We start from the raw sequence: 70,094 nt of genomic DNA, 5'->3' as shown, positions 1-70,094 counted from the left end.
AAAGTTATTTTTGTTAAGGAGTTTACTTGTACTAACAACTATGATGAGTGTGTTACTTCTATAAATATGTTTTGAAATTTTATTGTTTCTATTTTGCCCCCTTTAAGTTTCAATATCACTTCGAAGCTCACTAAAAGGTTGTTAGAAACAACCTTGTTGAACCGGTCCTCCTTCTCCTCTAGTCTGCTGCAGACCAGTATTTCTCTTTGACCTCTGTTTGTTTAATAATCTTTTTTTTTTCATCCCCAGTTGGGATACTGCACTCTAATCCAACACCACAACTCTTCCCATGCTCACATTTTCAAGAAGTTGGCTGCTTAAAGCGAACATGTGCGAGGCCTCCTCTGGTAGCTCTTAGGTGCATCAAAAAGTTTTTGATGCATTGCTTTGAAAAAGAAAAAAGAAAAAAAGAATCCTTTCCCAATGGAATTAATGAGCAGTCGGTGCAAAATGATTTGGACACTTTGCAGAGCTGCCAGCTGGTGATCTGTAAAGTCTCTTCATCTGCTCTGCTCTCCATTAGTCTGTCAGTTCGAGTACTAGATTATTCAGGATGTCTTGACAACTACTGACTAGGTTACCATGGAATTTTCTGTGGATATTTAGCTTAAAAATAAGTGCTTTTAATGACCACTTCACCCAATGTCATCATGAACCTGCCATTCTCTTAATTTAAAGAGCTGGTTTCTTGTTGACCGCTTCAGAAATTGGAGGCTTTACATGAACATTACTATGGAAATTTAATTCAGTAAAATCATCCAGTTATTTGATATTTTTACCCCTTTTTTCTTTGTGCTGGTCATGTGTCATGATAGATGACTTAGGAACAATTTCTGTGTTAAACGTTTTGAATGGTTTTAAAATATTTTGAGGGACTAAGTAATATAAAAATTCAAGTAAAACTACCAGAGCTGGTGTGTAACATTAAGACACTCACCAGCCACTTTGTGTGAACAAGCCACTGAACTGGTGAACCTTATTTACACCTATTCAGTTGCTTGTTCACACAAAACAGGGAAACAGAAAATTCACATGCAGTTTGGAAAATCTTTGCCTGCTCAGATGAGTCTCAATTTTAGCTGTGCCATTCAGATGGTATAGCGCCACAAATCTAGAGTAAAGAAAGTGAAAACGTAGATCCATCAACAAGTCAGGTCATTGTGGTGTGAAGCCACATTTTGGGGCCCCTCAGTATTGTCTAAATGCCATAGCCTAGCTCAGTGTTCCTGGCCATGTCCATTTCTCTATAAGCACAGTGTGATCCCCTCCTGATGGCTACTTCTAACATAATAGTACCCCACAACAAAAAGCTGCACGACTTTTTTGAACATAAAAATTAATTTAAAATACTTCATCAGCTTCCCAGTTAAGAAATCTAAGTAAAATAAAAAAAAACATTTGCATACAAATCAGCATCAATTGTGTGATGCTACAGAGTTAATGTGGACCAAAATATCAGAGGACCCATTAGCTTCTAACACATCTTATAAAGGCAGTTCTTAAGGAACTTAATGGTCAAAGTCTGAACTTGCAAGATGTGCCTGACATTTTTTAAGTGTATTTTTCTTTTTTTCTTTCTAACCAAATAAATAAACAGGTAAATCTTTTTTTATCCTTAGTTTTCATACAGTAACAATTGTTTGAATGGTTTCCACACAACTGTACGCCTGTGTTTCCTATTTGGGGGACATGCTGACATTTTACCACCATACAGCGGCAGCAGCACTTCTTCCTGTCAGAGTCGTGGGAGTGGAAAAAGGCCGCTGTCAGTTATTGTTCTGTCGTGATTATGAATTATGGGAAATCCATTTTCACAGTTTGAAGAAACTCTAGCAGGCAGAGAAAAGAACCAAACTCGAATCTTATCTGCCCATTTATGGACAAAGAGCTTTGGACTGCAAATGGCCATATGGCCTCTTCACAGATGAGATGTCCATCTGCCCTTGGCCTACTGACCACCTCTCACTGAGGCTTCATTTTCTTTACAGTAGTTCTAAATTACATTGGCTCTTCCACGTTTGATCATCTGCCACATTAGTGTGAAACGACTATTACCATCCAATCTCAGTTATTAGGACACTTAAATCCTTTTGCTTTTTTTCTGTGGCCATTTTTAATTTCTACACTGTGGAATTAGTGTAGGTAGGAATTAGCTGAATATTATCGATATTCTGCTAATGTCGAAAAAACTAAATGGCGCAAATGCAGTCTTTTTATTAAATAATAAATGCAATTAAAATCACGTGAGCAACTTTGTTCACACAAAATCATCCTCCTACCAGTTTCTGCCATCTGATTTGCCTTTTCCGCCTGTAGTAAAATCATTACATTGTCGATCCCATGACTTGTGTAATGCGAAAAAAGTGTCTCCATTGCAGTTTTGTGAAAAACACAAATTTTGATACAGCTGAAAAACCATCAACATATTTTTTTTATCAAAAAAAATTTTTTTGTTTTTTCAAATTGGCATGCTTCCATTAATAAAATTTATTTTCGTAATTACAATTTGCACAATTATATGGTCAATGGGAACATAGCTTGTGATAGAATATGCCTTTATAAGTATTAACCAGAAGACATAAATATTGCCTCTTCAGTTCTGTGTTATTAAAAAAGAGTTCTCTCCAGAAATAACTAGAAATATGATCTCAAACCTAGGAAACAAATAATAATACATGTAAGGCAGTGCAGCACAACTGTGTGGGCTGTATATCCAGAACCCCCTTAAGAGTGCCCATGTTGACTCTTTTAGCTTCCTGCTATGGTCATGCAAATGTCAGAACAAGACCATTAGTGCTTCAGCTCGATGATTAATATTCCTTTTTTAATGTCACTCTTTGTTCGCCGAGTACCTGGAGAACTGATGACAGTAGGATGCACCAGTGGAAGAAAGGAACCCGTCACAGGATGTTGTTTTGACGCGCGCTACATTTACAGTTCCACCCCGGAGGTTATAATCTCTCTCTGATGGATAATGCACCTTGTCACACAATCTCAAACTATGTGTATAGGGTGGATCTGAGCGCTTTTGACTTGGTTGCTAAATACCTTCGACTTCAGCCTGATGGAGTGTGTGGAAAACAAGTCCAGTCCATGGAGATCCCACTTCGCACCTCTAGTACTTAAAGGAAGTGCTCGGAACATCACATTGCCCGACACCGTCTGAGGTCTTGGCGCAGTTCAAACCTTGACAGGTCTGTTATGTTTTGGCAGCGTGAGGGTGGTCCGCGCAGCATCTCCTATGTCCTCTAATGTTACTATTGACTGTTGGATTTAATATCATTAGCTGCCATTCATACAGTAACAAACATCAGTAATTTGATCATTGTTTTGTGTGTCTGCTGCATAAAAATGGAGCATAAGTAAGGGGAAGAATTATCCGTGATGACAATTGGGCTCGACCCGCGGGGATTTCACAAAGCTCCAGCCTGTATTTGACTTGGCAGCATGTTCTCGGCTTGTCAGACTCTGCAATGCCTTTGAAGAAACTTTCCCCCCACCCTTTTTGTAGCATGACACTCCATTCCACTCTGAGTCAGAACAAACATCCCTCAGCAGCTCAGCATCCTGACGTGGTTGGAAAAGCAAGCAGTCACAATTGGTTCAGATGGTCAGATTAGGAGTTCATAGACTTTAATTATCAGGCTGATGCTATGCTGCTGCAAATTACAAACTGGCTCAACAAGGAAGCAAAAATCAGAACAATGCCAGTGGAAACGAAGGGAAAAGTTCTTAAATTAAGTTGGTTCCAGTTTAATTATTATCTTCGATTATCCACCCAAACAACAGATAAAGTGGGGACCAGATGTCCGTAATGTCCTAAATCCTTGATCAACAGTCTTAGATGTTTCTGTGTGGTGACTCAGAATGACTGAAACACAGAAAGTCATATTTATTTGCATTCTCATTGCTGGAGTTGATGTTATTTTGGTGGAATAAACAAGAAGTTTGAAAGTTCTCAACATCAGTTAGGTTCATTTGATGCAGGAATTGTTCTCCCGGCATCTCAAATAGGGAAATAAATGGAATGAAGAAAATTCATCTAGTCACAGACTGTGAATTTAAAATATTTCATATTTTGCTTGAATGACTTTATTTCATTTGTTTATGTATTTGTTTTCATTTGTTTCCATTTTTGCATGTCAGATTCTTTTTTCTAAATATATTTCATACTTTTCACACTGAGAATGTTTTGACACTGAAGGTAAGAAGTTATTGGGAGTTTTTCGGCTTATTCTTCAAACTTGAAGCAACTCTCCATGTTCTATTCAAATTAATTGAGAGGGTACTTATGAAACAGCGTGCAGTCACAGATGTGTTATTCATGTTGCCCATATGGTGTAGAAGATTAGCGTAATATATTCGCCTTATTCCTGCATATTCAGATCATCCCTCCCAATCTTTGAAGGAAAACTGTAATGACGTTTTTACCCCTTTTAAGATGGAAAACTTGATGTAACAGAACGCTATTTTTGGGGGGGGGTTTTACATTATTTGGTCAGTGAAAGTTATCCAGAGGGTGAGCACTAGCAGAAAATACAGAGTTGGATCTATTAATTCCTGGTCAATTCTTGACCAAGCTTCACTTAAGGGACCGCTGCTCCCCTCCCCTAACCCCATGTCCTTACATCTCAAATTCGGAGTCCATTCTTTGCATTCTTACCCCTGATGCCCCCACAGCACTCAGCCAGGCAGCTCCTCCACCATTTGAAGTCATCCATTGTCTTCCAAAATCCATCACAGGTTATCAATTGAGATCAGAATAAAAACTCTTACATCGTAGTTACTGGACCTGAATATAAATGTACTTTTCCTGGAGCAACAGAGGCCACTGTGGATATCCGCTCAGCCATTCCTGAAAACTGAGCACTGCTTAACATGCTGTCAAAGGCATTTGTGTGTCGGCAAATGTAGTTGTCACAGTCATTACCCAAACTCCTAATACCTTAAGTAACATCAGTACACTCAGTATCAAATACTTAAAACTCGTTAACTGTGAAGTTATGACAACTTTTTAAGAAGTCCTGAAAATTTCGGACTGTGAGTCAATTTGTAACCTTCTTTTCCGGCCTCCCACACCTGGAACCAGGAGTGTATCTATATCAAACAAAAAAGACAAGACTGACAAAGCTAAAATAGAGAACATATCTCCTTGAAACCATTTGGAAGAAAATTGAACTCAAAGTCTATTTAAACTTCAGTGCTGCATACCATCCAAAGTTTTATTTTATTATTCTCCTGTGGGGTTGTGATACTCTGTCAGTCTGGAAGCATAAAGCTGAAAAATCAAGCAAAGGTGATGTGACACTGCTCATTACTCATTTACCAGCTGCCTCATGTAGCTGCTCCGACTCATCGGCATGGGCGAAGCAGCAGTCGGATAACGACTCGTGTCTGAACTTCAGCTGCTGCTTTCCTTTACTCCTCAGTGTTCTAGAGATATCCAGATGTCCATGTTTAACCAACGGGGCCTCAACGATGTACCTCCTTTTTATTTGATGAGCTCAGGAACAGATCCGACTGCACACACAGTCAGTACAACCTCACACAGCTGCTGCGTGTAGTCGTCGACACCCATTAAAAAACGAATGTCACAGCCAGAATCATAACAAGCCAAAGCTCTGTCGTTACTATGGCTGGGGTGACAGCTGTGTCACCCCCCCAAGCCTGCAGTCATGATCACAACTACAGCCTGTCCCAGCTGCGGTCAGGCATGGAGCTCCTCTTGTTTCCAATGACCTAAACTACAGACATCCTCCTGAGACTCTGACTGTAATAACCAGCAAGATTATATAAATACAAACAAACGCAGGTTCATCTTTAGGCCTAAATGAATAATTATGATTGGCGTGAACAGAAGGCATATGGCGACATTACAGAAACATACAGTAGATTGTCCATCTTGTTGACCTAACTCCAAACAACTTAAGTTTCAGTTTCAGACTTTCATTTTTCCTGCGTTTGTTTTGATGTTTATAAGTATCGACGTTTTGTGTAGCTTTGAGGGATCTTTTTGCTGCTGTATGTATTATCTGGTGCACTAAAGAAGAGGATCTATCATTTTCAGTGTTGCTGTTTCTGACATGTCACGTGCACTCAGATATCCGAAGGCACCAAGTGCCATTTGCTTGATAAATTCAGTACAACATTTTATTGCAGTGTTTTCAAGGTCAGTATTTTCATTCCTGAGCTTGTTTTGAATGTGATTCATGAGAGAAATAAGAAAAGAGAAGCATCTCGCCCTAGCTTTGTCAGCTCATCTTTGAAAACAAACTCCCACCCCCTTTCAAACTTTCTGAAAACTTCTTCCTGCCTTCGCCGAATATTCAAGATCAAACTTTAAACCTTCCAAGAAACGTAGCTGCTGGAAATGGCAATTTCTCGAATCTGTAGCAGCCCCGAGTCCAAACCCCAGAGTCGATTATTAGAGCTGACAGCATCAACTAGAACATAAAGGCCCATCCGTGCCTTCCATCACTCTGGCGGCAACGAAACATATTAATGTGATGTTTAAATGAGCGTCATGATGCTTTTTCTGCTACAGCTTGTGACAGCAGTCTTAATATGTCAGACAGAGCCTCAGTTTCACCGCAACACAAGTCGGCACTGAATCCTGTCACTTTAATGGATGGGCATACTCTGTGAGAGGGAGTTAAATTTTCAAGGACCAGCTGTTTGGAAGAATTGAACAGATATGAAGCAAATAACAGGTTAACTCAAAAGTTCTCATGGCTGTGTGTGGCTGTTGTGTATTTGCTTTAACATTTTGGTTTACCTGGACAGCACAAGCTTTTCTACTCATTTCTTTTTATAGTCCCACTGTAATTAACGTACCAACAACTCTATGTTATTAACAGTATATGCTCATATTTGTAACTTGCAGACAGCAAGTTTGTGTAAACTCTTAGCTTTTGACCCGCACACAAATTTTCTTGTACAATCCTCATTATTTAAGGTTTTTTCCACAATTTTCTATCTTATTCCCTTGAGCAAGTGTATAACAGCCTTAATTTTTCACTGTTTAAATACTGAAGGGTTGTGCCAAAAATGTATTGGACCAGTATTTCCTCTCATGTACTAAAGTTGAAGGTCAGCCAAGTTGCCGTGATTCAGAAAAGTTTGTTGTCAGAAGCTCTCTGAGTTTGAATCTATCTACATTTACATTGTTAGGGATGAGACTGTAATGGGATTCCTTAAAAGTGTTTTCTGGAGTTTATCAGTTTCAAACTGATCAAATATCACTGTTGACAAAATGCTTGCAAAAGTATAAACTTTTTCATGTATTGCCACATTACAACAGCAATCCTAAGTATATTTGATCAAGTTATTAGGTAAAAGACTAACACAAAGTAGAGCATAACAATGATACGATATGAGGCTGCGCTCAGCCTCCTTTGACATCATGAATACAGTATACTGTAGAAGAAACAGGTGCTGACAGAAGTCCCCTAATAAGTAATGATTTGCTTATTTACTAATTTGCGTTATGCAAATAAACTTCACTTGACTTAATTAGAAAACCACTTCTGTGTAAATTGTTGTTCTCTGAAGACTTTGGAGGTTTGTTAGACAACATTACTGAACAACCAGCATCAAGGGCAGAAAGAAAGCCATGTTGAAAGAAAGACATAAGTTCTTGTAATGTTGTTACCAGCCATGGAGGATACATCAAAGGTGTGAGAGAAACTGCTCTGACCAGATGACGGAAATGTAGCTTTTTGTCTTTATGCATGCAGAAACACAGTAGAAAATAACTAACACTGCAAATCACCCCAACTCAATTGTGAATTTTGGGCTATATGGGCCCAAAATTGAGGGAGGCCTCAAAAAGGAGTGTGGGAGAGCACTTAAGAACCAGTAAATAAATAGATCTTATCTGTTAGTTGTGCCCTGAACAATTTTGCTACTACTTGCATGCATGCACATTTCCCTTGCTTGCTGCTGAGTGCTGGGAGAATAGGTTGCCTGGTTTCTGTTGGGAGAAATGAAATAATTGCTTATCTTTTAGTTATTTTGGGGGTAGCAGAAAGACGGGCTTGAAACATTTTTTTTGAACAGGTTGGTTTATTGGGGTTGTTTGGGGTACTGTGTAAATTTGACTGTTTTGAATTTTATATCATGTTATGATGTTTTTCCCTTATCAACAAGAAAAAGAAAAAAACCCACAAAAAAACTGATATGTAGCTTTGATTTCTTCGTGCATGTTTGAAAAATCCTTGAATCTCCCTTGGCAACCATTCGGGGTGCCTGGCTAAACTTGGAAAAACAGCATTCAGCTTCTGTGCACAACGAATCTGGAACAAAAGTGCAGAAAATTGCAAAACATTAAAAAAATTATTTTAAATCAGGGCTCTTAAAACTCACATGGTTAGAGCTGCCTCTGATTAGTAGTAATATTTGATGATTTTTACAATGGCATTTGACAAAAGCTATTGAGCTAATAATACCTCTCGTAACACATGAGGTGTTACGAGTTCAACACCTTATGTTGAACTGTAAGGTTGAACTGTATCCTTCCTACCCCACATTGAACATAAAATGTAGAACATCCCCATGAGATGGAGATGTTCTTCATCTTATAAAGATGCTCTTATGTTGAGCATCTTCTTATGTTGAACATCTTCAACATAAGACGAAGATCATCCTATGCTTCACTCCCCATGTTGAACATAGGATGAAGAAAATCCCACGTTGAACACAAAATGGTCAACACAAGATGTTCAAGAAAATCTTGAACATCTTGAAGATGTTCTTCACCATATGAAGATGCTCCTACATTGAACATCTTCTTCACAAGAATTTGTTCAACATAAGATGTTCATCTTCTTATGCTGAAGATCCCATGTAGGACAGAATGTGCAAACATACAACGTACTGTAGCACCTGTTAGTGAAACTCATGGCGTCAGCAAAAAACCAACTAGGGATACTCAAATTCAGCATACCTTCATATCCTCTATACCTAATTTGTTTTTATTATGTCTGAGATTGTTTTCTGTTGTGTTTAGGAGCTTGATGTGAGGGGTTAGCTGCAGATTGAGAGGGCAGGTGCAGATCAAATGCAAGTTCAATTCGTACATCAATCCAGTTTCTTTGATATGGTTGTATGGGTGTGGGGGTGTGTGTGTGTATTAGAGAGAGTTTGTGTGTGGCTTTGAACTCTTTTTCTGGAGTTTAAATGGTTTTATAATTCACGTGTCCAAGATGACCCACAATCCTTGTACCGTAGTGGTGTACAGCCCACATGGAAATATAAACAAGAACAAAGTTTCACTTTTTCTAATGATGGGGTCAATTTAGGAAAACTCATAAAATTTCAAGTTGGATAAATATGGTTTAGGATTTTTTTTCTACTGCTAAACATGGTAATGGGTCACTTTTGACCTGCAAGACAACACAAGGGTTAAGTTATTTTCAAAGACAAATTGATGTGAGGGATGAAAAATAACTTTAACTGAATGCTGTCTACATATGTTAGCACAGTCAATGATAGCCCAATAAGCATTTTGTTAAATATGTTTAAATTAAGTTTGTCTAGAATTATATATCTAATGGAGCTCTCAAACTAATGTCAACGTTGTAGCCAATTAGGATAAATTCTTGTTAAGTTCAGTGTTCATTGCCACAATGTAATATATTCAGTTTAAAATAATTGATAACAAGCATTTATTCACTTAATCATGCCCATTTGTTAAACTACAGCTGTGTCTTTTGTGTTATGCTCATTTGCTTAACAAGATAATGTAACTTCTCTGTTTCTAAAAACCAGTGCTGTGCTGATTTGGCTTCCATTGAGAGTCATTTTAATTTTTGCTTGAACTCAACAAAAAAAACCCCAAAAAAACCTTCCTCACGCTAGAGCTGAGGACGTTAGGCGTAAATTAGCACCGAATGCCACATAATTTACAGTAACACACTGTATAGCATGAGCCTTTGCTGAACTTTCTCATCAGCAATACATCCTGGAGAAATTCTACATTAGCAGCTCCAGAAGGGTTGTAAATTACAAATGAAGGGGCGTCTTGTAGCACGGATCCGTGGACCGGCGCTAGGGCTCTCTGAGGCCACACAAACCACACTTTCAATTCTTCAAATAAATCCTTCTGTGGGCAGGCCGGCCACGAAGCAGTTATTCACAGCAGCATACGAAAGCAGAAAGAGAGACTCTCATGATGGCTACATCTCTTCTTCGCCGCTGACACTGTAACACTCCCCTCTATCAGTCCCAGAAGCCCCAAAGAACATCACAGCAAACAAAACAGGGCTGTCACCACATGTAGAGATACACCTCAGTATTTCTATCACCCTTTCTCCATCCTTTTTTTTTGCTTCCTTCCTATTCTTTACATGTAGACAGGTAGAATGATGGATGGATGGATGGCTGGACAGACCCTATCTCTCTGTTCATCACACATTATGCTTCATGAGCCCCGCATTTCTCTGGTTTGGACGGCTCCGAGGCAATCTGATCCATTTCAAATTTGGCCTCCCACTGATTGGTATGTCAACACAGGCTTGATTTCAACTGCCTGCTCAAATGTGACTGTGTTTGTTGTGCCGCCCATTCAAATCCAGCCGAGATCTGATGCAGAGGTGGGAGCGGGGCTCATCAGATTTGAGCAGGCATTGTAAATCCAGCTTGTGTTGACTGACACACCAATCAGCCGCGAACAGAGCCGAGAGCCTGTGTTTGTGGCGCAAAACGCTGTCTGTGCCTTCAAATATGACGTCTTCATTTTGTTCTCGCTTTATCTTATCTATTTATTTATCGCTTTGTGAACATAGGAAACGATGTGATTTGTTCTTGTATTATTATTTTTTTTTTTTTACTTTGGCAACGCTTTGAAAAGAGCACAAATATCACACGTTGGCGACTGAAATGAAGGATTTGATCCAGCAGATAAGATGAAGAGGCAGCCAGATTTTAAGAGAGCTCTCTGGAGGATTTGGAGTTGTTGGGTGGGTGGGGAGGTGACAGCATGTGAAGGGCCAGAGCCACAATCAAATGACTGCAATTAGCAGAGGAAGCACAGGAGACTAGTGCCCCCAAGTGTTCACTTGATGTATAAATACATAAACATGGCAGTCTGGGTGAAATTACCTGGAAGGAATCGTCTTGTTTTTGCTCCGTACACCGACTCTGTGTGTTGGCACCTGGATGCTCTGAAGTCGTCAATTTAATTGTTGAGAGGTTTCTGTGTAATCACCATGTGTCTGTCACACCTCTTAATGTGAAATCATAAGCTGAGCTGCTCAGGCTGCAGATTTGCTGGAATGGAATTTAATAAAATTTTCTTGAACATTTGCTTCTATATATCCTTTAAACTGTGTGTAATCAACTGTAATAGACAGTTTTATAGAAAGTAGGTTCGCGCTTGGCTGCTCTCTGATTCATGGATGGATTCCTCTGTATAACCCTTTTAGTGGCAGTTCTCCGTGAAGAAGCACTAAGACTGTATTGACCTATATTATTTCATGTATTTTGGCTTCAAGTCGTTCTTTTAGCTATTCTTCTCTTCTGGTGTGACCCGACATCTGTAATTTTTTAAAACAGGACGGCCTGATGGCCTGACGGCATGCATCACTCATCCATTTCTTTGTTGGTGGATGACATCCACAGGCAGAGTGCCATCAATAGGTAACCAAGGTGAACCGTGAAGGCCAGATGACTCAAACGATTTCAAAGGCGGCCATTGTTATTTTCTCTCTCTCTCTTTCTCTGTTTGTTCTGCAAAGCGGGAAAGCCACAGAGTTATCTCGAACAGTAAGCAGTGTCTCATGAAAGGATATGGACCCAAAAACATACCTTTATTAAAGCAAGCATAAGCAATTATTCTAAAGGTCATAGTAAATCAATGTTGGTGAGCGAGAGACAAAAAAGAAAAGCTTAATTTATTCTGACTCAGTGTCAGCTTTCTTCATCTGAATATCCCATTAAACCTAATGCCGCACCCCATCCTCTCCCTCTGGAGCTAAAGTCCTGTCTCTGTGGGAACCAGCTGATAGCAGGTAGACTTTGCCCTAAAGAGGAACAACTGCTTCCTGGCTGTCACAGCAGAGGTAAGGCAATACATTATGAACTGTGGTTGTAATCAGCTTCTTTCAACATCAACCTTAATTAAATACCTCTTACAAGATTTTAAATACACAAAGGGTTCTTTAAATAAATTTTAAAAAAAGCTTTTTTTCTCATGCTGAACATAATGACACTTTTGAGTCTGAACAGAAACCGAGTCCACTTCATGTCTTATCATGTAGTTTCACTTCATTGTGTTGGCTGCCTGACGAAGCCTGAGTAGAGAACAGAAGAGGATTTTTATCTCTTAGATGATTCCTTATAAGAGCAAAAGATAAATTAATTTACAAAAAACCCCCCAGAGAATTAATGTTATTGTATCACTGGTGGGTTTATTTTAAAGTGCTACTGTTTGAAGCTAGTCAGTGTGCTCTCTTACTGCTCCTCATCATTGCTTTACCACCACTTTATATTGCAGAGCACTGATCATTGATGCACTAATTATGACTTGCTCAGAAATACCAACTTAAAGGGAAAAATGTATTTTATTTTCTTGCTACTTATAAAACCGAATTCTCAATATTTTTATTATTATTATCATTATTATTCTTTCTGCTCTGTGTGCCTTGTCTTTCATGACGACAGCTGGATTTCCTCTGAGATCAATTAACCACGTTCTCTCTGACCATTAAAAATACATACAGCTCTATTAAGTTGGGGGGGTTAAGGCTGTAATTATGGATGTTAGTTATGGCTCACTGTGTGTTTGTGCAATGCATCATTTTGTAATTACCCATTTATTTGTTCCCTGCTGACAGCGCCCATTTGCCAGTTTAGCATCACTGATGAAACCCCAGATACTGTCTAAAAAGATGCCTCTGGGCCTGCGCTATCACCCTAACTTACCTTCATGTGTGTTGTGTATTCTCTCTTGTCAGTTTTGTTGACGAAAGAAATCGGGTTATTGAAATTAGTGAAATGGAGCAAACAAATAGCAGCACCGATGAAGGATACGAACTTCGCCCTCCTCCCTACAGCCCTTCGAACTATGAACAAAACTCCTACTCAGGAATGGCATACCAGGTCAGTGACATCTGAATACCAGAGGTAGTCTTGTAATGTATGCTGTAAACTGTATTTTAATTGAGGGTTTATGACACAACTAATCTCAGTAAAACACATCATCATCGTGATATCATAAAACATTTATTTAATCCAAATAAACACTGCTTGTAAATACAAACGGATAGCTTGAAAATGAAAGTCAAGCTTTCATTTTTACCATCCTTCTTCAGGTATGAAATGATGGCACTGCGTTTTGAAAACAACTGTGTGCCCAGATCTAAGTTTATTCATTTACCACACAGGGAAATATTTTGTTAGAGAGAAATGTGACACTTTTTGTGTACATTAACATCATTTTGGCTCAGAGAGAGTTGATCTCTCTTTTAGAGGGAATATGTAGAGTTATTTTGAACTGATTGGTTTACTGTCAATCACCCAACTTTGAAGCACAAACAATAAATTGTCAACTAGTGTGATGCTTGAATGATACTGAAAAATTAAATGACAATAACAAAGTTGGTCTTCTATCACCTGTAGAACATTTCCAGGATTAAAGAACTGATGTTGTAGCAATATCTTGAGAAACTCATCCGTTTGTTTATCTTTAGTTGAATTGATAACTGCTACAGGTGCAGCAGATCCAGAACGCTGCTGCTCGCATCCTCATTAAAACTAGGAAAAAAGAACATGTCATCCCAGTTGTAAAGTTTTTATACTGACCCCTGCAGCTCAGGGGTCAGCGTTGCTGTTGCTGAAATGTCCTATACAAATAAATTTGGTTTGGAAACTTCCCTTTCCAGTTGCAGTCTTGTTTTGAGTGCATAAACTTTGGACCTACTATATGCTGATAATGAATTTCTGTAAACTTCTGACCGACATTGTAGGTTGGCAAGGGGAACATTGCAGTCATCTCCCCTCCTGAGTCCTACAACAACATGATCCATCCGGAGGACCCATCTGCATTTGGAGGTGACCAGTATGGTGGTCAGGCTCCGCCTCTATACGCCAACGAATCAGAGGAGATTGGTTTCAGTGTCGCTGCGATACGGCGAGGTGAGAGCTAAAGAAAGAGAAGGTCAGAGGGATGAATGTCTTTCTCACGACCTAAGGTTTTGTTCTTCTTTAGGGTTTGATGCAGAGTCACTGAAAACAAATTCAATTTTTAATAGTGCACAGCATAAACAACATCATGCTCCAGTCTGCATTCCTTTGACAAACTCTCCATGTTGTTGTGTCTTTTTCATTTCTCTCTGCTTTGCTTTGCTTTCTGTTTTCTCTTCTTCTGTTTAACAGGTTTTATACGGAAAGTCTACCTGACCTTGATGATTCAGCTGCTGCTTACTGTTGGGATCATCTGCGCCTTTCTTTACTGGTGAGACACAGACTCTCTAAGGAGTTCTTTGAATCATTGTCAGAAGTCTCTCCATAAAAATAGCTGCCGCGTGGCCTGCCTTCGTGTGAAAGCACGCCTCATGCAAAAGTAACGAAAGCAGAGTTGCCACCATGGATATATGAGCAGCGTCATGGCTTATATTCTACAGTGGCACCTAATGATACAGTAGAGATTATGTTTTAGTTTGCATTAGTTTGAAGCATTTGTGTTTCGCAGCAAAAGGCTGCAACTGCATTTTCTGACATGATGTTCAAACCCTGCATGTGAAATGCTCTGTCCTGTGTTACACTTGCAGCAGGCATTCATTCCTCTGCTTCTAATAAATAAATTATGCCTCTATTAAACAGTGCTCTGTTTTTCTTATCAAATAACAGGGACACACTGAAGACTTGGGTTCATGAGAACTACTGGTTCTCCTACACCATGATGTAAGTCAAAACACTCTGATTTAACCGTTTTCATCCTTGATCCATGCCATTTTTAGTTCATTAAAAACTTCCATGCAGCAACCCGAGGAACTACCAGCTACATAGCGGTAGTTTCACTGCATTTGTCTTTTTATAGGCTGCTTATTTGATATTTATGATGCACGCTATGCTCACCATTTAACAGGTCAGTGGTGGTGGTCCTTATTCTGGTTTTGTCCTGCTGTGATAACATCCGTCGCCAAGTGCCCCTCAATTTTATAGCTCTGGGTTTGTTTGTGAGTAGAAGCAGCACCATCCAGGCAGCAAATTAAAACACCACCATCCTTGCTCTGTTTAATGGGTTTTTTTTCTGTTTGTCTCTTCTTTTTCTCTCTCAGACTGTCGCAGAGGGCCTGATGCTTGGATCTGTGGCAGCGTGAGTGTTTGTTTCAGAGGATAACCTCCACCTGATACCAACTCATTTGCACAATAATAATCCGATTTGATCCAAATCTGGTAACGTGCTCGACTCCAAGCTTGAAGGCATCAAACTAGATATCATTTTTGGTGGCTATCCAAAAACGAAGGCCACGGCATCACATTTTCAGAGATTTTGGCTGGGGATAAACCAGAGGCATGACGGACTCAAATCAATTTCTCTGCACCAGAAGAATTTTGTGTAGATATGTTTTTTATTTATTTATTTATTACATTCTGTCAGTCTGGTATCTCTTTTTTACCTACAAGTCAATCTGTCAGAAATGTCAGAAATATCAGCCCAGGAGTGACTATCTCTAACCCTGGGAAATTATCATATTTATAGAATTTTGCTCAAATTTTAGATATAGTGCCTTGCAAAAAATATATATATCTATAGCTCTAAACATTTACACATTTTGTCACATTGTAACCACAAACTTTAATGCGTTTTATTGGCACTTTAAGTTGTAGACCAGCACAAAAGACCTCATATACGTGGAGTGAAAATAATGCATGGTTTAAACGTTCTGAAAAGTGTGGCATGCATTTAAATTCAGACGCCTTTAGTTTGATATCTTCAATTTTAAAAAAAAGTCACATACTGAAATATTGTGAGTAATTGAATCTTAGTATAAATACAGGTGTTGTTTAAAAGCATTACAGGTTTGTATTAAAAAACAACAACAGAACCAGGAACACAGCAGACAGGTCAGTGGAGAAAAGTTGTGGAGTTTAAAGTCAGGCTAGGTTGTAAAACAACAACCCTCAGATCACTCTTCAATCTACCATTCCACAATGAAAATCAAACTGCAAATCTATCAAGGCTATTTCCAGGATCCTCTTAACTGAAAAAAGCGCTCATTAAATTTTTTTAGTTTAATGCAAAACACTGGCTGTGGCAAAAAACTAATACTGTACATCTCCTTTTATTGCATAACTTGCTGTTGACAAACCGTCTCCATTCCTCTTGAGCTTTTTTGCCAAGAGGAATGGCCAAAAAAAAAAAAAAAGAGTTGTTAAAACCAGGAGAGACGGAACGTAACAGATGTTCAGCTGTAATTGCTGTGATAAGAGGCTCTATAAAGCTTTGAGTCCAGAGGCCGGATCCAAATTTCTGACTCAATTTCCAAATCTGGTTTAGAAACAAAAAATAATGTCAGTAAATCATTTGAATACCTCTTCACAATTATATAATAGTTTTAGTCAATCTTGCACATAAATCCCAGGTAAAAAAAAATATCGGAGTTTGCTAAATGCCAACTACTCACTGACAACTGGTTACTTTCAAGATGCATCTCCAACATGCAGCGTCTGTTTGATATATCTGTCTGCAGGTATTATGAAGCTGAGGCAGTTCTGTGGGCTATGGGCGCGACGGCTCTTGTTTCCTTTGGCATGAGTCTATTTGCCATGCAGTCAAAGGTAAGATCAGTCACACACTCTGGGCTTGTGTTTTACAGCACAGCCAAAAGTGACATTTTATAAACTACAGCGGCTTATCGGCCTCTCATAAATATCCGTGCTGCGAGATGTGTTTCCGTTGCAGTCATCTGGAACATGTTGGCCAGGTTTCCTGATGCAGCGCAGGCTGAGGTTTAATGCTTCGATGGGATTGCTGTCCAGGCAAAACTATGATTATTGCTGAAATCGGTGTTTGTGTCAGTCAAATAATTCCTCCCATCCACCAGCTCGCCTGAACTCCTCTGAGCTGAGGCTTTCACTGTAAATCTGTGATTACTTGCAAAGTCACAGCATTCATAATGAATCTGCTAATAAATTTGTTTACTCAAAAAGGACTTGAGAAGAGATTTTGCTACTTTAGTAACTCACATGTAAACAGTAATAGAATTTACCTGAAGACTGCTGCAATATATGTTTATGTGTTTGTGTGAGTTTTCTTTGTTACATTATGATGGGGATGGAAATTTACTGTACATCTATATGATTAATAAGCCTATTTGCAAACTTATATGTTCTGTAAATGTTGTGACTAAAATTCATGGCCTAATAGAGACAAACTGGTTGCCATAAGCTTATTTTGGGGATTAATTTTGGTTAGGTTGAGGAATGTCGCTTCAAATTATTACGGTGTTATGTATGAACTGGAAAACACAGTCTTTGAAGAATTCCTGGAAGCAGATTTTTGTTTTACTTTAGAAAGAAAAAAGTGTTTGTTTAGACACATTTCTGCAGTGAGATACACGATGCCTCAAAACAAACCAAAAATCACACAAAGTAGATTCTACATATTTTCTAAAATGAGCTAATTTTCTAGTTTATGGTGGAGCTGAATGGTGCTTCTGTTATTTGTTGTCTGTTAAAGGTTTTGAATTGTTACATAAGAAAATGTAATTTTGAAAAAAACTCAAGCAAATTGGTGGGGTTGCAGGTCTTAATTTCTTTTTGCGATTTTGTTCAAAACGCAGCCATCTGCCTCAACACTTATTATTTTGACTGAGTGTCGGGGTTATTTTCTACCTACTTTGACCACTGATGATTTAAAGTACTTTTATGTAATCTAATTTTGTTGCACAGATAGAAAGGAGATCACTCAAGTACTTTCTGGTTTGATCAGGAGTCATTAATATCTTACACATCTAAAGACTCCACAAAAGACAAAATGTCAATAGAAAACGTTTGTAGTATAAAGTATTCATAAAACAATATTCTGTGGGGGAAAAAAGTGTTAGGCATTTTTATGAAAACACTTCACTACAAAGCGGATATGTGTTTCAAATTAAGTTCATTTTGTTTGCATGACATAGAGGCAAAATGTGGTCTTTATGTTGCTCCACTCCCAGTTATAGACTGAATATTCAGTAAAAGCTGCTGTTTTCATGATTATGATTTTTTTTTTCTTACTGAATGTCTGTAAGGAGTTTTCTGAAAGTATAGGTTAGTATGTTACTAATGTTCCTGGTTCTTACTAAGAATAAAACAATGTCGATCTAAATGAATGAATTGGCAGAGTGAGTGGCCACAGTCACAACCAGTTAAGTTTTACAACTGGTCGTTCGTCTTGCAGCTCCCAACACCTCTTTCACTGCAGTTCACACTACGCACAGAGCCTTTTGATCTCTGTCACTGCGAAATAAATGTCATACAGGCCACCTCGCATGTTCAGCTCATAGCTCCTCAGGTGATCAGTGTTCTTCCTACAGGGGCCATCTTTTTACTGTCCGTTTGAAAAGGCCACACGGGCCAGTAGGTCATATCTACTGTCCTCCTCGGTGCCTCGGCTGCAGCTTGTTGATTAATAGCTCTGGACAATTATATCCAGAGCTATTAGGATGTTCTTTTTATGTGGAACTCCAGTATGTCTTTGTCATTTCACTCCCTGCAGAGCCGCTCAGCTTAGCCGCAATACCACAGATGGCCTTCAGGATAAATGAAAGAATTCCTGTGCAGCTTTTATTTAATCATTTAAAAAAAAACATTTTTCTTCAGCACTGCATCATCATATTTTTTTTATTTTTTTTTCCCTCTCCTTTGTTTCTGTCATCAGTGGGACTTTACCGCTGGAGCTGGGTACTTGTGGATGTTTGCCTGGTCCTTATTTTCCTTTTTACTGATGTGTGCCATCATCCGATCACAGGTAACAATGTTGCGCTTATGCATGTCTGCAGTAAGACCAGACAGGGCAGTAGAAATGTTTTACAGTCTGCCTGGTTTTATTATCCTACTGTATTGCCAGTGACCTATAAGCTGAATGGACTATAAAGATGGACACACACCTTCTTAAACCTCCAAGGGGTGACACATCTCTCCGAATGATGCATATCACTATAAAACCCTGTTCTTGGCATTTGCTGGTCATAATGTTTAGAGAATTAGCAAATGTCCACAGTGTTTAGTGTTTTAATTTGATCAAATGGAACTGAAAACGAACGCTGCAATTTTAAGGGGATCGTCACATAGCTCTAACTTTACTTTCCATGTAGTGCCTTGCAAGTGTTAGTGTTTATGTGACAAACCAAAGTAAGGCAAGTCAAGTTTATTTGTTCAACACATTTTAGCAACAAGACAACTGAAAGTGTGACTACTTTTTGTGTTTTATGGAAACATAAAAAGTAGTGCATTATTCTAAAGTGGAAGGAAAACACATTCAGATGAAACACCTCCAGAAGTCACAAAAGTTTAAAAAAAAAACAACCAAAAAAAACAAACAACAAAGAACAGCCTTACGTGTGGGGTTGAATCTAACACTGCACATCAACCTGAGCACATGATGGTGGCAGCATCATGCTGTGGGGATCCTTTTCCTTTAGCAAGGACAAACAGGTAAGTTGTAATGATAGATGGATAGGAGATACTTTTTTTTTTAGATATTTATTTTGGTCATTTTTAACTTTTCCATCCACAAGTCAAAAGCACACAATGCTGCAAAAACAAGACAAACAGAACAAGGAAAAAACAAAACTAACACAGAAATAGATTAATGCTATTTAAATTCCTGTCAATGACAAGAGCACAAAACTCTGAAAGAACACATATTTGAGGCTACAAAATTCTCTGGACTGATTTTTATAGAGCCTTATTAACCATGGTTTTGAAGGAAACTTGGAATTAGGGTTGGAAGGAGGATTGAAGGGCAGTCTGGATTGGGAGTAGAACTGGAATTTGACTTGGGATGAGCGTTGGACAAACGGTTGGATGGAGGGTTGGAAAGAGGGTTGAGTTGGAGTTAAAGTTAAATTCCAACACCCATTCAAATTTTTACCAAACACAATGAGCTGACAGTATTCACACTGCATTGTCTTAGGAAAGGCATTTAATTCCGGTTGTAATTTGAATTTTAAATGTGCTTACACGCATTTGTGGAATAAATAATTACAAATATGTGTTGTTACATCCCTACTTATTTTACCTCTTGTTTCTTTCTGCAGTTTCTCTACATCTTCTACGCCTACCTGGGAACTGTGCTGTTTTCTTTAGTGAGTACACTCATACCTCCATGACAGCCAGATTGTCTGCAGCGATCTGCATCAAAAATCAAATGAAAACAAGTTTTGAAAAAGACAGAAACTGACATTAAAGAAGCTCTAAAGTCAAGCAAATGTTTGTGACTAAGCTTTGATCCCACAGGCCATGTGTGCTGCCACCAGTATTAGTCCCTGTCCTTAATGTAACTCATATGCCCCCCTGTGCCCTTTCATTCTTTTCATTCTTTCATCAATTATGCACTTCAGAACAGCAGTGGGCTTCATTTGTGCAGCCACATTTCCTAAGTGCTTTTGGCACTAACAGCAAATGTTGTGACCCATCTTGTCAACTAGCGGAACAGACTGCAACCTGCATGCAGAGCCGAACACGCTGTCAGCAGCAAGTCACAACTTATTTTCAACTGCAACACTCAAGCTGCACAATAATTTATCTCTGTTGTTTATATGCACAGTCTCATCCCTAGAAAAAAAAAGTCTGTTTGTTTTCAGAGCCTAGCTAATAAATGCCCTTTTCTCTTTCATCATATAAGTACACTGTCTTCAGATGTCAGGCATGTTACAGCGTCTTTGCCTGTCTCTCTGCAGTACTTGGTGTTTGACACTCAGCTAATTCTCGGGGGGAAACACAGGAAGTATGAAATCTCTCCTGAGGAGTACGTGTTTGCTGCTCTCAACCTCTATCTGGACATCGTTACCTTGTTCCTCCTCCTGCTGCAAATCATTAACTTCTGTCGTTGATTTTCATCTTACACATTTTTTATACCTCATATTACATGACGAAAGGTAGTCATGTCACATTTAAATTCAGACATTTGCAGTGTGGGTATGATGAAGCTTTTATCATGCATCAGGATGCTGAAATATTTCCCAGTCATACTGAGTAAGCTTTACATCACTATTGAAGCTTTAAATATTTGTTAATATCCTGGTTTGTTTATAAATGGATGTAAAAACTTTAAAATAAAATACATTTCATTAAATGTGTTTTCTTTTTTAAAACCTTTTTTTTGTTGTGATCAGACTTGAACCTTGCAAATTTTTTATATCCATGTTCAAGGCATCTGAGACAACTGAACGTTTCAGAGCAGCGATGACTATGCACACATAGGAGAAGTTTAAAAAAACACCCTGATATACAATCAAACACTTCATCACTCAGTTGGCTCAGACACTGATAAAAATAAAAAGTCACTTCACCAGCCACACGGTGTGCAATCATGCAAGATTAACATTTCAGGTAAGCCTCTGATCTATTTAGTATGGTGAATTTGTAACATTTTTTACTGTGAAAAGTATAACTCATTTTTATAGTGGGTTTTACACATTAGAAAATGTTTTTGCAAACATCCATTGAAACTTTGTTGGTCTCGGCTCCATGAGAGCAGTCTGTCCTCTCTGTGGCATAGGCCGTGTTGCATTTTCTCGCCTCATCCTTGGGTTGTTCCTTCCCTTGAAACCAACTTTATAGTATTTTCATATTCTGGGCACGAAGAGTGGTTGTTTTCACCTTTAATAATCTCACTGCCTTTTGCTGCACAGAAATGTTAGGGGAAGTAAGAGCGCTCACTCTATTTTTTTTTTTTTTGCTCCGTTGCCAGTAAGTGGTGCCTATTTGACACCACTCCTTTTGAAAGGGAGTTTTTTTCCCCGTCAAGATAACAATCTGTTTTTAGTTTGCAACAATAGGCTGTCACCTTGTGTGGTTCGATGACAGGTCATCAACCATATGTCGTAGTGGAGTGGGACTCAAAAGGCTGTTATGTAAAAAAAAAACCCAACATGATTTAAAGTAACTTGTCTGGTTTGACTAACAGTGCTGATGTTTTTTTTCCCCCTCTCTTATTAAAATTTTTTTTCTTGGCTTTAAAATATTTTTGCCCTCAAGGAACTCAACTGATCTGAACAGAACTTCTTTGACTATTCAAAGATTTAAAAAAAAAAAGTAATCACTACCAACACAGTAAAACTTAACACAGTTTATTGGCATCACACACCAAACAGTTTTCATATAAAGAGGAAATGTATCAAGTATAGACTATGAAAGTGCAAACAGCATTTTAAGAATTAGTTGCTTTACAATAGAAAATCTTAATGAGTTACAAAAAGTCGTCATTTCTTAAAATAAGTCACCTAGAGATCAGAGGTGAAATATAAGTAAAGTAGAACCTTCTTCTTGAATTGCAACCATTACAAACCCAGCATACTATTTGACCAACAAACATGTCTCCTGTGGTTAGGACCCTTGAATCCATCATATCTCCATCATTCGTATGGCACTGATAGTTTAAATACTTGAGCCTTGTATGAAAGCAAAAAAAAAAAAACTGCTGCTAGATTTAGTGTTTCTCTATGTGTCAACTTTTATAAAAGCTAATTTACTTGAATCAGACATGAGTCTGTACATAAACAAAATGAGTTCTTTAAAGTCAAACATGATTGTTTTTCATGTCGAGTTATTCACAAGTCATTAATAAAAGCAGAAATACCTACGTTATATTGCAACTTTCCTCAGATACATGATACACATACAGTCTGTGAACGTACTTCAATGATACAAATAATTTGCCTTTTTTTTAATCAAATAAACATAGGGCACAGAATACTCACAATATTTTAACAGTTACATATTTTATCAAACTATTTAACAATCCATTTTGTCCATCAGTGTATTGTGTGAACGAACAAAAAGCATCATGCTACAAAGATCTGGATTTAATAAAAAAAAAAAAAAGAAAAAGACTGGAGTTTGTGTTTTCCTGCCAAATGTCACGAGAGAGACACTTCTTTAAGGTAACAGGTGTTTTTGTGTCTGTGTGAATAGCACTCAGAAGAAGGTGGAAAAAGAACCGAATCATGAAGACTGACATAAAGGCACTGTAATTTCAGCTTCACAGAGAAGTGCTTCAAAGATATGGATTCCCCATTCACACAGTTGGGAATTTCTTTATGCACTACCCTGCAGAGATTAATCCACCTAAGCACAACTTGAACAGTAATAATTAATGAAAATAAGACTGGAAGTGATTGCCTTGTTTTCTCATTGGCTGACCTTCCCTGGCGCATACGAACCGGACCTCTCGTCTTTCACATTAAACATTCAGCTTAAGCATTATTTTCACACGAACTACAACCAAATTCAAAGCATTCTCTTTAGAACGTGGGAGCTGAATCAAACAGAGCGCTCCCCTTCGCCCCCTCCCTCCTCTGGATCTGTCAGCGTTTCTCATTTTTTAAGCTCCGAGGACGCTTCCTATTCAGGCTGATCCTCGGAGATGAATAACCATTGTCAAGACCATTCTGAAATATTTTTGAGTAGGCCACCTGCTTTTTCAGTTGAACAAATAACCTTTTTTTTCTCTTCTTGGAAGTTTCTCATAATATCCACTACCACCGCAGTGTAAAACTATTCAGTTTCACACGGCACACGAAAGCTTTTAGTGAGCGGGATTTGAAAAGAAAACTGAACCACAAGCTCAAACAAAAATATGGCTCAGGATGTTCACATTTAAAGTTTGTGAGTTTGTGGTAATCAGGCACAATTTGCTTTAAAAAAAAATCCACTTGGTGACTGCAAACTGTGCTTTTATAAGTCAGTGTTTGGCACCCATGAAGAACGCAGATTTGGACGGCAATGAAAACCATCTCTCGATCTGCATCCTATAGAAAATGTTGATGTATGAATATAACGGCAACAGATTTCATTTTCATCAAGATAGAATTTCTAATTTGTTTCAGATCATCTTAGTGCGTTCATTGCAGTGTGTACTCACGATACTAAAAAATAATAATAATAATCAGTGGTCTTATTTCACTGCTGGCCTACAGTTCCTGCACTGAATTTAAACTGTAAATGCTTCTTTACACGCTCCCTAGCAATGTATAGCTGACAAATTCTTTATTCGCAGTACATTCTATACCAGCAGCTCCAGCAAAGCTGCTTTCCGATCTGTAGTGGTTTTTGGACTTCAGTGAACCTCCTCGTCATCCCAGCCAGGCGACTCAAACCAAGTGCATGTGGTCCTCCCACTCAGAAGAGCTGGTGCTGGGCAGCTGGTCAGAGGCATAATCAGACCGTGGACTGTCAACATGGCAGCCCTTTGAGCTCGCACACTCGCCATGCTCTCCACTTCTGTCAGGCGCCGCCGTGTAAGGTAGCTGCATGGTGTCCAACCCCACCAGATCCAACTGAGTGGGCCTCTCGGCGACGGCGCTCTCCTTCTCCTCCGTGTTGCTTGACCTCTGCGTGCAAAACCCCGCATCTGCCATCGCCTCCTGAGGTTTCCTGTCATCGGGGAAGACGATGAAGCCGCCTTTCTCGTTGTCTTGTGAGCATCCTTCTCTGTCTTCAGGAGGCGGAGCCACGTTGGGGTCGGTCGGTGGGATCAGGGTTATGCCCTGCGGATTCATATCATGAAACCAAGCCATAATGTTTCCAAGCAGATTAGCATTCGTTGTCAAGGCAGACGACGACGACGGTTCGTTGCTGCCGCATGTGGTCGAGTCTGTGGAGGAAGAGAAAAGGCCGGTGGAGGAGTTGCTGCCCAACAGAGTGGCTGGTTTCTGCGCCCGGAGACGGATGTCACAGTGCTGCATGGAGGGGGGGCCGCCGGGGCCTGGAGAGTACTGGCCACTGATGTTGCCCAACCTGGCCAAGTTATCGGCTCGCTCCAGCAGTTCTGAGCTGCTGAGAGAAGCTCTGGGGAGGACGTCGACGCCCAGAGCGGACTGCTCAAGTCTGGAAGGCAAGGAAGTACCGATCGCACCGAGCGAGGCTTCGTTGGCGAGGGCATCATGATTGGAGCCAATCTCTGTCATCCTCGAGTCTTGGAGAGAGAGCTGAATGGCCAGTAAAATGTTTGGGTCATCCTCATCCAGGGAGTCGAGACCCTGCAAGAGCAAACAGGATGCAGGATATCAACAACGCAAGCTGAAAAATACTGTCTGTTTTAGGGGTCTGCAACCTGCAGCTCTGGAGCCACAAGTGGTTTTTTGCACTTTCCACAAAGGCTCTTACTAACTTTGGCTAAAAATGGACAGGAACAAGCTAATGCTTTTAAATAAAGATACAATAACAAAGCACGATTTTAACTGTGTTTTTATATTTGCACTGAATTTCCTTAAAAGAAAACACCAGAAGTACCAGCAATGTTTTAGGATGCGTCTCTCGCCACTAAAGAATCTGATAAAAAAAAAAAGAGATATCCATCCTTTTGCATGTTTCTTTATTTTAATCCTAAAAAAATAAACACTGGTTCTTTTTCTTTTTTTAAAAAAAGCTGGTATATATTTGTCTAATAAGTTATCATTTTTCAAAACGTCATGTGACATTTGTGGCTCTAAATGAGCTTTATCTCACTTTCCAAAGAGCAAAATTGCTTTCGGTTGTAAAGGTTGCAGACTGTTTTGTAGAAAATCAGACGTTTTATGTTATTGTGTGCATGTGTTGCATGTTCTTCTCTGACTGTGTCTAGTTTTAAGCTATAAATTCCAAAAATTGTATAGATATGGAAAAAGTTAGGACCTGATAGGAAGCCTTTATCACTTTTCAGTGTGTTTCTGCAAGCAAGTCTGCAACTTGCTTACAAAAGAGTAACTCAAGCCTAAGCCAATTTTTTTTCAAGAAACTGTTTTATTTTAATTAAGCTAATGCCAAAGTAAAGAGAGGATGCCACCTGTTGTAAATATTGATTATTTAACCTGAAATGGTTTCCCAGCTGAAAGCCTTGAGCTCATATGAACCCTGTTAAATGTGCACTCACCATCAAATGACCTTGTCTGCGGCCACCACCAACACCCTGGGCTTCTTTTGTTGGAAATAAATAGACAAAAAAATACACATACATGAGTCAAAATTACAGTCATTAAGCTGACTCTACAGTTGTTCCTAAAAAGCAATTTAATTCATAAGCAATTATCACATGTCCTCCATTTATTCCCAGTTCAGAGCACATAGCTACAACCACCTGGCAAACTACTGACCTTCAGAGTTGAAGCAGAAAATGTACTAATTATGAGCATTTAACTGAAATGAATAAATGGTCCTTGGCACAGCAGTGCCTCTTTGCAGCCTTCAGAAATGGCAAATAACCTCACACGGCCAAAATAAATGTGATGAACAAGACTGACTGATTTAAAATACTGGGCTGTTCAGTTGTAATTTTCCTGATTTTGTTTATTCAAACAAAGAAAAAAATGCTGGATTACTCTGGAAATCAGCTTTGAAGTTCAGGATATTTGAAGAGAAGTGCTAAATGGTTATAAGCAGTTATAATCCAACTTGGCGTAGAAACTTTCTTGGGATCTAAACTTTGTACAAATTCAGATTAGTTGGTCCAAGAGGATGAAAGTAAAGCTAGGCCACCTTCTCAGGTCTCATCATGCCCAAGTTTACATCCGAAATAAACAGTTAAATGTATTCACCTAAATAAAATATGGTTTAGAAGTAAGTGTAACTAAAGAAACCTATAGAGTCGCCGGAATAGTGTCTCTTAAGAACTTTTACAAGTAGGGTTAAAATATTACAAAATCAACATGTATGACACTGAAAGTAATGGTATTTTAATCAAAAAAGTAGCATTTCTTAGTAACATCTAGGACACAACCTAAAGATATTTAGGGTGTGTCCTAAAACCTGATTAGTTAAGTTAGTCTTCTTATATTTTCTCTTTAATACATTTGATAATCCCAATGAATATCACATTAAAGATGGAAAAAGTAAAAAAAAAAAGATCATGGTTTTTCATTTTCCTACAACTTTACAATAATCATATAACAGAACTCACTTCAAATCTCCACAAGTATGTATTTTTGTCCTTTTATTAATACATATAATTATCAATAGTAGGTGTTCAATTAGTCTAAACAATTTTCCTAATGTGAGAATCAGCACATTAACACTTTTAACTGTTAAAAAACCAACACTTTTAACTAAAGCAAGCAGCATGTGACAAATCAAGAAGAATTCACAGAAGAAATCTTACTAGTAGCTCAGGACGATTCTCTGTTGATTTTTAACATTAAACATAACAAAAGGGAACAAGAAAATAAGAGCAGTACCTAAAGTGGAGTCGCTGAGATCATCAGGATCAGGTGTGTTACTTCGGACACTGGACATGTCCCCTCGTCTTCGCTGCCGATGTCTCCTTCTGTACTGGAACTCTGCATATTCCTTTAAGCAAAACCAGGCAATGCCATTAACATTAGAACAACTAACCCCAGTAGCACTTGTCATTAATAACCAAAAGCAAGCTGTAAACCGGCCACTTTGATTTATATGTTGAGTTTGATTGGCTTTAAACGCATCAGTCCTGTTCTGAAAGTGAGAAAATACTTGAGTCCTTCTGATCTCCAGACCAAGCCTGGAGTTACTGGATTCAGAACATAAAAAGTGGAACAAAAATGTTTGGGAAGGTCTACTTGTGCAAAACTAACTCATCTCACCAGTGAGGGTAATACCTCAATAATTTTTAGACTGATTTCTAGCTAGTGTTATTTTACAACTGGAAAAACATATTGAACGCATCTCCAGATGGTCGATGATTTGCATATAGCATACATGCAGGCACTTCTTTCTTTCTCAGAAACAAGAAGCAGCAGCAGCTGCCGAGACGGGGGTTTATCGTTTGATATATGAAACAGTCATAAACTGAACATCCAATTCATGTACCATTTCTTTGACATTTGCTACAGATTCACTTCTAATGGGCAGAAAGTAATGTAGCACCCAACGTTCAATTAGCCAAAAAGCCATCTTCTAATACAGTATTTCTCTTTATTACAGAGAGAGAGACTGTGCTGCACATGATCATTATAGAAAGAAAATACAGTGCAATGTGATACTAATGAAATGTACCACTCACTGGAGCATAAATGTTGCAGAATCAATTCAGCAAATCTCTTAATGTGAATGCAGTTTTTAATTGCGAGATAATCTATACACATTTTACCGAGGAATAATAATTGAACAATGTTAATATGATAAGGATAAAAAGACTGCGAGCCAATAATTGTGTATACGAATTGCAGGTCTTTTATAAGGTGGTGCACCTAATTTAATAAATGAAAACTTAAAAAAAAAAAAAAGGTATAATCCAAAACATCAAAGGATTTCCCACAAATATTACTGGGTGATTCAATAGCCAACAACATTTCTGATCATTAAGTGTATGTGTGTGTTCAACAAAGTAATGAAAAAATAATGTTCATTTGCCTTCACAGTAAACTCAAGTTGATGTCAGTTTGGAGTTGAAGCTCTGAGTTTGGGAGCTGTTGCATGGTCAAACGCTAAATAAATAAAATTTCCAATACATCTGCCATGACGCTCCCATAACTAGTTAGTGTTCTCATGAATAAGTTGCACGTCCTGCATTTTTTAGATCCCGGTATTTAAAACTTCAAAAAACGATCAAGAGTATTTCTCAGTCAATCTTTTCATTCATTAGCAAAAGTCACCGAGTCACATTCATATATAATCAAAAGGCTGTCAGCCAAATTCTGGCTTTTATGTTTCCGCCGTGCTAAAAATAGCCCCACTATGAAGCGATGTGCCGGCATTGTAAGAAGCATGGAGCGGGTCCATCTGTAGCTGTGCCTGTGAGGCGGTGTCAGCCAGCTTTGATTAGTTATCACGGTCTTCCAATTAGCTGCTGCAGCAGAGAAACGGCAGCTCTTAATCAGGGGACGGATATTTTAAAAAGCATCTGGTGAGAATATTTACTTTGTGCTATTAGAAACACAAGCCCACACTAATCTGACAACAAAGCAGCCTCCAACCCTATTTGTTATTTAGAAGCATGCGAGAACAAGGAGAGGAGGTGAGATGACCGTCTGATCTACATGTGCACTGGTAATTTGTTCTTTTGAAGAGGAGCAACGCTTCTCTGCTTCATTAAATCTGCTCTCCTGCTTTGTGTACTTGTGCTTCAAATGGCCTTCAGATTACAGACTACTTTACTAAAGTAAAACTGATCATAACAACGATCTTAAAGAGTGATGGATAATAGTCTTGTAAAATCTTGTTCTGTTGTATTTAAGGTGACGGATGCTTTGTAGGAAACTGAAGCGCTGTGGCAGGTGAGTCAGAGGTGACATTGTTACATGCCAATTTGGAGGGCATTTTTCTACCCTAACATCAACCTAAGTGATCCACACTTTTCAAAACCCGGCTCTCACGGAAAGAAGATTACAGTCCCTGTGCTGTGTAGAGATGCAGGGCGAGAAGGAGTAAAATGTCTGAGCCTCCTCATGGAAACACTCTGCTGTCAGTTTTACCGTGGAGAGGCTGAGATAAAACATGAAAGATGATGTTAATATAGCAACAAAGGATTTTTTTTTCTCCCCTTATTTCTTCGGGAGCTGTTTGATACCAGCTAAATAAGTTCTGGTCGTGGGTCTTATTATTGTTTTATCTACGGACAACTGCGAAGAAATTATTGGTAGATTTTCTGTTTATCATTATCCAGGAACACACAGTTTTCACACATTATTTATTTTGCGGCTGCTAAACTAAAACATATTATTACAGTTCTAATATTAGCATTCATGTTTTGATACATAAACACGTGCAAGATAATAGTGTTTTGCAATCACTGCTTAACTTTAGCCACCTACTTAAAAGAACTAATTAATAAATCAATATTTAAGCACCGAGACCAATTTATAGTGTGAAGGCTGAAAAAATAGGTTGCCTTGTTAAATGTACTTTCCATTTCAGGAAATGTACAATGTGGTGGAAGACCAAAGAACAATCTGAAATAGGTGACTACTAAATTTAGTAGAAGTTTTGAAAAGGAAATCTGTATATTGCACAAAATATTAGCTCACATTAAAACTGAATCTATTTTAGAAAACAAATTATAGTCATAAAGCATCTCAGCTTGTTGTAAAAGGCTTACATTTTATTGTCAAGTTGTTTTCATGTTAGATATTCCACTTTTATTTTTGTTATTGTTGCCCATTTGTCTTGTCTATTATGACTTCCTGGCCAGGTCCTGATTATGACAGAGGTCTTGACCTCAACAGGTTTTTAACTGGTTAAATTAAGGTTCAATAAAAAATAGGTTCCTGTTTAACCTCCGCAGAGCCCTTTTCCTCAACAGCACATAACCTATGAAGAAATATTACTATATTTCATAACTGAGGAAACAAACCAATTTAAGGGGACATTTGAATACAAATCAGGGTAAATGTATGATTTTAGCTGTCTGTGGATCGGAGAAATGCACAATAATTTAAACCTCCTTATTTTCAAAACTTCCCCAAGTTGTACATTATAAGGCCACCATGAAAAAACACGTTTCATAAATACATGGAGAATATAATTAATATAAAAATCCTGTCCATATTGTCTGTATGTAAACTTCAGACCAGAATTGTAATAAAGGAGTAGATTTCTCTATTAAGTCTGAAAACAAAAAACTACGTGATCAACACATGAAAATTCAACATAAAAAATCCTGGAATATCATTTTATATTTTAAGATTTGCATAGGCATGTGCATTTATAGCTTCTGTTGAGCATGCAGGGGAAATATATGTTTTTAACAAGCACCTGAGAAAAATTCTTGACATTTATTCTTTTGTCAGCTGACCTTTTTCACTTGCAGTGCAGTGGGGAGGGAATAACTCTGAGGTATTGGTGATGGACACGGTTTAGACAGAGGAGATCATTCTTTGTAACTACTTTTTCACTGAAACTGCTTTTTAGGTCATGTAATAGAACTGATCCATCATCAAAATCAATCTGTTTTTTCCCATTAATTTAAAACTATACATAAAATAAAAAAAACTTCTACAGGGAATGACAACCTTACATTGTAGAGAAATGAAGACAAAATCTATTATGAAAAGACTACAGACAGAACAATACTAATGAGTCTGTATCTTTACATACTATCAATCTATAAAACGTTCAGTAGTCTACAGCTCAAGTGTAAACCAAAACTGTGCAGATAAAGGCTGTAAGACCATAATCAAAACTGATAGTTTTATGACTCCAAGTGTTGACCACAAATATCTGTAATGAATGTGCTATTACCCACAGACATATACTCAGGCTTTTGCATGAGTGTAACAATTTTAATCATTGAAGAGCGCACAGGGGAACACCGTGCCATCTGGCTTGCTCCAGTGTGCAGAAAGCAATGGGGATCTTTGGACTGTCATGGTTTGTCAGTGCTGCTTCAAAGCACATGTTTTAAACAGGAATGGGAACAAGGTTTAGATGTTTGTTTTAATTTCATAAGAAGGTCTTGAGCTCCAGTAATCAACTAAATCAGCAATTTATTAACTGTCATTAGCTGTGATATTAATAGAGTAGTGATACAAATACATTCAGCAAATTAAGCACCTTCAAATCAAAAATAAATTATTCTAAGAAATCATAGATATTAGAGTGAAGCATGTTGCTTTACCACTCGAAATCTAAAATAAGAGCTTGATTACTGAAAAGCCTTAATGACCAATATAACTTAGATTGTGGCAGGTTAGGTCTGTTCATCTGGCATATGGAATTGCAACCATTACCACAAATCAGTGTGCAAAATTTCTTGGCTCAATATTTAGTGGGGTGTAATAATTAAGATGTTGTACATTTACCTTTTATTTTAATAATGTATTTGGCTAGTTGGATGGACCGCAGCTGTCTTCAACACTCACAATGGACATAGTTCATAAAGAGTGCTGGGCTAAGTGTGTTCAGTCAATACTGTCCCACCCCTGACATTTTTAATTGAAGAATATTTTTGTTCGCAAAGAAGTTTCTCATAAGAAATGAAACCTGCATCTGGAGACCAAGAACAATGTAAAACTGAACAGCATTTTTCAATAAAAAAAACCCATCCCTGTTCCTATTAAAAAACAACAACAAAATAAAAACATGTCAAAAATTGTTTCTAGCCTTTTAAAAAACTGTGTGTAAATTTCTTGGCATTGTAGCAACCAAATCATTCTAACAGATTAGCCAGCTTTCTTCCTGGTTACATAACTCCAATTGTTTTTTGGAAAAACGTATTTGCTACAGACAGAGCTTCCCCAAGAATTACAGAAAGAAAAGCACAGCCACTCTGAAAGAGACCTCTGAGCAAGCAACTAACGATAACCTGAACAACCCAGTAGCTGATAAGAAAAACAAGCTACCAAAGTGTTTGAGACATGAAACTGATCAGTTCAGAAGAGGCCTCCTCTTAAGATGAAATTGCCAGCAAACAAACACAGACCTAACACTTCAGTCGGTTCCAAAACACCATTCACCTGCCCTTCTTACTATCAAGAAGACACTAAGGTTTGGAAAATCACAAGACAATGCCAAACATCATTACTAAGGACAATTTCAAACAAATGTGAACATGTTAAAAAGATGTGATCAATCTTTGAAAGACAAAAAAAATATGTGAACTGGGAAAAAATGTGTACTACACCTATTAAACCTTGTTACTTCATGCCCTTTCATTAGGGTCAAAATAATCAATTTGCAGATCAGCCATTGACCTTTTCACATTACAACTTGAGCCGAAATGAAACATTGGCTAATGTTTGCATCTTCTGCTAGAAGTTTTTAAGGTCAAGCAACCAATAAAATTTACATTTTGTTGATTTGCATGTTGAAGTTTTGTATTTGACGGGTTTCCATAAAGTATGTTCAGCCATTTTCAAAGCAAGAATGAATATGTTCAGACCAAACAAAGGATTTGCATATCTAAATTGACAAAAAATATTATAAAACTTATACAATACATCAAACAAAGACATGAGGATGGTAATTACTGATTGATAAAAGTGGCCGATGATTTCTTGTCACAACTTTTCCTGTGCTGTACTTTTTGTTTTGTCTTGACACGCACAACTTGGTTACAAGTGCTAAGATGTACTACAATAATTAGAAGTCACTTCAAAAGGACAAAAGATTTCTTCCAATCATCTGGGTATCTAGGGTTACATTTAAAAGAAATGAAACCACAAAAATGACAATTTCTCAGTTGAGAACTGTTACAGTACATGGTTTAACAGTGTATGAAGAAAATTACATAAACAGTTCTATGGTAAGGTTCAATTATATGTATCAGTGGAATACACATTATTTGGCTGAATTTGTTGTTTAGTAAAACAAGTATATTCTTGAGCAAAGGTATTTTAAACAAACACTCCTTTACCTCAGGTGATGCAAAGCCTAAATATTCCCAGTCCCATGTTCCACCTGCAAAACTGTTGGGAAAAAGACAGAAAATTATATCTATTAATAAAATAATTATGCACAACAAACATAATAAAAATACATAAAAATATCTAAAGCATTTAGTGATCTGCCTTTCTGTACTCTACCTGCGTCTGGGAGCTTCAGGAGAGTCATTTGGGGCCACTCCTCTTGCCACCGAGGCCAGAAACTCTTGCCTCTTCTGCTGTACAAGACATGCAGCACGAATGATTTTGTGGCGAGGAGTTCGCAGGTAGGGCCTGTTGACCTTCTGAGCCAAGTCCTCAGTCACCATTTCCAAGTCGGTCTAGAAGCAAAAAGATGGTGAGCTGGCTGAAAGAATGTTTCCCAGGAAAGTTAAATAAGTGTTTTTAGGCAATGTAAGCAGACAAAGTTTAAAGTTCAATATATCTATGCATCTCAAGGTCACTCCAACAACGTTCTGGTAAACAGGTTGGTGCAAAGCATAGAAAACTAAAAAGGAACAATTTTCAGAACCAGGAAGGTACTCAAAATGAATTCAGAGCCAGCAGTGAAATGTAGGAAGCTATTTATTTACGTGTCTCTGACATTGAAAAATGTCTCCAACTGATTCAGGTTGCAAGAGAGCAAGATTTTCCCCAGATCTGAGGAAGGCTGGAGAACAATGAAGGTTCTCAGTTTTGTTTTTATGACTAAACTCTGTACCATGAAACATGTTGGATTTGAAAAGGTTAGCAGTGTTTTGGAAAAGTCAGAGTGAAGGTGGAAATGAACACTTTTTTAGAATAAACTCAGACTTCTGTTTTACTAACACTAGCTGTTTTACTAACACTTGCTGAATTAAGATGCAAAACTTTAAAATGTTAAATTCATAATAATTTTGTATTTATTTTTTTTAAATATTATTAAAATCCTATTTTACAGAATCACTGATTATGATTTTAAAAAACAACTAAGAGCAAACAAGAGAATAGCTAGAACAAGGGTTTTGAAGTTGTTGTTATAGCAGCTTCAAAACTCCCAAAGAAAAAAAATATATACCGTCACATTTAAGTTATTTTAGTTTATTAATCTTAGCACTGTTGCAAACTAACTAGTTTTTCAGGAGTTTCACTACTTAACCTTGTTCCCTCCCTCCTAATGCTACATTTGACACATCAGATGGTGGCGGTATAGAAACATTCTTTTGCCAACAATTTAATGTCCAACATTAAATGGTTGGACATTAAATGGTTAAGATCAAAACTTCTTCAGACCCGGTTAATTGTTTATAAGAATCAGACATTTGTAGTACAAGTCAAACTGCAATACTTTAGAAAAGCCGATTCTGTGTCAGTATTGGTATTTATACATCCAATAACAAAAGATGAGATGTGCTGGTTTAACGGTGGTATGTGGGGAAGATCATGAGCTATAGATCTTTAGCCCCCCCATCTGTAATGGCCCATGTAAGATAGACTTGCTGTGGAAGTTGGTATTTCTTTTCAATAAGATGTTCTGAAACCTGCATAAGCTCGTAGATCTCCTTCTTTGTGCTTTTGGGCTCTAGAAAGAACCCATAAGGATAAGAGCACTTTAGGATGCGGCGGGTCTTCAGCAGCTCTAGGACCGCATCTTCAATGAACGTAGTATCAGGGGGGCCTCCTTCCCCTAAGCAAGACAAGTAGGAAGAGTCAGAAAGCACAATTTAGCGCGTCCTTTTAATCCCACCTACATTATTTCACTTTAGTTTTAGAAATCCAAGAAACAAAGCACCTATACAAAATCAATTCCAGGTTTTGTTCTTTTAAGTTACATATGTAGTGTCAAGATGTGCACTGCCCTTTATGTGTTATGAATTTCAATTCTCTTACTTTATGCTGACACTAATTGTCTAATTTGAATACATTTCTTTCCCAAGAGGGCTCTGTAAGGCAAAAAACTCTACATTTTACATTACAAAAACAGCAAAAAATGCAAGGAGGCACACTCTTTTATTAGAGTTTAGAATTTAATAATCATTCAAATCTTTATCTATACAATAGAACATACTAATGAGTACCAGTAAATATGATGACTGGAGATCGTATCTCCAACTATCTGGGGGTAACTATGAGGATGACATGACTTCATGCATCAGATTATAATAAAACTAAATTGCTTTGTATTAGAACAAAAAGTACATTTTCTAACCAGAAATATCTTTTAGAGATTTGGGTTAAAATATGTCTTGATGATTTCTAGAAACTGTGCTCAACTTATATTCTATATATGAAAAAAATGTTTGTCTTTTAGTTAATTGAGCAAATCTCATGGCTCTGTGGTAAGGTTTGACACATTCAGCAGTGCTCACAGGGAATTTGGTGCAATTATCTGCAAAGTAAATATAAGCAAACAGTGAAATAGTGGCAATAAGCATCAGTTGTTGCATCATTGGAATCTTCTTAATATGCAGCAGATGATATTTTGAGCTTTTCCTATTAACACATAGCATTTAGCAGTAAATCAGCAGTAAATGCTTCTGGCTATTTATGTTGTGTTCCATTATGCTCTAGAGCTGGAATTTGGAAAATGGCAAAGTCCAAGTTAAAAAAAATCATAAAATCCAACTCTGTACTTTTCAAACCTGTGCAGAAGCCCAGTATACCCTGCTAAATACCACAAATGTACCTAGTTAAGTAACTTTCCTAGGTATTTTTACTTTCATGTCCCAGTTTACAAATGTTTAACACCAAAGATGGAGACAAATTTGCAGATAAATATGTAATAAAAATTTACACTGTCATGGTAGACTGAACACTCACTTCCACTGAGGGCTCGACTGAGCTGCTCCATCTTCTCTTTGGCTGTTTTTAACAGGCGCTGCTCGAGCTACGAGGAAGACACAAGTTTGTATTGTTGCGTTAAACAGCATTAAGAACTTTGCCTCACCAGACAATGGACAGAGATGAAGTTAAACAGAACAGTGCAGAGAAGAGGTGACTTCTGTAATAAGATTGATTTATAGACTTGATATGCCAATCAGCCATAAAATGACAACCAGTCACTGTTTCCTGAAAAGTCCCTCCTTCTTTATGCTTTTAGGACAATAAAGAAAAGCTGCTACTGCAACATTTATTACAATGACCGGTGTACACTGATTTGTCAAGATGTTAACATGGTGTCAGATGTCAAATACCAAGGTTGCAGTTGTAAAAAACAAAAAAAAAGAACAGTTAATTACTTCAGCTGCTAGTTGGTTCATACAAAAAGGTTTAACCTTTGTAGATTAGGACTTAAGAATGAATGCCTGTCTGCGAGATAAGTTTCCCCCAAGGTTTCTTGGCCTGCATGCCTGTCAGTATAATATGCAAATGAAACAACAGAGGGAGGCAAAGTTTACCTGATAGCTGTGCTCATGGTTCTTGAAGCGTGTGTAGTAGTGCATAAAACGATCAAGTTCCTGAAAGCTCTTGTGCTTCTTCTCTGCCTGCAAAACCGTGACGAGACAGTCACAGTCAATAAACTCCTGAACATGTTGTTCTCCTTAACAGACAAAGTGTGAATACCCTGCATCTGAGGAGTCAAAGGAAGCCGTGCCAAAGGAGACATCTGTACTGATGATTGGAATAAATGCAAACAGAGACTAAGAATGAGCTTCTTTTCACCTGTGAGAAGGGAGATTTTGTGACAGGAAACGTGTGTAATTTGTGTTTTCAATGATTTTATGCTCACACTATTAAGCAAAAAAAAGCACTCCTTTAAGTTTTTGATGAGGTATTGAATGATTAAATCAACAGTTTTTTCTCCCAACAAAAGCTGCTCTTGACTACCCCTTAATGAATAAAATATGAGGTTCATATTTCTTTCTGTTTCATAAATAAGAGGATTAAGAAAAACCCTACCAGTGTATTACAATTGCCTTCTTGTCAATATAATTCAACAAAACACTGCCTTTGCTGGCATAGTTTATTGAGTGCTTGGACGAAATGTATGAACAATATCAATTGCACATATATTTGCCTTCAAATAATCCCCTTTCTAGTTCTTTTTACCATAACAGTGCAAGCAGTACCTTCTCTCCATTTTTTATAAGAATCAAATTAAATTCTGAGTTGTTCTACAGTTTAATGCTTTCATGAAGGAAAAAAAACAAAAAACTAATAAACGGAAATAAACGGAGAAGAAGCTTGGCTGCCTGCGAAATATTTATTTTACATCATCGCAACAGGGGGCTACTCAAATAACAGTTGCCGTCACGCAACCGTGTCTGCTCCCTGTTGTCACACATGGCTGTGAAATCTTATTTAAGACAGTACATCTTACTGGGATGGAATCACTGCAAATAACATACAACTCTTATATAACAGAATCCAATTCCAGTGTGACTGTATGTACCTCTTCTGTCATTTCCTTCGACTGTTCCACCACCTGCTGGATGACTTCGTAACGGGTGCAGCGGTAGTAGCCGCCGGTTGACGAGCTGTGCTTTTTCCACTCCTCCAGGCAGATCCAGCAGAAGTCGTACTTACACTGGCGGAGCAGAAAAGCAATGTCTCGTTTACAGCATCTGCTGTAGTTAGATGCTACTCCTGAGACTAGAGAGCAAAGTAATAATATTCACTTACCCTACCCTGTGGTAAATTAGAAACTGAGATACAGCTCAATTGATTTAACTATTGATTTTTTTTCCCACCACTTTAAAACCTTGAAAATGAATTGAATTACAACCAGTTATAAAAGATAAGCTAATGGAAGAGTTTAAGTCAGAAAGTAAAATTATTTACTTGAACTAAGCTTCTCATTTATTTGTCTTAACAGACAGAGGATAACGGAAAATCTATGTTTTGCAACATAAAAGCAGCTCTTAGGATGTCGTAGTTCCTTGCAGTCTGCTGCCACCAGAAGGCACACCGACAACATTAGCGACCAGTCCCATCGCCATTGCTGAATAACAAACGCATCAAGTGCTTGAATCTGCAGCGTGTTTGCATCTAAGTAATTTCTCTCCATGTCACAAGTGCTTCTATGGGTGACAAGCTAGCCGACACAAAGGGCTGACATCTGTGTTGTCCTGGTAACGCTACACTTACATGACACTTCAGAAAAACCAATGCGAAAGCTAAGAAGGGGGGGGGAGGGGAGGACAAAGGGGGTGGTAAATGGAAGTACAGACACACAAACAAAGAGGGTGTAAAATGGACAGACAAAAGGGGAGGACAAAAAAGTGCAGCGAAAGAACAGAAGGAAGAAGATGGCAGTTCCTTGGCAACACTGTCTCCAATGTTTCCCAGCAGTGAGGTTAAAACCATTTTTTACGAGGTAATAACGGGTCAAGAGGCTCAGCCTCATATGGCCTTTCAGCTCGCGAAGGCAGCTCCATTTCACCAAAGTGAATCGCAAGTCTCTAGTCAGCCCCTTTAACCAGTGGAAGAAGCAACATTACTGTCACATAGTAAAATAAGCAACATCCCGCCGGTATGACTGCAGTGTGCTTCTTTTAGGGAAACATGCAACAATGATAGCATGGATTGTAGTTTGGACTTATCAGGTAAACTGCCATCACAATTTCCCTTCATAAATCTAAACTTGAAACAAAAAACCTTGAAAGTTTAGACACAAAACAAATCTTTAGATTTTCATCCATTTGTGCAATTTTCACAAGCTGTGTAAAGTACAAATGAAAGCTAACACTTGGTTGAAGGCCATTCTTGTTGCACAAATTAATTTGCAAAAGAGGAAAAAAAATCTTATCTGCAAAAAACAGGAAAACACAAAATCTGGCTTATAGAAAAAAAATCCATCAAATTTCTAAACAGCTTTTATCTTTTAAACCCAATATGTTACAAAGTGAATACATGTCTCCTAAAACTATAAAGTCATCTTTTAAAATAAAGACTCTTCAAAGAAGAACCTAAAACTCTTATGTTCTAACAGTTTAAATAAAGCACATATCTTTAGCTTGGCTTGCTACATTAGTTGGCTTACTCTGTTTTCTCTGGAGTTTGCTTCTTGTAGGGAAACAGCAACAGTCTTCAGTCAGAGCTCTCTAAAGATTTGCAGTAAGACTGACTGCAACCAGAGATCCTTTCTGCCCACAGAATCACCATTTATGATGACTTGTTGAAGAAACTTGGAATATATAAGTAATAACATTATTTATCCCAAAGGGAAATTAACTTTTTTTTAACTGAATTATAGTCTTTATAATCATATATTATACTTTTTACCATGCTGTCGGGTATTTTTGTTAAAAACAAGTCTCTCTGACAATGAGACAATATCAAAGTAAGATTACTGGTATAAACAGTGTAAATATTAAAGTTGCAAACCCTGAATCTGACCAAAGCTTTGTAAAGTATCCTAGCTGAGAGTTTTAAAGGAAGCAGTCTCTCCTTCACACTTGCAAGCACGTTGGCAAAAACCTCCCACAGATTTATTGGCTGAAGGATTTGAACATTTTGGTGAAGCTGATCCCAAAGCATTTTTAAAAGGTGGAGGTCAGATGACTAACAGAACACGATCCTCCTTTTAAAGGTCTTGTTGTGCAGCAGAGTTTGGATTGAGTTCACCGTCCTTCAGCCTGACAACACTGAAACCTTTCAGATAAGTTCCTGAAGGTAAAACACAGCACAACTTGACAGAGTAATAAACATGTTGATTGAATATGCCTTGAAATGTGATTAAAAGCATCATCAGCTGGAACTGCATCAAAACACCCCCAAACCATCATTTATCTTCAGCTAGATGTGTTGCCTTAGCAATAAGAATTTTTATTTTGATCATCTGTCTGACAAACACTTTTCACCAGTTCTTCAGCCTTGACTATATACAAGACAGTCGTCAGTCATTGCCAGAGTGGATGGTCCTTCACTAGCCTCTTCCTGTTATTTGTGTAATTGGTTACTTCCAAGAAGCATTTTCTCTGTAAACATGTAAACCTGAAGTCCTCTTCAGGCTGTTGATTCACAGTCAGCAGGTAGCCGTTTTTTATTAAGTTGAGCTGTGAGATGGGAAAAGTTAATAATTCACATTGGTAGTTTTATCTTTTGTGTCTCCAAACCAGACGAGCCAGAATAGCACTAAGCAGAAGCTGAGCTGCATACAAATAAGATGTATGTAAATGAAGAAAAAAGTATGAATCACTGACTCCTTCAGATATCGCAACATTGCAGAGTTATTACTTGACTTCTCAAGGGGATCAAAGGAAATGTAGTATTCTCACATCTTGCCCCTCTGGAACATCTCAACAGTTTCAGGGATGGAGTCCGTGTGTGCGAAAATGGATCAAGAGACTTCAAAAGATGTTCGACACTTCAGAATCACGATAGGTGTTCAGCAGAGTCAAAGGTATTTAGTCTGCAACTCCAAAGCTCTTTTTTACATAAGGTTTTGTTACAGTGGGGTTTTTTTTTTCTCCAAATGTTAAAAAAGGTAAATAATTTGCTCTGTAAGATTAAATAATCCTTCTCATGTCTTAAACACATTGCTTGGAAATAATCGTATAATTGAAAAACAGCAAAAACTCAGAAAAATGTACCTGGATGGTATAAATAAAACATCAAAGCAAAAATTAAATGTATTGGTATAGAACAATAATCCACTTAGAGCTTAAAGGGATCCTAAATTTGCAGGAACAGGAAGAAGTGTGTCAGGATATGAGATGTCAAATTGCTTTAGTGGTAGCTTATGAATTATCTATTCAGACTAAATTGTTTTCTGAAAATAATCTTAAGATTTTGGAGATTTACATACGCTCATTATCTTCTTCATCAGGTCATTTATGATGTTCGTTTTTCAGTTGATAATAAAATACACAATTCTAATGTAGAGCTGCAAAATCTTGCAATGCCTATATCAGATCTTCATTATCTCCTTCTTTCCCCATCTCATCTGCGTTTCCTAGGCTGTGTGACCTTTAGCATTTTGAACAATGTCATTTGTGTGTTTGGTGTGAGCATCTGCTCACACCAAATACGCCAACTGGTTAAATGTTACATTAGTAACATGTAAAATGCAAGTTCATAACAGTTGGAACATATTAGGCGACGTATTGCAAATGCACTCCAGCCATTTACGATGTGAATATTGGACCGACTGATATTGTCAAGATGATATATTTGCAATTTACTGCACAACCTTACTTCAAAGAATTTTAAAAACAGGAATTAAATGCACAAAATAATACCTAAAAGCTCAAATATTTGCATACATGCCCTTTAATATTCGGTTAATATATGTCAGTTAAATGTTAATATTCAGTCAAATGTCTCCAATCCAGTTGTACTCCAGGAGGTTCATGTTAATCAGCTTTATCCTGCTAAATCCAGTTATATTCCAGTTTTGATTAAGTTTGGATCATTGTTAGGTTGATCCAAATGTATCAAATTGCTTTCAAATTTTCTCAAGCAGTCATGCTAAGATGAAATTATGAATAATTTCTGTTTGATCCCTTAATTTTGGCCATGTATAAAGAAAAAAAAACACACGCAGTATAAAGAACTTCTTAGCTACTTGTAAAACTCAAAAGGAAAACAGAACTCATGCTCATGCTCAGTAGATGCTGTTTTATGTCACATTGGTAAGAGGTTTGTGGAAACCATCTTTTGTAGCGTACCTTAGCACACTGCATGTGATTGCAGCCCTCATTTTTCTGTATTGGAGACTTGCAGGTGGGGCAGGGTTTAGAATTGGAGAGCAACCACAAGCAATTCGCTGCATCCTCATAAGCTTCACTTACGCCAGCCACTGCAATGGAAGTGGGGGAGGGGAGGAGTAAACACAACAAATAAAAACGTAATGAGATCAAATGAGAATGACTATTACACCAGCATCAATACAAACTACTAAGCTCAATGGGAACTTGCTCTGCTTGAGCAATGTGTGCTGCTCAGGTATTTCACAGACATCTCCCAGGATGCCAATGCACCCACTCTCAACACATACACACATTTGAACAGTGTAATTGGCCATTAACAAAGCATCTCTGATCTGTCATTTGAAATGCCAGCATGAAAGAGAATCAGGGGAAATCGAACAGGAGATGGCACCAAAACAAAATAATTGCCATTATTTTTCTCCTGTCAGATCAACAAAACTGGCACTCCGGAGCAACTTGGGTCATCTTAAATCATCTATTACATTGCTTGCAGTCCAATTACTGCTCTTAGACATTGCACCAATTTTCCAATACATGGGTTAATCTTTTAAATTTATAATTTGTCACAAAAATGGTGCAATTTAATTTGTTTACCAAATTGCTTGTAATTACTATGAAGAAGTACCAGGCAATTTATTCCCAAATCTATCACTATTCCGCAGACAAAAAACGATCTAAGCGATAACACACCAACTATTCTGTAATAATAATGTACTACCCAGTAATCCAATAGGTTTCCCAGAGCAGAGATTAATTGGACAAGCTAAAAAAAACATATTAATAGACTATACACACTCCGTAGTTATTGTGTACAACCATTTAGAATTTAATAAGAGAACAAATTACCCACATGTGACTGTCAGAATTGTGTATGAGCTGTTAAAACTGAAACAACACAACACGCCTGGAATCTAATGGAAGTTCAAAAACAGCTATAAATACTCACATTCTTCAGGTTTCATTTCAGTGACCTTCTGAAGCCACAGCTTCCATGTGTCACAGTCGCAGGGTTCATGTGCCTCTCCTCGACACTCCCTAATAAAAGTACATAAAAAATGGAAAGTAGGAAGAGCACAGTTTATATTGTGAATAAACAAAGAAAATCTAAAACAAGGCACTCAAACAAGAAAGGTCTTAAAAAAAAAAAAAGATGCTGCAAAAGCCTTGATGCACCTTCAGACGGCTAAATCTGCATTTCATCTCTACACCCTCCTTGTTATGGAAATGGCTAAAGCTGAACCCATGTTAGATCCGTTTCCCCTAACAAATGCTGTCAATTAAACTCCTGGGGGTACCCACCAGCCACTTTCAAGAACGCTATAATGAAGCGAGGTGCACTAAGCTATTATCATTATAAGTAGGTAGGATTAATCATGGTGGGCTAGAGGTTAGACCAGTGGGCAAGAAGGTAAATGCAAGGGCAGTGATGAATATGAAAAACAGAACTAACTCCAAACTTTCAAAAAGAATTAGCAATTAATGAGCTTATCTTAAGGTTTTCTTCAGTTCACAGACAGCCATCTTCTCAACAAGAGAAAAGCAATGTAAAACAAGTGCTCTTAAAACAGAAAAACTTTTCTTTCACCAGTATTATACCTCAGCTAATTTTGAAAAGCCAAAAAAGTCCAACTAAAGTTTGCCAATTTTATGAGCAGTATAAACCTAAAGCAGCACTATTCATCTACTGACCAGCAGAAGAGGTGGCCCTTGCCGCAGTCTACTGCCGGGGCCCGAAGTAGGGGAAAGCTTAGAGGGTCTGCATTGGAGGTTCCAGGGCCCTGAGCGTTTAGTCGTACTGCTCTCTCACATCCTGCAACAGGACACCAGTGTATTGCTGGATTGTTTTCCACAAACGCCTTCAAAAAGGGAGAGACAGAAGAAGATTTAAATTAGTCAGCAGTTCAACAAAACCTGGTGCTTTAGCTGATGGGGTTAAAGAGAATGAAACAACTGTACAAGCTTAAAGATTAAGACAGACTCTGAAATGCTGCCATGTTTCGGGAGCACAAAGTCTGAATCTTGGCCTATGAATGACTTTATCACTAATGAAGAGATTTCTAATCTATTCTGGGTTGTATAGAAGATCTTAGCCTTTTTTAATTAAGGACAGACAGGTATTGATTAAAATACACATGTAGGCAGGTGAGGACAGAGTTATTATTTAGTTGTGAGAGCCACTTCTTAAGAAATATATATAAAAGCTCATTTCTGAGAAGAAACACTTATCTATAGAAATCAATGTGGAAGTACAAATACAGTCTGAGACTAACAACAGTTTCCAAGATTTTGACCTGAACGCCGAGGTTTTCTCCTCAGAGTTCATCTGAATGAATAATACAGATGCTTAATAAACTAAATGTACCTTTATGTCAAACTGCAGGTATCGCCTGTCCATCTCTCTGGAGACCACGCTTTCGATGACTTCTACTGGCACCAGCTGGTAACAATCATAGGCTGGACAGAAAATGTTGTGCGCTTCGCCCTCTTGGATCTTTAGATTGAGAAACCTTTCAAAAGGACATATGTATTACAGAGATCAGTGATTTATGTATGTAAACACTAATGAAAACTTCACTTCAAAAAAACATCCCCTTCAATTCTTTAAGATTGACATTTTAATTTAAAGCTTCAAAACAAATTTTGACACAAATGCAATTTCTCCATATAGTTTGTAATATATGAAGCAACCAGAAGTTATTTATTTGCACAATAATCAGAGTAAACACTGACAGAGGAGCAAAACTAGGTTTCACTCTTCAGAGTTTACACTGAACACAGAAGAAATGCTTAACCTTTGTGATGAAACTCACAAATGAGAAAAAAAATCTGAAGTATTAATGAGGATTTGTATTTTTGTATCTTTATATTTTATTAGATTTTTTATTAAATAAAAATTAACATTTATCCTGAAAAAATGTCCATAGAAACACTGCAGTTCATAGCAGGATTTTCCCTCTTATGCTGCTCTGCAACAGCAGCCCAGATTAAACAAAGTGATTCAGAATAAATGAATCACCAAATAATGCTTCAATATTATTGGTATGTTATAATTAACATACTCATTTCACATAAAATAATTACTGTTAATTAAAGTACAAAGAAAACTGTACAGTATTCAATGGAACACATCCTTGATTAATACACGTGCAGGTTGTTTTTCCTTCCACCATTCTCTTCCTTCTCCGATACCACAGCTTTTATCTATCCATGTCAGCCTTGACATTGGTGTTTGTAGGAGACCCACACTTAAATCTAATCCAGATTTTTGGATTTCTGTTACTTACCCTTCCCAGCATGCTCTGCAGAAATCATGGCCACAGGACATGTCAACAGGTTCCTCAAAGAAGGAGACGGAAGACATGCAGATACCACACTAAGACACAAAAAATTAAGAAAGAAAGATGACTACAAGGCCACAATGAAACTTCAAAGTCTTAGCATAGAATACATTCACCGGTTTGTCATCATTTTTTATTTGTTTTTTTTTGTTTGTTTTGTTTTGAGTGTTTTATTTAAGCCTAAACACTAAGAGTATTCTTTCTGAGAAAACGTTCCAAAATATTTAGATGTGTAAACAGACTTCATTATCCTCTGGAATATAAACGGACAGGAAAGCTGTGACTAATCAGACATGTCTGTGGGTGCGAGTCCACACAATAACAGAGGTCGGTTTATGAAAGATAACTATGCTAAGATTCCGACCTGTCAAAATCGATGGGTTTCACAGACGACCGTTCTGTTAGCAGATGTATTTTCTCACACCCACGAAAAAAACAAACAGAGCCAGACATACAGGAGCTGTTCTACTGGAAGACTGCCTCGCACAAAAAGACAAAGAGGAGGCAGTGTAGTTCAACAATGAAACTATTGATTTAGGATGGAGAACATGATAAAAATCAACTTGCAGACTTAAATGAGTCCTTGAGTGCACTTGGCACAGTGTATTTACGCTCATGAAGAGCCAAGAGTGCAGACAGTGCGAGTCAAATGGAACAATTACTCACCAGACAATTAATAAATTACATTTGTAAGCTACAGTAATTATACACCGTGGTTCATTTTTAAGGCAAACTTGGACTGCCGTTGAGTGTCCCAGCCAACTACGTATAAATATATCCAGCCTCTTGATTTATAGTAACACTCTAAACTTTAAATTTCCAGAGACATCAATTTTTACTGTAGCATAAGGTAGCTTTCATCACCTTTATCTTTATATTAGAAGCACAGACATCTTGGTCATTCATCAATAAGAACCCAAATCCTGCCCTTTTAACATTTTCCGGAAAGAATGTCAATATTTACTCGATTCTCAACTTGTTTAAACCAAAATCAACAAAACTGTTTTTTCTCTTAGGGAAAGATGAGGATGGGTTCTGTTAGTGTTTATTTTTGTGGGTCAGACAACTTGCAAGCACACCAATTACTCCAAACAAACTAACTAATAGTAACAAATAATGACTTCTAAACAAATGTAGACGTGTGAGAGCTAATACAATCGACTGGGGAAAAAATAATATGTTTGGAACCATGTAGACTTCATCCAAAATCAACCAGATGTTACACTGAGGCTAGTATGCTCAGGGCCATTTGTCAAACTGTTCAGCAAAGCCTTATGCTCTCTCCAGACTGCCATTTTTGCATTTCACATCTCCACTAAATCCACAGCTGATTTTCTCTGAATTAAAATAAAAAGAAAATACCAAACGACCTTCTTTTCAATCCCCTTCTTAGAAGCAAGTGCAAGTCAACTTATTCTCCAGATTTTTTGGAACAAATCCTTACTCATCCCCATGGAGTCTGCTGATGACAAAGAGAACTACTTCAAGAGGAAAGGTAATGGAAGCCTCCATAAGCACTGTATTAAGTCTGTAATACCTTTATATCACTGAAGGGAAACCTTATTCCAACCTGAATGTTCTGTATTAAATGGATCAGCGCCACACAAATGTCTAAACTGGGAGAAAAATTTTAAAAAATGTTGTAAATTTCTCACCAGAGAGGAATCGTCATCTCCCGCCAAGAGGCTAATTTGGTCTGGGGAAGTGATGGAGGAGCGGGTGGTGCGAGGCGTCCGGGGTGACGGCAGTGTGTCCCAAGCGTTGTAGCCACTAGGGGGTGGGTTGGGCATCTGCACCCCTGAACGTTGGCAGCATTCCTCGGCGTTGCTCATCCAGGCTTCCAGAAGCTTCTCTCGGTCCCAATCTGACAAAAACATGGAGATGAACTCATCACACTTTTTTCTTTCGGTTCTGACCTCCCAATTCAGACTTTTACAATTAATTTTTCTTATTCCGAAGGAAGTAACACACAAAAGAGAAAAATTGAGGGTCCTTTGTTTCTGTGGTAGTTTTTAATCCAACTGACAATGAAAAGAAAATGTCCAATTTCCATATATTTATTCATTTATGCATCAAGGGTATCCAAGTACAGGCTGATGATCGCAGCACTTACAGATTAAAAATGGATTTAAAACAAAATGATGCATTTAATAAATAGGGAAAAATGTTAAATTTTTTCAGCATTTTACCTACCGATCACAAATTACAGTTGGTTAAGTGAAAAGTGTCAGGATTCATGTATCTCTAAAAAACAAGTAAGTAAAAATGATTTTAAACTTTTATAAGCAATTGTAAGGACAGTCTAAACAAAGTCTCTCTGTAAACTATTTTTAATAGCACAAGCTACAATTTAAGGTATTTACAGTATGTATGTATATATATATATATATATAAATATATATATATATATATAAAGTTCAAAATTCTTCACAATTACATCATTTTCTTCAAATAAAATGGCCATAATGAAGTAGAACAAGATTACAAACAAATCAAGTGTTTTGAAAAATGTTACAATGCAAAAAAAACTAAGGTGGGTTGGCCCAGAAAAAGCAAATTGGTTTCATGAAGAAGTTAGCATTTTATTCACAGAAAAAGTCATCTTAAGACATTCATTTTAGCATATTTGCTAGGGCAATGCCAAATTAAAGTTGACATAATTTTGTGTTTTAAGTAGACAGAAACTTGCTGCCACCTGGTTTTGTGTTTTAGAACAGCTCCCCAACTTATAGAAACACAGAAACCAATTTGAGAGACTTTGAGGATAAACTGGGAGTGACTTGCGATCCGTGCCTCAGTCCAAATATTCTCCCCTCTTAAAATAAGGAACATGACCGGGTCGACTGCAATTAGGACACTATCAGCCTCGAGACACGCTTCGGCAGCAATCAAATGCCTCCGACTCCAAATGGCCTCATTTAGATAATGAATGTTGCAACAATCCCCCCATTTCCATTCAATTAAAACCAATCAGTGAGCATAACCCTATCTTCCTGCCTTCAGCTATTAAATATGAGTCTGAAATTAAAAGTTTTGTTTCACATTTAGAAAATGTAAATTATTAGAAGCACAGAAAGACTGACAAGCAGGCAAGCAGCAGGAAACATGATAAGTCAACTAAAAAGACTGATAATGAAACAGAAGTCAGTAAGTGTGGGAATCTGTGAAAGTTTCCAAAAGCAGCGGACGATAAGCCGTTCTTTTAGACGTTAACGAAAATCCTGAAGCGTTTCATCCTCTTCCGACCGACAGGCGGTATTCCCATGACACAGGCGAGCAAATATAGTACTGCTTGATTTTCTCTAAGCTCCCACAGGCATGTCCTGCATGTAGCGTCTGCAGCTCAACAGACAGCTACTGCATTTAAACCAGGTTCAATTAAAAAAAAAGTTTCAAATTGAATAATGTTTTAAACATTACAAGCTTTTTAGAAGTAGTATCAAATGGCAGATGCTAAGTGAATCCACTTTGAGAATTGGTGTCTAAAGGCTGCAAATTAAATCTGAGCTCTAACACACCGACTCAGTAGTTAGTCCAAATCAACTTGATAAGGGAATCAGTGAACTAGTTCAGACAGATTCTGACAAAAAAAAAAGCCAAAAAAGTTTTAAAAATCCTCCCTTTCTTCGTAATTATGTAAAAGTAGGAAAATTTAGTTGGAAACATACCTTAGAAAATATGTGTACATTTATATTCAAGGAATTACAATATGAGGTTTGTGCATTTTGAAAATAACTTTCAAACATATCTAAATTAAATATACTTCTCATTAAATCCACATATCTGTATTTATATTGATATATTTTTATTAGTGTGATGTAATATTCTCATCTTAAATGTTGTGTTGTTATCTTCTGTAAGCAAGAAACAAATGCTGTGTTTCTAGCTGATCTCTATTCACTTAATGAATGGAGTAACTGAAATTAATGAACTTTTCAATAATATTCTAATTAACTGATTAAGTCTGTAAGATGCTTATGTTACCACAAATGTATCTAATGAAGATGAAGAAATTTAGAAATAAACAATAAATTATACATTTTGACCAATATTTCCCAAACCTGTAAGATACCCATAAATTTCTTACTTTCAGAAAGTCAAGTGCTCCTTGAATAAGTTAGTAATCTGCGATGAAGTTTTTTTTCACAAATCTATTAAAAACAGACATTTAAACATTTCTGGCCAGAGTTTGCTCAACAAGGTTTGGGTTGTTATTGAAAACAATCTGACTAGAGTAAGAAACATCAGATGTTGCAATCTTGCTGCTACTATGATGTCATGAGAGTGTACAGGTTGCTCTCAGAGATTCAAATAATTCTGCTTTGTATCAAACAATGCTGATAGTTTACATAGGGTCATAATTCAAAGCCCATATCCACAAACCCACAAAGGAATGGTTCAAATGAAGAGACAACTGCTTTGCCAAAGCCCAGATTCAAATTACACCAACATGTTATGTGAACCAGATTTTTTTAACAAGCAAAATAACAAAAATATCCACTTTGAGCAGGCGTTTTCAGTATAGAAGAAGAGTTGAGCATTTGAGTCAGAGATCGATTGATGTCGTTTTTCTGATCGATATTTTTGTTGAACGGTTCTACAAGAGGGAACTGAAAAATAGGCTGGAGATGGGAAACAAGCGATAGCCAGCATGAGTTACGTTATGGGTTCCCAGCTGGTCACAATCTGGTCCATGAACGCCTATAGCTGAGCAAATACTTCAACTTAGCAACATCTCTCTACAGTGTAAAAGTTGTTGCTGAAAGTAGAAAAGTGTTTTTTCAGTATTAGTGACTGGTTTAAAATGACTCTAGGTTATGAGAAACAATATGAAGTTGACAGGAAGAACTAGAGGGATAACCACTGCAGAGAGAACTTCAGGGGATAACAGAAAGGCTGAACCCAGAGTTGGTCTGTTCTTATCTTTTTGAGAATTCAGCCAATGTCATGGAGCAGGAATGTTTAGAAAATCTCCAAATTAAGATAGGATTCTACATGAATACTCAGAGACAAATAGTAAAATTCTGTCATAGTGCAAACCTTCACAAAGGCAACTTCTCTCAAATATGCATAGTGTGATACACTTCTGTTCCTTACATACCCATTTAACCGAATACAAGCTCATGTTTAATAAAATATCCCTATTTTTGTAGCTTAGACATGCAATCCATTTACGCATATAAGCTACTTGTTCAGATCCATTGCTCCATGAATGTAAAGGACAGAGGTCTCAGATATGTGCTGGTGTTTGTGTCTCACAGTACCATGGGCACGTAGCAAAGCTTCTGCAGTGAAGAGAGGGGCTTGCAGCATGTCCGCCGTCTCCACTATCAGCATGTCCTTCAGCCTCCGCAGGTCCTGAGGCCGCAGGCCCTCATACAACTGAAATGGAAAAAAGGTCAGAGACAAGAGAAGTTTACCGATGGGAAGGGAAGAGATAGGTGTTGAAGGTGGTTAGAAGATTAAAACAACAATTTTGACTGCAGCCAAATAAAAAGAGAGTTGGTTTGATAATGGGTGACAAAAGCAGATGACAATGCAGATGAAAGTTCCACGAAAATGCTGAGAAAAAGAGATAACAGAGCAGTCTCTGTAAACGATTACTGGGACATGACTTAGTCGTGTACATTGACACAATAAAAGACAGAATATACAGATAACAAACATTAGCGAAGACTAATTTTTGTCAATTTGTCTAGACATGGCATGTCATACATAAATATGGCAGTAATTCCTATTTTTAGTATTGGACGTTTGTCTTAACGAGCAGCAGGGTTCATGAGTGTACTAATGTAACACCCGATGTAATGAAATAACAGATAATATAAGAAAACGTTTTAAATGCTAGGTCTAAATAAATAGTAATTTTACACCACCAACAAAGTGACACCAACTGTTTGGGTTTAGCAAGTGGAAGGTATCCAGTAAGTGTTAACTTATAAAAAGAGCTGTGTCTGAGAGAGCAAGAGCAAAAAGCTGACACTTTTTTTTTGTGTGCTTTGTTAGATTCTCAGCATTACAGACAAAGCTACACTAAACAATGGTCCAGGCAATGTTGTAAATCAAATCAGGCAGTGGCAAACAAAATGAACTGTTTCTGAGGGTTTTATTCTGTACCTCTCTTCGATCGAGAGCTGCATAGTCTGCTTCTATACCCTCCGCCTCAGGGGCCAGAGAGAAGACCATCTGCGACTCCAGGCTCAGGGCCAAATCCTTGTGGTGCTGCTTCTCGGCACAGTCACATGGAGTCTCGCGGTTTTCGTTCTCCACAAACAGGTCTGCTCCTCTCTGCAGCAGTAACTGAGCAAGCAACAAGAAAAGAAAAAAAATGGCTTGAATTATAGGAGATGACTGAAAACACTTAAAGCACAACAAGCGATGCAAATTGTTATCACTTTACACATCTAACACAGCATCTGTGGGAAGCTCTGCGTCTGCTCTTGAACTCCTAAAACTGGGCAACCAGTTAAGTTTAGTCAGAAAATTGGGATTGTTGGTTATATCAGATCTTGACCAATCAACTGCAATCCAATCATATGTAAAATTAAATCCAATAGTATTGTTTTTTTTATTACACCCTATTTGAACATACCGTATTATTCTTCCCAATGGCCAGATTTTGGCCCTTGAAATGATTTTATTCAGCTCCTGATAAGACAAGAAAGGTCAAAATTTGGCCAACAAAACAGAAAACAATTGATGACCAAAAAAAAACGTATTTCGGGTTTTTTTAATGAGGTGACAGTTCAAAGTCCTTTATTTGTTTTGGATCTTTAACGACATACATTTCATAAAAATTGTATTTATTGTCGAGCAAGTAATACAAAAAAAAGGGGGAGGTGGGGGGGAATCCCAATAAAAAAAGGAGGAAAAGAAAATCACAATAAATACATTTTTGCATTTTTAATGTAGTGAACTTTGTGGAACTTTTTTAATTTTTCAGGTTTGGCCCCCATTGCAAAACGTTTGAACACCACTAGATGACAGAATGTTACTTTCACTCAAAGCCCATCCCAAATGTCCCCATGACATACAAATTTAGGTATGCAAAAAGCTTCATGGATTGTAAGTGGTGAAATGATCAGCACTTACAACACAAACAGACCTAATGTGATTAAGGTTAGATTAATTAAGCACCAAGGTTTTTGGTGATTCTATAACAAAAATAAATGCAGTTTTCCAAAGTGCCAGTACTTGGCATAGTTATATTCCCTCTAGTTTCCAGCACAACGTAGATAAAGAAAATTATACCATCCTAAGAGAAGCGGACTATAGCTTTGCTTATCTGGTATTTCTTTGCTTCTCGCTGATAATGTTTGGCACTAAATTCTGTGGTAAATAATGTGGTTTAGCAGTCATTCTATCAGTATGTGTTTCTTTGAGATTCCAGACACACCTCCACATATGACAAATGGTTTCTTTCTCTCCTCCTTTCTGCAGCACCAGTGCAGTCTCGCAACAACTCAAAGTCCAATTCGACACTTGGTAAGTGCTTTGTTTTAGTGGGAACTACAACCGGTATCGAGTCACGTACTGCAACGCTTAGCATTAAATCTGTCTGATTGATTTGAATTCAACTCTGTCAAGATTTTGGCCTTTGTCTTGTGAATACATATGTGATAAAACCAGAATATTACTAATTCAACACTCTGTGTGCTGCTCTACCACTGCAGAACAAAAATAAGAACATACTACTGCAACTTCACAACAGACGTCATCAATACAGCCCATAAAAGAGGTAGGACATGCGGTAGAGTACTATCCTGAAAGAAAAACACCACTCTCTTGAGTGCTGCACATTTCTCCCCTGTACCACTGCTTCAGGGCAACATCTTCAAGATGCTGACAGCAGATTTGAGAGTTGATTTTCAGTCCTTTTTAGACCTAAAAATGCCCAACAAGCTCTCTCTTAATGAAAACTGCCATCTTCCAACCCAGCTGGCGCCTGACTTAAAGTGGTGCCCTGCATCCATTAGCGATCCAGCTGCAGGGTTCATCTATGTGCTCCATTAGGAGTCACTCTCACTTCATCTAGTCAGAATATGTCTTTTTAAAAATTCTTCCTCCTGCTGCTCCTCTGTAAAATCATTTTGGTTCAGCTCAGTGGTGGTTGTGCTCCAGTCTGCTCTACTTCAGTCATTCCCAATTGTTTCTAAATCTAAATACCATAGTTGCTCCAGAATTTTACACCAAAGTAAAGTTACTAGTATGATTTACTTTTGTATTACTATACTATTTTAAAAAAAAGAAGAAAAGATGCCCTACCTTTCCTTCAGGCCCAGTTTTTTAAGAATTTTGTACTGATTCTGTTTCTATCCCAACAGTAAAGACCAGTCACAGCTGTTCTGGGGCTACAATTCAGACTTACACTGTATGGGTAAGTAATTTTAGTATCCAAATAAACTAAAATATTGTGGCATAAACACACATATGCCACTATATGCTTTTTTGGGGGATAATAAACTCAGAACAATACAATATTCAGCTGCAATATAATTTTACAAGTACACATCATTCAGATTAATTAGAAAGCGCAGTGTGTTTTTTATGATGAACAATAAGCTGTGTAGACATGAATAAACTGTATGTGTGCACTTGTTGTGCACACATATAGTTGAAGAACAACTGAAGAACTGAAGGGAACTGTAGAGATAGATTTTTTTCTTCTTCTTTCTTGGAATACCAATCAAAGTTAATCTTACCGTTACTTTTATGATGAGCAACATCAGTAAAACAATGCAATTTAACACTCAGCTCAGGTTTTTAAATTATAGTTATAGCTGGGAATATGTTTAAGACAGTAAGTTTTTAAAACCTCACCTCAACTGAGGTCCTCATGCCTGAGGCGGCTGCATAGTGCAGGCAGGTGTTTTTCTTGTTGTCAGTGGCATTGATTTCAGCGCTCTCATACTCTCCATGGTCCAGCTTTGCCCCGGTCCAGGACAAGATGATGTGGAGGCATTCCATCCGACGCTGTTCGTCCTCATAGGGCCGCGAGATCCGTGGCTGCAGTGCTCCCTCTGAGGTCAGGATCTGAGGCCCCATGCAGAGACGGTGCAGAGATGTCTCATTGTGCACGTTGCGCTTGTTAGGATTGCCATCTTTGTTTATGAGAAACGACCTAGAAGATAAAGGGAAATATGAACAAAGAACGTCAGTGACTTGGCTTTGGTTTGGTATTTTGTCAATAAGCGCAGGGTTTCCTCCACATGTAATTGATCGTGGCGCACCTCCACAGCAAAATAAAAGTTGCCACAACCAGAATTAAATAGCTTTATTGTTCTTTTATAAATATCATGAAACTTTTAACGTTTACTTTATTTTGAAAAACCAACATCTCCGGACACTCTGAAGTAGGGGGAATAAAAAGTCAAAAGAAATGTACCTAAGAAAGGTTGAACTGAATGCATTTTCAGTTCAAGTCGTTCAAATATTTAGTTCACATCTCAACGACAATAATGTAGTTAATTAATACAGTCTGGCCTTCATGCGTAATGTTTCAGATACCCTTTGAGAAGGCTTCATGGCTTAATGTCTGGTAATTTTTCTGTTGAGACTCATTTCTCATCCAGAAATAGTACCATGCTCTCTTTCAGAAGAGCGAGGGACCTGAGGAAAACATTGAGATTGGATGGAGGCGCTCAATGTTCTTTATTGGGATGCAGTTCCCTCAAGTTGTGAAAAATATAGAAATTATGAGTTCCCATAAAACACGGTGTTAAAGCGCTTTTTCAAGAAATCCAGAAAAATACAATGTTCCGCCAGGCTGCAAATTATGGTGTTAAGTTACTAGAGGACAGTTGTAATTTCAGTTGTACAGTATGAATATAGTGAATAAGTGTTTTTCATAAAACATTCAATCTGAAATGCCCACAATTGAAACCATGTTGTTTAAGAAAATCCTGGAGGAAACCCTGAAACAGTTTGCAATTCTCAATACCCATTATTATACTCTTATTATGTAAGCCTCTCTATCTAAAACTTGATTTTTTTTCTTTACCGCTTAGTTCACTGGTAGTAGTTGTAGATCAAGCTCTTTAAAAGTTGATGCTGTGCTTGACTTCACAGAAAAATCTACTTTGATTACAAAAACATCTTTTGAAAACTATAAATTAAATTGTTTTTGGTTTCCTTTTTAGTTTATATGGAAACTACAAAACTAAACAAATTTACAACCCTCCAATAATTTTAGTCAGGTAAGAATGCCACACAGTGCGGGCAATTTAGTTACAGAAAAATCGAATGGTCTTAGTGAGTCAATGACAAATGAGTACTACAAGGCTGTTAGCTTATAAGATGGAGAAGCTCTTGGAATCCAAACCTATTCCAACACAGCATGTTGCATTCCTGAGAACAGATGGCTGTACAACAGGACAGATGGGAAAGGGACGTATAGAGACAAAACACCAACACTTTTCTCTTATGACACATTCCTTTTGCACACATAATGATATGCCAGACAGCTATTCAAATAAAGCAAAGGCAATTATCTCCTCATCAATCAATCCTCACTGACTTCATCTAGTGAAAAAAATAAGACTGGAAATTCAAATCAACTCTGTGGAAAAAGGTTTTCTTCACAATTCAACTTTTATTTGAGTTCTGACCTGAGTAGGCGCATCATGGCGTGCCGGGCAGCGTAGTGCAGTGGAGTGTTGTGCTGGTAGGACTCTCCGTATGTGGCGTTGGGATCCAGAGCCTCCTTGAACTGTGGGTTGCTCTCATAGAGCTGGCAGGCTAGCAGCTCGTCCCCGTTGATGAGAGCCTTACGGAACTTGGTCGCAGTGTTCCCCATGTCTTCGCCAGCTGTGGGTTCAAGCTCTCACCGAAGCACAGCCACCTTTTAACTCTTCCTCAAGCTGTTCAAGTCAAATAAGCCAGCATGTTGTATGTTCAGCATGCCCTAAAGGAGAGAACAGAAAATATTGTTGAATCCTATTGAGTCCAACAAGGCCAATAACTCAAAAATTACCATAAGCATACATCCTCAATGTTGCTCAAGCTTCTCTCCGACCAACACCGGTGTCAGCATCACCAGTGCGCTGAAATTTTGTTGATTCCCCCACCTTGTAGAACTGAACATAGTGCGCACAAAGCTCACACAGAGCGAAGGACAAGACTTCCTTTGGCATCACCAGGAACTTCCGCCTTCTTGTGCCAATGCTGCCCCTCCCACAGAGACCAGAATTCACAATAAAGCCCCATAGCTCCACATGGGGAATAACATGCGGCAAGTCAGCATTCTGCTTCTACCAGAACACCATATGGTCATGACGGTTTGGGCACCAAGAGGCTGATATGTACATGGTATCTACCTGATGCACAAATATGCAGAGAATTGCATCCTGGGTACAAAATGCATGTGCTATATGTGCTTCTCCACATATAGAAAATAGTATCGCCAGAAACTAGTGTTATACTGTGTACTTCCTTGTCACAACGTTTTGAATCTTTTTACTGTCAGATTACAACCAAATTACAACCACATACTTAGTGGATTTTATATGATAAATCAACACAAACTAGTGCGTAAATATCATTTGGAAGGATAATAACATATGTTTTTTAAGGATTTTTTTGCATATCCACTCCTATTTGCATTGAAAACCCTAAATTAAAAAAAATTGCAATCAACTTTCTTCTGAAATTACCGACATAAATAAAGGAAAACAGAGTCCACCAATGTAAAATTTGATTTCAGATGCATTGACATGAGAACCGGCAAAGCACCAATTTCTTGCTCTCCCCCACCGCCAAGCACATACAAACAGGATAAATGTAGCTCCCTGGGGTCACAGAACTTGAACTGCAGTTTCATCTGTCTACACTTCTCAGTGCTTTGGTGCTTGTTATCAGCAGGCAGAATGCTGGCTGGAAAGGCTCAGAAATTTGTTCTGATACAGCGAATAGAGAGCTTGCGTGGAAATTATGGATGCCAGGAATGTTCATGTAAACTCTGTCCTGCATATTGGCAAGGGAGCTAAGTGGAGTTTAGGGAAAACATTTGAGATAAGTGTAAACAAACACAAAAAAATCTTCATCAACAATAAAAATAACACTCAGTTGTTTGTCATGTGCCTATATTGATGACCTCACACAAGTCATGCCGCGTGTCATTCAGTTATCTGATTACAATTTTGTGCTTTGTATTTAAGCAACAGAGGGAGACGAGACAAGGCAAAGAAATGAGTGCATCTGCTTCACCAGTTACCTTCTTTACAGATAGAAAAACACTCCAGCTTGTTAATCAGAACTCGATCTGATTAACAAAACCTTCAGTCATTTTAACTACTTGAATATCAAGAGCTACTATGCAGACATGGCACAAAAGGGAGTATCAGTTGTGAACTGGATTTTCAACAGAGGCATATCACCTGTTTATTTCAGCTGCCACAATGGAGAGTTAGATATCAACAGGAAGTAACAGGAAGCTGAAGGTGCGACAGTAAAGTTGTTCTGCTTTATCTGTCAGAAGAGTCCATTTCTGTGTCTCATGACACAAGCTGGACTGAGAAATGTTTGGGAAATATCACATTTAAGATAAGGGTACCGACTTATAAACACAGCCTGCTATTTAGAGTTTGCAATATTAACCTCACTAAAATAAGACGTAAAAGACAGTTTAAGGACTGGGTGCATTCATTAACAGTCACCAGGGAAGATTGAGTTCTCATCTTAAACAGAGAGCAAAGCATTTTTCAGTGATAGGATGTCAGAAATGACCTATAAAGTAGATTGGATATACAGTTAGTAATTAATCATTGAAATTGATCATAATCTGTTGTTTTATTGACTTTTTGCATCGTTTCAAACTACTTTTTTTGCAACCAACACAATTTTGGTATGTTTTAATCAACCCTCTTACTGGAGTATTTTGGAACAAGACTTGCGGGGCATAGCCCAGTGGACGCACTGGTTTGGAAAATCATGCCTACTCAGTTCACATTTGCCCTCACTGGGACTCAAGTGGTATCTACCCACTGCTAGCTCTCACTGAGCCTCCAGATCTAATGTAAGTAATGATTCTTTATGACAGAAAGCCTTCTTAAGTTAAAGCTCTTTTATAGTTACAACATATGAATAACTGATGTCATGCTGGTGTTGAAATAATCTTGAAATAATAAATACCATATGATATCATGCTGGTTTCATCTTCAGGTTTCCAGAAAAGGTTAGCTAGTTTTCTTCTCTCTTTTTGTTGTTGAGCTGTATTTGTGGATGTCCAATAACCTGTAGGATTTTATTGTCTCTGGAGGTCAGAGCTTTACAAACTGATAGCAAATCAGCAACAAAATCTCTGAGTATTTCAATTCCATTACGCACTTTAACTGTGAATATAACTGTAACAGATGAGGTCATCTGTTTACACCAATGGAGTATGAACATGCAAAGGTAATGTGCTTACAATTGAGGACAAAAATATGAATTGTCTAAACAGTGCTGCTGCTCTGGAGCACGTTAAGTGTCATGTGGGGACAGAGATCACACACGATCACAAGACAAAGCGGTCACTCTGCAGAGACAACACGTTGAGGAGGCACAGACTTGATCATTTCATGAACACAAAAACACACACACTTGAAGAGTTACTGTCCAGATGTATTACTAATTAATCCGTCTGACAATAGTTAACGACACTCCCCCAAAACAGCGAAAACCAGCCACATCTAACAGCAACTATCTAAACAGCTCGCTTTCATTGCAAACATTAAATGCCAATTTGTCTGCTGAGCTTCAACTTCTCCCAGAACTCTTGCTGTGGGCCTAGTACCCTCTCGTGTCGTGTGGTGTTTACCATTTTCGCTAGCTCAAACTGTCAGCGTGTTATGTTGTCATAATGAAAAGCCCTCGATATTCGCTCTGTTGTGGTTACATTTCTGGCCAACAAAGACATTCGCCACTTACTGACCTTAGTCTAGTTTAGCTGCAGACCACTCCGATTGTTGTCGCCGCTGCTATTCATGGGAAAACACAACGAGTATTGTTAGCAATGTAGTATTCAAAACAAAAACAAAAAAACCGTGACGCTAGCATCTGCGTGGACGAACGTCAGTGCACGCGCTAGCTGGGAAGCTAAGGCGCTACCGCCAATGCTAGCCAACTTGACGCTAACTAGAACAGTTGATAAACTCAGTAAACACAGTGTGACAAGTACTGCGACTTACACAGATGGTATTTCTCCCTACAGGAGACTTGACTTCGAGGAGCAGCTGCAGGTCACAACCGCCCAAAGGAAGCTTCTTGTCTAACGCAATCTTTGTGTAGAAACGCCGCTCAGAGGAGAGATGTAGCCCATTGCCAAATCCCCGTTCATTTTACTGGCTGACCATCGGGTTGCCAGGTTCCAGGATAACCCGGAAACAGGCACAGAGAGGATGTATTTGAAAAGTTATACCTCCAAGACAGTTACAGCTGACTTTTATATAAATATTTAATGTCATTTTGGTTCCATGGATAAGACTCAAACACATTAGGACACGGGATTGTTGTATATATATATATATATACATATATATACTTTTTTTCTTTTTCCTTGTCAACAATAAACTAAACACACAATATTTTAATAAAATAAGCAAAGCAGTTAGAGTTCTGTAGGCAAGGGATCTGTAAATCACTGCAGATTTCAAACATAAAAAGGTTCTTGCAGGTTTGCAAGATTGCACAAAAATCACTAAACTATATTCCTAGATTTTTCAGGTAGATCTTTTTTTGTAGATTTTTTTTTGTGTGTGTGTGTGTGTGTGTGTGTGTCTTTTCAGCAATAAGAACCGGATATGCTTCATTCTTGCTTTATTTTGCCAAGTCTGCATTTTAGTAAAAACCACTAGGTGTTTTTTGTCTTATTTTGCTATTAAAAGAAATTAAATTTATAGCAAAAACTTTTTTCATTTTTAAGATTTTAAATTGTCTTTTTATGAAAGGTCTGACATTAATAGGAATTCTGTGCAAATGTTTTGTTAAATCTGCATCCACTCTTTTGCCAACCAAATTTAAGCCAGTCTTGAATTGTCATAAAGGGCCGCCCAAAATTGTTCCGAGGGCCACAAATGGTCCCTGGGCTGCATTTTGGAGACCCGTGAACTGAATAATGGAATATACATTTCAATGCATTGTTAATATACCATCACAAATAATGTGCTTCCACTGCTCTTTTTCCTTTCATCCTGTTATAGCTGTGCTTATGTGTGGTGCCAAACTATGTACATGTCTATAACTTTGAAACAGCAGAAGAAGCAGTGTGGATGATGGCATTTAATTAAGGAAAATGTCAGCGGATATAACATGAAGCTCATGCCTTGAGACGCTGCTCTAAACTGTGAAATGAGTTTGCTTCACTATCAACTCTGGTCTTAGAAACCACTGTTGGTTACGTACCTTTATCAACCCCGTTTTTCCTTCCACTCAACTTTCCAAAGACATGCTTGGATGCAACACAATGTGAGCAGTCCACTTCTTTAACAATAACAATTTATGACTTACCCACACCTGTTACAGCTGTCAGAAAATGAATTTGTTTTAGGAATATTTTATTTGTTATTATTATTTTTTGCTAGGTGGGATCTATCATCAGAATTAACAAAAGTATAGTGCTTGAAATGTATCACTTTGTGTGCAGTAAATATGTCATATTTCACTTATTGAACTGAATTACCAAAATAAGTTCAATCTTCCATAATATTGTTATTTATCTAGATATATCTGTGCTAACTGTATCACTTCATATGTTTATCAACCCTCAACACTACTGAATAAAGAGCAAAATCATAATCTCTGGCTTTACACCAAAGATCATTGTGGTGAGATTTAACAAAACTATAATCATAATGAATTTCTGTTCAGCATCTCAGTCTGTTATGACTGCAGCACACAATCAGCAATGGTGTTGTTGATCATAAATAAATAAATAAATAAATAAAAAGTCCAACATACTGAATATGTAGGGTGAAGTCTACATATTCAGACTTTTTTTTAATCTAGAGGATATTCACTGTTTGTTTTTTTCAATTTAGAGGAGATTCACAATATCATGGCAGACATTTTTGGTTTAGGAATGAAAATGTAACGTGGCGGCCTGTGTAATGACAAAATTACGCCACTAGAGTGCGACGCAGTCCACAAGACTATCAACCCCGTTTCGTGTGGTGAAGTGCAGATGACCAATCGCGATGCCTCGGGGGCGTCATATACCTGTAAATTTATGAGCTTCATTCACGCTTAAATAGAAATGCGAAATGCGCACATTAACCCTTGATAGAGCATGAAAATAAACTCGGATTTAAACAGCTCTCCTATACACAAGTTTAATGCACAACAGAACACAAATGCCTTTTATTATCAAATATCCGAATTTTGAAGCAATATATAGCATAATATTCTCACATTTTAGCAGTGCACACATTTCATATAAACAGACCTTCAATAAATAATCTGAAAACACATAATCTGACTGCAAAGGTTGATGCTGTAATGTCTGCAACAAATAAGCAGTACATTTCTTTCTCTCTTCTCTTTTTTTTTTAAGAAAATGGTTACATTAATCACATGCTTTAGTACAAAATTCCAAATGCACAAACTTTGTTGGGGCATTTGAAAATATTTAGTCCAGGAACAATTCAGGCCACTAAAAGATTGAATGACCTCATTTCTGGATGGTAAAGCTTATTCGTGTAGTCTGGTAAATTGTCCTACATGTGCTTGATCATTTTACTTAAACGACAAAGGAAATTAAATATTTCAGCCAAAACAAGATCAACAAAACAAAACAAACAAAAAAAAGCAAAATGTTAACTCCTTATTACTGTGGCAGATGAAAACCAAGCAAAATGAGGCCCCTTGTTTTTAAAGTTTGACAGGAAAAGAAATATGAAATTAGGGGTTTGTGTAAAAAGGATAGTAAGACATGCTTTTTGTTGGTGGGGGCTCTTTACTGTAGGGGCTACTGATGGTAGCAGCGGCCAACTCTTCACACTTGCCGTTTGCAGGTGAGTCTTCTGAGCTTGGACCGTTAAGAGACAAACGCCTTCGCTTGCATGCGATGGAAAATGAGTCAGCCTTGCTTGGAGAGAGAGCTGATGACTGAGTCTCTGTCCAGGAGCTGATCAGAGCTTCACTACCAGTCACCTCATCTTGCACCTGCGGTTTAACCTTTACCGACTCTTCTGGGAAACCGGCAGTAGGGCTGGGCCGGGGTGACCATGGCAGACTTGGAGGGACTTTTCTTTGGTAGGTTTGGTAGCCTGCTCTGGACCCCCACCCTGCTGACATTGTGGTGAAAGGAGAGTCTGGGTAGTAGCTGAGAGCATGGGTGGTCTGCATGGACAGCGATTTGATGCCATAAGGAAGGAGGGAGCTCGAGTACTCCCCCTCATACGGCGTCAAGTCGAGCTTGCTACTGGAGGCGCTGCTGTTCCCCCCCTGCTGCATAGAGGTGACAAACCACCTCTGCGACGCTCCGTCTTCTGTCTGAGGTGAGAGGAGGCTGCTGGTCTGCGGCACCGCTCTCTCACAGTTGTGGAAGCGGTTCTGGGGGAGGTTGTTGACGAACTGGTCCTGGAAGAGGGGCTGCATGGTGTACCGGGTGCCGGGCACAATCTGGTGGGCACGGGGAGAGTCAGTCGGAGAAGGGGTGAGGCGGTCATTCTCTGGAGCTGTGTACATTCTGGAAACAAATAATGATGAATTAAATATAATGTGTGTGTGTGTGTGTGCGTGTGTGGGCGTGTGCATGTGTGTGTGAGGGAAGGGAGGGGGAAGAATGCATACGATATGTGTTGCCAGATGCAATTATGTGACATGAATGCGATGTAAAAAATAAATTTAAAAAAATACTCACGAATCATAGTTATCTCTAAAACCTTTGGCAAAAGGATTGTGATCAATTTTCAACTGTGTGATCTAAAGAGAAGAAAAGCAAAAGAATTAGATGCAGGAATTCAGAATAAAAACGAAGATCATATCCTCTTTATATTTTTTGGTCAACATAAATGTCAAACATATACCCACAATGGTTAGAGTTAGGAAAGTATGGGACCCTCAACAGAATCGAAGCAGGGACATTCCAACAACAACAGCCTTTATGTTCAAATGTTATTCATCATTACATCTAAAATTATATTGTTTGCAACTGCAGCAAAACATCGGGCAAATATCACACTGACTGACTTTACAAACTATGTATCTTTGCATAGTTTAAATATTGAAAGCCCTTAGGATAGAGTGTCTAGGTTTAAGATTTTTTTTATTTTCAGAAATTCAGTTGTGTTTTCTAGAGTTCAGAGAAGAAATTATCTAACAAACTGTATCTTTCTCTCCAGTGGGTTCTTTCAGAGGAACACAGATAATTTGAGGGGGACACAATATTTCCTTCTCAGTCATTGTTCAGTTGAAAAGCTGTTTTCTAGTTCTGAAAAGAAAATCTAATCACTAAAATCTTTAAACTGAACATTTTAAATAGTAAGGATTAGACATTTTGCTCTGCAAATATGTATATAACAGTAGAGCATTAAATCTAAGCACTTAGTTTGGTTTTGCCTTAGAATAATAAATTACACACTCACAAAGTCCAATGAAACAAAAATCCTAAATTGCTAAATTATTAAATAAGTCATACTGTATTCCCTCTTTACCAAGTGAAAGTGAGAATAGTCCAGTGGAATAATAAAATGGCTTGTGTTCATATACTCACATCAGTGTTCTGGTAGGCAGTAACTGCTATGAACTGGTTTTCTGGAAAAGTGAAACACTGGGTCTTTACGTCACCGTTGTCCTCCACTCCATCTTCCGTCACTTCCACAATGTGCAGCCGGGGCTGGTATTTGTGAAGCGATTGGAGCACAATCATCTGTTTGTGGAACAAAAATGCAAATTAAAACACATAAAAACGAGCGAATCGATTTGTGAAAGTACTGTTCATTTGCTACCAAGACCCATGAATTTATTAGTTGTAATAATTTGATGACTTTAATTGGATATTGCTTTTGTGTTTGCCCAAAATCTGCACAAGAACATATGTTAAACTCTAACTATCGTCAATTTTCCTATTAATAACACATTGTTTTCTATTTAAATAATTTTTGTCGATGAATAACAAAAACAAGTTATACACTTTGAACATTTAAAACAAAGATTTCGTGTAGGATGATTTCGTGTGAATTATTTAGACACATTGTCATAATTATATGTCAATATGTCTGGTAAACTTTTGCATTTGCGTTTTTTTACGGCGCATTATTACCTGCGACGTGTTGTGGTTGGTTCCCTTGTTATTGGTGAGTTTTAATTTGCTGAAGGAGATCTCCTGTCTCATCCAGTGGGCCCCGGTGTTAGGTGACTCAGGGTGGATGTAGACTTTGTTTCCTGATAATATTTACAACATGTGTACAGAACAAGCAGGAATGAATGCTTTAAAAATGTTTAATTCGCATTGTATTTATGTTTTGCTTATTTGTTTGCTTTAATCGAGGAGCAGAAATATATAAGAAAAATTTAAAAAGTTTTATTTTTTTATTTTTTTTATTTTTCCCCAGCCTGGTTCACCTTGGTTGTTGTCCGCCTTCCCACATGTGACCCATTTGCCTCCCTGGAATCTCCAGTGGTTTGGATCTGCCAGCACCACCTCCACAAACACGTTATAATGCGCTGTCACATTCAAACCAGCGATGTTAAAACTGAGAAAGGGAAACATTCGCCTGGAAACACAAACCATCGTTCAGAAGCAAGGTAATTCTCATTGTAAAGTTTTTTCTTAAAAATGTACTTATTTGAGTTTCACCCCTGCCATCTAACCTGCCCTGCTTGGTGATAATCATCTCGGTCTGGTGCCGGTGAAACTTGACCCAAAGCGGCCTATTGCAAAGGTAAACCTGGGCCCTCATCCCGGGCCCGGTGCCCGGCAGGGCGACGCTGCTCAGAACGGAACCCGAAGCGGTGTATGGATTGTAAATGCAGCCGAGGTTCTGCCCGTGTTGATAGGAGGCGCTGAAGTGGCTGCGCCCGGCGGCCGAGGAGGAATACCCCGCCGTTGGCAACACGGATCCCAGGTGGAGAGTCGACGAATACCTGGCTGCGCCGGACGAGGGGTACACGGCCCCGCTGGGGGTGTAGGGGATAAAGGAGCAAGGGTTCGCTGTTTCTGGGCTGTGCTTGGTAATCGTGGATGGGATGTAGAAGCGATCGGAGGGCATGCCGTGTTCCGGGTACCTGTTGCCCGCCGGCTCATCTCCATCCACGGCGGGAGAGGCGCGCTTCTCGTCCGCCGCGTCTTTTGCAGATGAGTACCCGCTGCTTTCTCCCTCACCGCCCAGCATGACTGCGCCTGTCGTCTCCCTCTCAGTGAGGATGCTTCGCAGCTTTGGTTTCTGCCTTGGATTTCCAGTGAAGACTGCGCTCTTAGGGGACGTGTTTTACCTCTAGAGTCAATGATTGTGCTCAAACTTCTTCAGGGGATCCACTGGAGTGTCCACTGTTAACGGAGACACAGAGACATTAAAGTTAAAGTCAGTTAAGAACAGACAAAGTGACATGAAAGGCCTGCACGTTTCCAGTTGTTAGACATCAGTGAAATAGTCGTAAATTAAGATGTCATTAGTGATGCCAAATGGAAACTGAAACTTGCATTTCTCTGAGAGCAGAAACTATAAAACAAATGACGTTTTCCTTTTTTTCTTTATTTTCCAGTACGACGTTAATCCTTAAAGAGGTTATAGAACGTCATATGACTTATTATAACAGAAAGTAAAAAAATTACTAAATGGTTATATTAAAAGTCCAGTCAAACAGCTTAGATAAAATCATATGATCGATCTTTTTTCAGATTGTGTAGTTTTTCAAGTATTCATTTGCTTCAGGACATCCCAGCCAATTTCTTGTAAATCATATGACAAACCCGAAATGGGATGCACAGATTTGAGCTGCAACCATGATTGAAAACGCGATCACGGTTCACGAAATTTGTGACACACTCACTTTCAGGAGTAAATTGCAATTCTGCAGACAAAAGACGTTTTTCTTTTGTTTTTTTAAAATAAAATAAATAAATAAAAATACAAATGATTAGTGTTTTTTGTTTGTTTTCAGAAACAAATGTTAAAGCGTATTTTGGTTAAAAATACGTTAACAGTTTTTAATATGCATACTTGTGTTAAGTCAGAAAACCCTCGGCCCGTTTTTTGCTTTTCTTTGAAACAGAAACTCCTGTTTTTTAATGAATTTACATTCATTCACTTCTGATGCGCTCCTGCGTCCCAACGGGATTTCCGATAAGAAACGGGGAAATAGACAATTATTTTTCCGTTTGAAGAAACCTGTGATGCTTCCTGCATGAGACAGATCAGACACATGAAAGGAAAGCGACTAAATTCAAACGCATAGTGACAACATGGTAAAAAGCATGACGTTTTGCATTTTGTGACAACCTTTTAATATCTGTTCTGTTGTAAATAACTTTATCTGCAACAACAGATGGAGGATTTAAGAAAAATAAATAAATTTCTACAAATGCAATTACATGTTTAAATTACAATATTTCTTTCAGCTGTAAAATTTTGAACTGAGTCAAAAATCTATTCAAAACTTACCAAGCAGTTGTTTCCTGATTGGAAGTCAACTTCAATAGTTCTAAAATAAAATATGTTACTCAAAAAGAAAAAAAAAAAAAAAACTTCGACGTGTCAAACGATCTGCCAAATTGAAACCACGCCAGAGAGTGCCATCGTGTTGTGCGAAGAGCAGTGATGTGAAATTCACAATAAAGCCAAAGAGCCATGTAGAGGCGGGCGGATCGGAGGCGCAGTCGCCGCAGAACTCTCCTTGTGGCCATGACGCAGCGACGACAGTCTTTTATCACGTCTGATCACCAGGGGAGGGGCTGGGGATCCTCAGCATCGCTGCCACGGTGTGCGAGAGGGAGCCTGCATCCTCGCCCAATGCATCACATTCATACAACAAGCATTAATCTTACCTCGAGATTTATTGCAGATTCCTGGTGAGTGGGACGTGGCCTAGATTAGTAGACTTTCATCTGGTATCAATTGCTTTATGAGAGCTTCATGGTTTTGAGCAATTTTTAAAACTTCTAATCCAAAAATCATATTTAGATAATAATAATAATAATAATAATAAAGACGTTGCAATTTTAGTCTGAACATAGTCAGTTTAGAGATTTTCACATGTGAACCTTCCCATTAGGTCAGTCACTGAATGTAAAGATCCTGTTGTTTCAGGTCAGATCAAATTTTGTGAATCATCAGGTAGAGGAGAACGAGTATATTGGGTGATTTACTGACAAAAGCTGCAAGTAACGACGATAAAATCTACACATTTCATTGTCTTTTTACAACAAACTGTTTATTTTTCTGAAGAGAAAACTGGTACTGTAATCTTACTGGGATTACAGAGCTCTATAATCCCAGTAACACCAAAAGAAGGCATGTTTCTTTTCAGTTTGTCGCAAAAGTGACAAGACTTCTCAGAACACTTTAGGTTTCCTATAAGCCTTTTCCTGCTTGACTGTTTTGTAGCGCTTTGCTTCAAAGGAAACCCAACTCCTTCTCTGAATTGGGCTGCATTGCTGTGTTAATGGCACACCTTTTAACCGCCTAAAGACCCCTGTCCTCTCCCAGCCCCAGACGATGCTCAGCCTCTGCTGTTTATTTGAAGGGGGATGTTTCCATGATAAAGGAGACGAGGGACTTAGTTGAGCAGGTCGCCACCTCTGAAATAAACACACCGCACATCAAACGAGACAAATCAAAACTAACCGAGCCGCCAGCAGTCTCTAGCTAATACGCTTCTGTGGATTGCACTGATAAAGCCAATGGGTTGCTTGATTTGTTTCAGAACTTCATGAATATGGAACTGGAATTCACAGAGCCTGCTGTGGGCATGCTTTTGGCGCAAAATCTGCTTTGAAGCAAAAGTGTTTTCAGCTGCTTGGTTGTTTCCTAACTTGACAATGTGAGTACTTTGTGAAAGTACTCACACCACTTGAACTTTTTCCCAATTTTCCTCATGTCACAACCTCAAACTTCTGTCAATTTTGATGGGATTTCGGGAGGTTTTCTGGAGAAACATATCGCATTGCAAATACATCTACACATCTAGATATTAAATGTTTGCCTTTTTTTTTTTAAAGCTCAGTATGATCAGATGGAGAGAATCACATATACTATAAAGTCTTGCCATAGTTTCTGAATTGGATTTAGGAGTGGACTTTGGCTGAACCACATGAATGTTCTTTCATGCAAACCATTCTATTGTAGGTATGGGCGTAGGTTTAGAGTCATTGCAGTCTTTGCATCACTCTCAAATCTTTCGAAGCTTGAGAGGTTTTACTCCATTAGTATCCTCTATTTAGCTCAACCCTTACAACTCCAACTCGTTTCTCCCATCCCTTCTGAAAAATGGCATCTCCACAGCATGATGCTACCACCACCGATTTTTGCAACCTTGATTGTGTGTTCAGAGTAACATTGTTAGTTTTCTATCAGTCATTTCGTTTGGCATGTTGGGTACCAAAATCGACATTTTTTTGTCTCATCTGACTAAAGCATCTTCTTCCACATGTTAGCTTTCCTGCTTGCATCAAACTGCAAAATGGATTTCATACTGTATATCTGTCCATGTATCATTTTCCTTCCATCTCAATGTGCTACTTTACGTACTCTATCAAAAAAAGAAAACAATCCAGAGAAGATAAGATTTTTGAGTCTACAGTAAAGGGGGAATAAAAAATTAATGATCTATGAGTGCTTTGTGTGGCATAAATCAGAATTATTTGTGCAACTTGCTGAGTTTATGTGTCCCAGATTCATGCTTAAGTCAAATCACTACACCAAATCACCCTGCTTACTTTTACTTTCTTTATTTCACAAACTATTAGTCTTACAGGGCTGCACAGTGGCGCAGTTGGTAGCACTGTTGCCTTGCAGCGAGAAGGTCCTGGGTTCGATTCCCGGCCGGGGTCTTTCTGCATGGAGTTTGCATGTTCTCCCTGTGCATGCGTGGGTTCTCTCCGGGTACTCCGGCTTCCTCCCACAGTCCAAAAACATGACTGTCAGGTCAATTGGTTTCTCTAAATTCTCCCTAGGTGTGAGTGTGTGTGTGCATGGTTGTTTGTCCTGTATGTCTCTGTGTTGCCCTGCGACAGACTGGCGACCTGTCCAGGGTGTACCCCGCCTCTCGCCCGGAACGTAGCTGGAGATGGGCACCAGCAACCCTCCCGACCCCATTAGGGACAAGGGTGAACAGAAGATGGATGGATATTAGTCTTACACATATGATGACATAGATGATGGTAAAGTATTAGTCAGAACCAAAAATACTCAGTGACACATGGCGTATCCTCTTTCACAAATCTCTTCATGGTTTCGCTAAAAGACATAAAGAGCAAAAAAAAAAAAAAAAAAACTTCTTTGTGGTTCAGATTCATTCAGATTTTCATTACCTGGATGAATCTTCAAAAGAGAGGGTTTGGACAGGTGCAGTTTCACAGGGCTTGTTTTTCTTTTTACTCAATCATGACAAGTGCTATAAAACCCCCAGATTGTCTTACAGTAGGATTCATATTTTAAGAGATTTGTTTATAAAGAAAGTTTACAGATGAAAAACAGGCATGATACTTTCTAGCTCAATTAGGCACACTACTGTTTGCATTATTACATCCA

The 70,094-nt window shown here is 38.2% G+C and overlaps 3 protein-coding genes across 7 annotated transcripts; 1 reads left to right on the top strand and 2 right to left on the bottom strand.

Moving 5' to 3' along the window:
• Positions 1-11,950: 11,950 nt before the first annotated feature.
• On the top strand, positions 11,951-21,290 carry LOC114139374 (protein lifeguard 1). Its single transcript, XM_028009300.1, has 11 exons — positions 11,951-12,059; positions 12,954-13,098; positions 13,965-14,133; positions 14,374-14,452; positions 14,848-14,901; positions 15,086-15,176; positions 15,279-15,316; positions 16,695-16,782; positions 18,866-18,955; positions 20,247-20,294; positions 20,889-21,290. Exons 2-11 carry the CDS (start codon positions 12,994-12,996, stop codon positions 21,039-21,041), a joined length of 915 nt encoding a protein of 304 aa, XP_027865101.1. The 5' UTR covers positions 11,951-12,059; positions 12,954-12,993; the 3' UTR covers positions 21,042-21,290.
• A 974-nt stretch (positions 21,291-22,264) lies between these two features.
• On the bottom strand, positions 22,265-59,756 carry LOC114141558 (ankyrin repeat and IBR domain-containing protein 1). 5 transcript variants are annotated; one of them, XM_028012142.1, is made up of 21 exons: positions 59,595-59,756; positions 59,339-59,384; positions 56,037-56,332; positions 54,250-54,550; positions 51,547-51,729; positions 50,694-50,811; positions 47,085-47,293; positions 45,376-45,464; positions 44,454-44,598; positions 43,781-43,947; positions 43,038-43,126; positions 42,050-42,180; positions 37,831-37,965; positions 36,836-36,922; positions 36,258-36,324; positions 34,979-35,124; positions 33,621-33,799; positions 33,452-33,503; positions 27,360-27,471; positions 26,063-26,106; positions 22,265-25,190 (listed from the first exon to the last, which is right to left on the bottom strand). In XM_028012142.1, exons 3-21 carry the CDS (start codon positions 56,222-56,224, stop codon positions 24,303-24,305), a joined length of 3,330 nt encoding a protein of 1,109 aa, XP_027867943.1. In that variant the 5' UTR covers positions 56,225-56,332; positions 59,339-59,384; positions 59,595-59,756; the 3' UTR covers positions 22,265-24,302. The 5 variants fall into 5 exon arrangements, with proteins under 5 accessions (XP_027867943.1, XP_027867944.1, XP_027867942.1 ...); XM_028012143.1 differs by having other exon boundaries at positions 59,339-59,381; XM_028012141.1 differs by lacking the exon at positions 59,339-59,384.
• Positions 59,757-61,427: 1,671 nt separating this feature from the next.
• eomesb (eomesodermin homolog b) lies at positions 61,428-67,249 on the bottom strand. The gene is made up of 7 exons (XM_028007638.1): positions 67,008-67,249; positions 65,218-65,893; positions 64,969-65,120; positions 64,667-64,788; positions 64,118-64,273; positions 63,266-63,327; positions 61,428-63,091 (listed from the first exon to the last, which is right to left on the bottom strand). The coding sequence occupies exons 2-7, from the start codon at positions 65,736-65,738 to the stop codon at positions 62,302-62,304; spliced, it is 1,803 nt and encodes a 600-aa protein (XP_027863439.1). The 5' UTR covers positions 65,739-65,893; positions 67,008-67,249; the 3' UTR covers positions 61,428-62,301.
• Positions 67,250-70,094: the final 2,845 nt, after the last annotated feature.

This window comes from Xiphophorus couchianus, chromosome 3 (genome assembly GCF_001444195.1).
Source record: "Xiphophorus couchianus chromosome 3, X_couchianus-1.0, whole genome shotgun sequence".
In the NCBI taxonomy this organism is placed as follows: Eukaryota; Metazoa; Chordata; class Actinopteri; order Cyprinodontiformes; family Poeciliidae; genus Xiphophorus; species Xiphophorus couchianus.
Note: the sequence above shows the minus strand (reverse complement) of the source record. Positions and strands in the feature narration are given on the sequence as shown.

Bases quoted from the DNA above. Each gene is read 5' to 3' on its own strand.
- LOC114139374 (XM_028009300.1), top strand. From the start codon at position 12,994: ATGGAGCAAACAAATAGCAGCACCGATGAAGGATACGAACTTCGCCCT. The intron at 14,902-15,085 runs GTAAGTCAAAAC...ACCATTTAACAG, and splicing joins TGGTTCTCCTACACCATGAT to GTCAGTGGTGGTGGTCCTTA. The intron at 15,177-15,278 runs GTGAGTAGAAGC...TTTCTCTCTCAG, and splicing joins TTATAGCTCTGGGTTTGTTT to ACTGTCGCAGAGGGCCTGAT.
- LOC114141558 (XM_028012142.1), bottom strand. From the start codon at position 56,224: ATGGGGAACACTGCGACCAAGTTCCGTAAGGCTCTCATCAACGGGGAC. The intron at 43,127-43,780 runs GTCAGTAGATGA...TACTTTTATTAG, and splicing joins AAGGGCCACCTCTTCTGCTG to GGAGTGTCGAGGAGAGGCAC. The intron at 42,181-43,037 runs GTGAGTATTTAT...CTTCCATTGCAG, and splicing joins TGAAATGAAACCTGAAGAAT to TGGCTGGCGTAAGTGAAGCT.
- eomesb (XM_028007638.1), bottom strand. From the start codon at position 65,738: ATGCTGGGCGGTGAGGGAGAAAGCAGCGGGTACTCATCTGCAAAAGAC. The intron at 64,274-64,666 runs GTAATAATGCGC...TTCCACAAACAG, and splicing joins CCAACCACAACACGTCGCAG to ATGATTGTGCTCCAATCGCT. The intron at 63,328-64,117 runs GTGAGTATATGA...TCTTCTCTTTAG, and splicing joins CTGCCTACCAGAACACTGAT to ATCACACAGTTGAAAATTGA.